Source organism: Corvus cornix, chromosome 2 (assembly GCF_000738735.6).
Source record: "Corvus cornix cornix isolate S_Up_H32 chromosome 2, ASM73873v5, whole genome shotgun sequence".
Classification (NCBI taxonomy): domain Eukaryota; kingdom Metazoa; phylum Chordata; class Aves; order Passeriformes; family Corvidae; genus Corvus; species Corvus cornix.
In genome coordinates this window covers 151,025,458-151,096,655 of record NC_046333.1, presented here as the reverse complement: position 1 = coordinate 151,096,655, position 71,198 = coordinate 151,025,458, and the positions used below count along the sequence as shown (strand labels likewise).

Below are 71,198 nucleotides of genomic sequence, written 5' to 3'. Positions count from 1 at the left end.
CATGGCTGGTCACCTGGACTCTGGAATGTCACAAGGCTCCTCCACATCTCCTGGCTTCTTGGCTCAGGTGGATGCCCCCAATGTGATTACCCAAACCTCCCGGCACCACGGCTCTGGGACACAGCGGAAGGAAGACACACATAAAAATGAAGCCAAGAGCCCTCCACAGGCTCCCATCTGGATGGCCAAGGCCTTTTCCAGCCCCTGACACTCCAGGGCTCTCAGCTTTCTGGCAGGTTTGCAATGAATATTTCTTAGTGTTTCTCCCCTGCTGCTCCAGGCACTGGGAGAATTGCAACCACTCACAGCAAACTGGTGCTGGAAAACCTACTGGTGTCAGAAAAACAGCCCCAGGATGTCATTGTTCCAGATCATGCCATGCACGAGGGTAGGAAGCTGCTGTGGGCATAGGTCTGCTGCTCCCTGTGCTCTGCTCTGCAGAAGGGTCTTTTGCAGCCTGCAGGAGAGCAGATTCCCTGGGGCAGGTGGGCAGACCCTGTTCACAGCAAGGGATGTTGGTGTCACAATAGCTACAGGAGACTGTTCATGAAATAGCTGCCCTGCTTGGAGTAGCTGGACCCAACTTTTCTTGAATGAACTCTGTCAGGGCCAGCCCAAGAAATTACTCCTGGATCCTGGCTTTTAAGAAGCCCAGCAGTCTCCTGATCAGTGGTCCTAGGAGGGTGCACCAGGGAGAGTGCTCTTCCAGCGGTTTTCCAGGAGGAGATCCACAGCATCTTGAGAACACCTTACTTTTACTAAAGCCACACACCTCACCTTGGACATTCAGTGTGTCCCAGTTAATGTATTCCTCAGGGAGTGCAGAGGCTGGGGAGTTAGGAGCTGTCTCCTGGTGGGCATTTCTCAGTAGAAATATACAGAAAGAGGCTTCCCCCACCCGGGATCAGACACAGCATAGGCTGGGTGGACCCCCAAATTCAGCAAAATATCTAAGCATCCTTTCAGCTGGCAGGTCGGGCTGGATGTTCATGGGTGCCTACATCAAACTGGGTAAGGGGAGCTGAAACACCTGAGATATCTTGTGAGTGTTGGCTCAGGTTTTTTTTCCTTTATGTCATTTGTACTCATTGCTATTGTGCCATTATTTGGGGAGCTGACACTGAAAAATGTCCCACCACATGATGAGGTAGATAGATGTGAGAAAAGGCCTTTGATTTTTTGGCCTTTGTCTTAATTACACAGTTTAAATTCTTTGGAGAGATTTTCTCTGCTTTTTTCCAATAGAAATGGAATGGGCAATAATGTCTTATATTTATAGGTAGGTGTATGATATGCTTGCTTATTGGGCTAATAATTGCTGGGAAAAGATTAATGAAGGACAGATATTTGAATAGTTAAGTACTTTTTTTTTCTGTTTGTGTTACATGAGAGAAAGGGTCGAGTGCCTTGACTGCTACACCAGCCACTCATTGGATCCGTAAGGTTTGTGTTCCCTGTGTTCTTGGGCTAAGTTAACAAATATTTACAGGCTGGGGCTGTGGTTCAGCAGAGCACTCTCAGCTGTGTGCTCAAATCTCCTTGGCCTCAGCGGTGCTTAAATGCAACCTTGTGCAACGTGCTAAATGTGAGGACCTTGGATTTTTTGGATAACAAAGACAACATTTGTCATTGCCAAACCAAGGGTCACTGAGTCACGTTGCTGGCTAGCACAAAGCCCTTCATCCCCTTTGTTCTCTCTGAAATGGTGAAATAGTACCTGACTAGATGATTTCCACAAGTTTCTACTTTTTTTCTATGTGTGTTTGTGTGTGAATGTTGTTGGTTTCTGTATGAAAATCTTTTAACCTGGATCCTAAGTTCACACTTACTTGATTTGCTTTTTTGTGCTGCTGTTGTAATATAATCAGGAGATTTTCTCATACCCACCAGGAGAAGAAAGGTTACTGAGAATGTCTGATGTCCTTTTTTTGTGTGAAAATGCAGAAGGACTCACTCAGCAGATGGCCAGTAGGGTCTCTTCTCCAGAGGGCTCATTCATCCCGGAGCCAGGCTCATGGAGCACCTCAGATCAAACCCCCTTACATTCAGTGCGTGCATTTCTCTTTTCCTTGCTCTTGCACTCCCTCTGCTGCTCCTGGGGATCTGTTAGAAGAGAAATGCTGGTGCTAGAGATAAGCAAAGTACAGGGGGAAACAGCTGTATGGCAAAAAAATGAACCAGCTCATCCCAGATGGAGAATACCTGAAGTTCAGAGGGCAGAAGAGAAAAAAACAGTGATAAATGAAAATGTAGCAAATATAGTTCCTCCTATCAGCTGATTTCTTCTTTCTGGTGACCAGTGACAGGACCTGAGGGAATGGCTGGAGCTCTATCAGGGGAGGTTTATGATGGATATTAGAAAAAGGTTCTTCCCCCAGAGGGTGGTTGGGCACTGGAACAGCTCCCCAGGGCAGTGGTCACAGCACCAAGCCTGACAGAGCTCAAGATGCATTTGGACAATGCTCTCAGGAACATGGTGGGATTGATGGGGTGTCCTGTGCAGGGCCAGGAGCTGGGCTCGATGGTCCTTGTGGGTCCCTTCCTACTCAGGATATCCTGTGATTCTGTGATTATACTACCCTTCTCTTGGCACAATGCCTGTGAGATGTGGCAACCATGGTTGTAAGGGCAGGGCAGGAGGCAGCTCTCTACTCTTCACAGAACAAAGCTGTCCACTGCCCCCTTTTCCTCTGCCAACCTTGTGGTGACAGCTCAGGCCATGGTGATTCTACAACCCCAAATACCTGGGGAAGATGAAGTAACAAGGGGACAGATGGGATTTACCCTCCTACTCCCTCTCCAAACCATGACTGAGGACACCTGTCTGCCTCTCACCCACCCTCCTCTGTGGATGCCTCTTGATCCTTTGGGATGAACTTGAGCTCTACTTGCATGTTGAGTGCCTACCCCTCAGAAGAACCAAACTCAAAATTAGAAGACTCCTTGCTCTGAGAAGCTGAGGATGGCCCATCCCTGGAAGAGTTCAAGGCCAGGTTGGACAGGGCTTGGAGCAGCCTGGGATAGTGGAAGGTGTCTCTGCCCATGGCAGGGAACTAGATGGTCTTTAAGGTCCCTTCCAACTGAAACCTGTGATTCTATGATTTTTATGATTTAGCTTTGAGGGCCTAAAGAAGCACAACCCACAGGGGCTCAGTTAACCTTTCCCTAGGCTTCGCCTTTCATAAGCCAAAGAGATAAAAACTAATGGGACTGCTGGGAAGCAGGGAAGAAGCACAGAATTGCTCTATGTGTCCTTTGGAAGGTCCCAAAAGGAAAAGGTCCTTGACAAGGAGTTTATTTTCATTAAAAATTACAGGCCCAGCTCAACCAGTCAAATAAACAAAGCAAGTCTGTAAAACAGCAAGTGCAAAAGGTCCTGGGTTATTTATAAAGGGCTTTTAAATATATTAGGCCTAACACCAAGATAAATCAACCCTGCTAGGATTCCAGAGGCATATCACATGTGGCCCTAGCTGTTGTCAGCTTTGTGCTGGAATATATTTAGTGGCCTGTTACACTACGAACCTTCACAGCTTTTTCCCTAGTGACTCCCCCTTGAAAATTAATATGTTGGGACCAGACACAGGTTTCTGTCTTCAGTCACATATTGACTTGATCAAATTCTTCATGGAATCACAGAATATTTTGGTTTGGGAAACATGTGAAAGATCATCTTGTTGCAACCCTCTGCCATGGGCAGGGATACCTCCCACTACCCCAGGTTGCTCCAAGCCCTGTCCAACCTGGCCTTGAACATTCCAGGGATGGGGCAGCCACAGCTTCTCTGAACAACCAATTCCAGTGCCTCACCACCCTCACATGGAAGAATTTCTCCCTCATACCTAGTCTAAATCTACCCTCTTTCAGCCTAAAGCCACTCCCCTTGTACCTGTATGCCCTTGTCAAAAATCCCTCTTCATAACCATTCAAATCCTTGACCCTGCATTCAGCAGACCTTTTGCCACCCAGGGTGTTATGGAATGGTGAAGGGCCCTGTTCAAGACCAGATTATTGGATCCAAGAGGGTTGGGGTTTTTTTTCCTTAAACAGGATATTCAGTATCCTGGGCACCAACATTTACCACTATGAACTTCAGTTCAAGTAAATCTCAGCCATTACTTCTCAGCTGATCAGAAGGAAGATGAGGATGTTTGGGATCTTACAGGATTTGTTCACACGGTCATTTGAAGACCCTGGGCAAAGTCAATGCTGGGAAACAGCTATGTGCTTGTCTGCTGCTCCAGCTCAACCTCTCTACATTTCAGATCACTCCTTATAGTGGCACAAACACAGAGTTTCTTTTTGGGTGCTTTCTTCACTTGTCCCACCAAAACAACTCTGCACCTTCCCAAGGTCCAGACCAAGTCCAGCACAACATGGGGTGTCCAGGAGTGCACAGAGCAGAAGAGGGTTTGACTGGGAGTTTGTGGTGTGATTGCTGGGACTGTCCTGTGAAGGACAGGAGTTGGACTCAAGGATCATTGTGGGTCTCTTCCAACTCAGGATGTTCTAGGATTGGCTATAGAATTGTCTACATGTGCTCTACTTTATGCTAAGGGTGCAATTTAGTGTCCTAACACAGGTTTCTCAGACCAGATGGGGTCTGAAACATCAACTTCCAGCTGCCACAACAGGATATGGGTGTCCTAAGGGTTTAGTGGCCTTCTATAAAAATCTGTAGGGTATCCTGGGGTATCTTGAACAGCACCAGATGTTTAGGCAACTTCATAATTCTTTGCAAACCCCCAGAAATTTGGAAAAAACTTGTTCCATTTAATGCCTTGCACTGTAAAGTTAGGGATAGCCCCATTTCCAAGTCTCGTTTCTGGTTTTGATTGCTCCTGCTCCTGTTTGGAAAGAATGCCACATCAGGGGAGGGAACTTTTTAGAGGGAAAATGTTCTTAGAGCAATGTTCAGATGGGTGCCCATCATTAGGATTCCAGTCTACTCCCCATATAATCTGGCTGGTTTTGCATCTCTGCTGGAGCAACCTGGACAACTGATCCACCCCTCCAGAGAGGATTCAGGACAGGTTTTTTCCTTCATTTTGTGATGAGTTCAGACACCTCTGTGGTTCCCTGCCTGGAAAGGTGATGATGTTCTTTCATTATCACAAGGCCAAGGCCAACATCACAGGTAAGTTTTCTGAAAGGGAATGCAGAGAAGAAAGTACGTGGTTTGGGAAACCCTTCGGATTTGCTTTTTTTGATGCCAAATTCCTCAGCTGTTTCCAATTTATTGAAATTAACTCCAGATTAGTAACACCCAATAATTGCCTAATTTGTTTGAACTAACTGACTACATACAGTCCAGGAGATGCCAGCTGGTGCTCCCCTGCCTTTCTGAAAGGGCTGCAGGAATTGTCTGCAGGAACAATTGCTCAGCAGGATAGACATGTTGTGCAAAATCAAGTTTCGCTGTGAGAAAAAGCTGTGGTTTTGCTCAAATAATTCCAATTTTTTTGTTTGTTTGTTTTTCTTCCCGGAAAACTCAAATAAAATATCTTCATTTGAATAAGGTTAGTGCCAAACATTTGCTTTTAACTTTGTGCCATGACACACACAGAGTCCCAGAAAACTCCTTACTTCAGCTGAGCCGTGTTGGTGGTGGCTGCAAACACAGTTTTGCTTTCTCCTTATACAGACAAGAAGTAGATAAAAGCACTGAGACAGAGGAAAATAAAAATTTAGCTATTTGGCTACTGAGTTATATTATATAGCAACTTCTGTAGTTATTTGCCACCATGAAAAGAAAATAAAACTGGGGTTTTTTTCTGGTGTCAACTCAGCTCTCCATCTTAAATAAAAAAAGGTCATCGATCTTAAAGATAAGTTAGCCAAGTTTTAGCAACCTAATAGCCTCAGATGCTCTCCATGAAAAACAGGGTCCAGCCTCCACTGCCCATTTCTTTTCTTTCTTTCCTCTATCCCAGCACTCATCAACTTGCTCTTTGATGCCCCAAATATTTCTGTGGGGACAATCAGGCTGAAAATGCTGAGGATGAAGGTCATCTCTCCTTGAGCCACTCAATCGAGCAGTGCTGGGCTGGGACCAGCAACACCCCCATTGTGCTGCTCAGTTTTTCAATCCCAGGAAGGTATTTCCATGCTGGAGCTGCTCGGTTAATTCTGGGAACTTCCACCAGATGGCGATGCCAGCCCATCTCCAGCTTCATCTCTGCAAAGGGAAGCTCCGAGGCATCCCTGGATTGTTTGGTTTGGGGTTTTTTTCTGTGTTAATTGCTGATGCCTGCTGGAATCCCTGAGCCAGGCAGGTGTCCCGCTCCAATGTTCCCTGCTAAGGTGTGCTCCCATAGGAATTCACTGCTGTATCTTGCCATTATCCTGTGAGGAACAGACAGACAGGAGAGAAAACAGCCTTCACTGTGTTCAGGACAAGGAAACATTTACAGGGATGAAAACATGGCTGGATATAAGGGGTCAGAGCAGAGTGGATGGAAGGTGACAAGAGCAAGGTCAGGGCTGAGCAGCATGAGCCATCAAGAAACTGTCCTTTCCACTGGCACAGTGGAATCAGTATCATAGAATATCCTGAGCTGGGAGAGACACACAAGGATCATCAAGTCCAGCTCCTGGCCCTGCACAGGACAGCCCCAAGAATCCCACCATGCTCCTGAGAGTGTTGTCCAAATGCTCCTTGAGTTCTTGTCAGGCCATGACCACCCTGACCTCATACAGATATGCAGGTATTCCCACCTCAGTGGGTTAAAAGCAGGTTGCACAGAACCCTGACAAATGCACATCTCTGATCACTGATCCCCCACATGCTGCAGCACCGGCTTTGCAGTGATGTTAAGCAGGTTTTGTTGTCTCTGAGTTTTTTGGGACTCCCCTCCAGCAGTTCCCAAGGGCCCCACTCTCAGAGGCAGACTGCAGCCATCCCAGTCTGCCTGGCCACGAGCATTTTCACCACCCTGATGTTCCCAGTGCTTCCAGAATCTGTCAGGGAGCTGCTCAGTAAAGAGCAATTGGATTTACAAAGCTCATTCTTGGATGAGAAGTGCTGGCAGGGTGACAGGACAGATCCTGCAGATACCAACTTATCTCTGTCCAGGTGGGATCACAGCCCTGCAACCCAAAGGGTGGGAGGCAGAGCTCATGCCACGAGCTCTGTAACTCATCTGGCAGTACTTTGGCTTGGATTGGGATGCAGCACGAGCAGGGCTGTGGGCTGCACACAGAAACACCTGCATGGACACAAAACAGACCTGTCAAGACATTCTCTGGGAAAACTGAGCTGTTTCTTCATGGGCCTCTGACATGCTGGTCTGAAAAGCAGCAGCCAGCAAGATGGGACTGCCCCCATTATCACACTGGGGATGCACAGACTGAAAGTTGGTTGAAAGATGCAACTTCCCAGCCTGGCTCATCTCTGTCCAGCATTTTTTACATATTACTTCTACCTGAACAAGACTGTGAATGTGATTTACCTGTTCAGATGGGAATCTGGTCTCCCTCCTGTGCAGAGGTGAAGGAAGGCTCTGGGAGGAGGCAGGGAGAAGGTGGCAGGGTTAAGGCAACCAGTCTGGTCTCACTGGGGCATGACATTTGCCATTGTTGCTGCAATAATAACCACCTGCTCTACACTGCCATGATTTAAAAGCCCAGGTCACAGCCAGTAAAAATTTCCATCCCCCACTTGCCTCTGCAAGCACAGCCTGATCCCAGGGGAATTCTGCATCAGAACCAAAATATGTCCTAACATTAACATGTGCAAAGGTTTAGACCAGGTTGTCAAACAAACCCTGGTCACTCATTGCTTAGCAACTATGGATCCAAGCTACATAAATCGGTGACAGAGCTCACTGGGAATTCATCCACCTTTCTCTTCTGTAAGTCCTCAAGGAATTCAGCCACGACCCAGCTGATCTCTTCAGTCAGGCAGATGTGTTTGCAGGTGATGTCAATCCCCTGCATGACACTATAAGCAACCTCTGGCCACAGAAAGAGCTCAGGGAAGGCACAGAGAGTAGGATGCAGGTACTTGGAGGTACTGCACAGGGTCATCTCTCTATTCAACTGAGTGGGTAATATCATGATTTCCTTGTTCTCAGAACCTCTGACTGAGGGAAAAAAAAAAGTAAATCAGCATTTTTTGTCCCAGGAAATCAGAGAGCATAAGACAGATTATTGTTACTTTGGTTTTTTTGATATATATATTTGATTATTGTTAATGGTTACTTCAGCTTGCCCCGCCCACAGACAGGTCACTTATCAGAGTTGACATCTCTGTTCTACCCTCAACCACCCCAGCTACCCAACTTCCAACCATTGCCACAAGTGAAACCATATTTACCCCTGTTATTCCAGAATCCTACAGGCTGGAAGGCTACCAACTATTGCTGCCTGCTCCAACCTTCCTTCCCCCTCCCCAAGACAAGCCAGGACTTGCCTCTGCCATGTGCTCTGAACCCCTTTGTTCCAAGAGCGGGCAAAACCAAATGTAGCTCAAACTCTTTAGCAGCAGTGTCTGACTGGCCGGGTCCGCCCCCAGTCCGCCCCTTTCCCCTTCTCCGAATAAAAGAAGGACCCGAGAGGGGGCCCGCCCTCTTTGGCTTTGCATCCCTTCTGCGAGCATCATCTGCGTGTCTGTCTCTGTTTGAAAGCTTGTAATTGCAGGAATTAGGCAAACTGAAGGCTGTATTTCTCCCTCTTTGCTTCTGCTGGTGGTATCAGCTTTGCAGCTACCATTTGCCACTTTCAGAGCTTTTGAAATGCTGGATTGCCCGTGCTGCCTCTCTAGGCTGCCCCAGGCTTTCTAAGGCATTGAACTACGAGCGCTAGCCGGTAAAAAGCTGTGAGTATTCCACAACCAACCTTTCCCAAAGCTGGATTCAGAGCCTTGCCCAGTCAAGATAACAGAACTCAGTACATGGTTAATCTTCATCACTGCAAAGACTCTCTGCTGTCAGGTCTGCATTGCTCCATTTTCTAAAAGCTGATATTCACAGCAGCAGGGATTTCAACCACTGTGATCCTTGTGCTGTGGGATTTCCACATCCTCCAGGCTCAGATAAAATAGCACACAATCTCCTTGCCTCTCTGGTTTTGGCCCCAAACTCAGACCAGGACCTGAGAAACTTTTCTCACCTGAGGTTTCATTGAAATGGGTATGTTCCCATGGAAAGTTTCGGTTTCAGTTACATCAGCATTTTTTATGGGAAGAAAAAATTAATCGGAAAACATTCCAGTCAGATCTAGAGAAATTTGCTAATATTTACTCAAAACAGACACTCATGGCAGACTTGTGTTTCATTATGAAGATGTTTGGGCTTTCAGGTTATACCCAGAAATCTTTCCGATGTAGAAACAAGGCATGAAAGGCTTTGGATTGATGACTTTAATATTTCTGTCTTTCCTTGATTAGGAGTGTTAGTGTTGGCCTGCCTTTCTTCTGCTGAAAAGCCTTTTCTGGATTCAAAGGCATATTTATTGCAATCTCTAAATTCTTCAACTGAACAGGGAAAGGAGTCTGAATCCTTAATAAAGACTTCCTTCCTCCCAGTGTTATTTATTCATTGGATAAAGATTGGCTAAAATAAACATCAATTACTTGTAGACTTAAAAGCTTCAGTGATTAAAACATCATTCTCCTGTGAACACTCCACATAAATTGCTTGATTTCTAGGACACTATTTCTCAGTTTCTCCCATTCAGCCTAAATTATCTCAGATGGCAGACAAAGCCAATCTTTATCATGAATGAAGGTTACAGATTTTTGGAAATAAAGCACTGTGTGCTTTGTGCCTTCTGAGGTGGAATTCCTTAAATTGGGAAGCAGTTAGGGCAAAATATGGCAAAAAAGAGAAATGTTTTCTGACTGCTGATCATGCTGGAACACAACCAGTATCCAGAGTCAGGCAGGCAAAGAGTTTGATACCAGCAAATGCAAAGGGCTTTCCTTCTACACCATGCTTGTAATTAGTTTGTGGGACTCATTGCCAAAGGAGGTCATGAAGGCCAACATTATACATGAAGATCACAAAGGATTTATTAAAAATTGTGGAGGATTTCACTGGGATAACTTAACACAGGGATCTGGCTATGACTTCTACATCAGGAAATCCATAAAATACCGAAAAACAAAGGCAGGGTCTGCCTTGCTCTGGGCATCCGTGTTTCAGATCTACTGACAGGGCAGCAGATTCAGGTGCACTGGCAGAGTTTAGCAGTTATTTATTGACCAGGGTGGCAAGGAAAGATTGGGGATTAAGGACATAATTCTATATTTAATCAGATGTGGAGAACAGATTTTGAACTGCTGTAAATCAGTTTGTGTTCCCAGTTTTCCATGAGGCTCTGGAGATTCTCCTTTCCCAGGGATCTGGTGCTCTTTGTCTTTTCCTGACTGCCAGGACATCAATTTCCAGCATGCCCTCAGGAGCATTGCAAAGGGTCCTGGCAAAGCTCTCAAGACCTGCTGGAGGTTCCCTGCAATCTCTGGATGTTCACAGGACCCTGACTGAAGTCCTGTGCCCACACAGCCCATGCAGGTGTCACATGGAGTTCAGACACTTCAGCACCATCCAAATGCAGGGGAGCAAGCCAAGGAGCCTTTCTCCTGTGCCAAGCTGTGCGCCTTCCTCTCTTCTCCCTTGGTCTTGAGACTTTTTCTCTCCCTTCAGAACTGCCCTCAGCAGGGAGGGGAGGATTTCTTGGGCAAAGTGCCCCAAGAAGAGCTAGTAGCTGGTATGGGAGGTTTTTGATACAGTATGGACTTCACTTAGCAATGAGCAACATGCACCTCTTGGGATCCACCAGCTACTTGGACTTTGAGTGGCTGAAGAAAGGTACAAATCAAGTCCTCCAAACTAACCATGATAAGAAAAGCCAGTCCTCAGAAATAAGGACAGAAACCCTCTGCTGCCAGCAGAAGGATACTGTGCATACTAAGCATAGAGTGGGCACCGGCTTGGCAGCCCCCACCCCTTCCCACAGGACAGCTTTATCTCTTACTGTAGGATTTGCCCCCATCTCAAAACATCTTGAGGTTTCTTTCCCTGTCATTCCCTAAGTAAACTTTTCTAATGTCTGTAATGTGAACCGACCCCAGGTTCTCCAAAGACAGATGGCTCTATCACAGATCAGTATCAGATACACTGACATAACACTCCAGAATTTTGCCTTCCTCACTTCCCACCCCTTGTGATACCCTATTTCACTAAAACAATTCCCAGCCAGCAGCCCAGCAGCTGAAAATGATATGTAGAGAGGAGATCTGCTCCTGCTCTGAAGGATTTATGCCAGCTGACTCAGTTTCTGGAGGCAACTAGGGAGAAAGGTTGCATCCAAACAAGAACAATTCATCTGGCAAGTTTTGTGGTTCCTGCTGGTTGACGCAGATTCAGCCTGGTATGGTGGCAGCCCATGGAAAACAGGTGATTCCAGACCTTTCTCTGCTGGTTTGAACAGCATAGATCCCCTGCAGAACTGACATCATATGCCAAGCTATTTGGGATGAGAGGCAACATCCACCTCCAAGCCAGTGGCTTTCCCAGTATGAGTCAGTGGGGTTCAGGCCTCACCCAGGCAGCAGAGCCATGGCCCAGGGACAGGCTCAGAGGTGCACTGAGGCCTGGTGCATGCCCAGAACTCATCACACTCACTTCTGCCAGCAGTCTGATGTCTAGGAGGTGTCTTGCCTGCCTGGAGGCAATGCTGGGCATCACTCTGGGTGCATGGGGAAGGCTAAGCCTGAGCTGGCCCATCCATACCACAGGGTGATAGCTGCAGAGGGTGCCCTAAAGCACTATGGCTACATGAGGCAAAGTGGGAAACATCAACCTCAGAGGCATGATCCGTACTGTGCTGCATTTCAGCTTTCCTTCTGCCTCCACACTAGTGAATCCCACCCCGCTGGCCACTTGCACCAGCCTGCAGAGCCCAAATGCTGACAGAAATGCCACAGGCTGCTCCTGTCCCCCATATGCTCCCCACACCCAGCCAAGGCTACTCCATGTGAGTCTAACAGAGAAAAACTTCAGAGTTAAACATCCTGCAGTTCAGAAGGGGCTGCCAAAGGAAAAAAATAAATTAGTGTAATTCCTTTCTTTACATTTTTCTGGCTGGATACACCACAGGGTCTTTGCTGGTGTTCATTAGTCTTCTCTCCCCTGTCCCCACTGGAGGGATGCATCTCTGATCCAGCACAGGCCAGGAGCACAAGTGGAAACACTGAAAATCCCATGTCGGATACCAGGAATCACTATCATCTTCCCCAGTGCCAGCTCTGATGTCCAATGCTGTGTGATTATGGAAGCTCTCACTCCCATTTTGACATCTCAAGACATCATCGCTATGCCCTCTGAGAACACCTCCTTTCCTAGGTATGCTTTGGAGGCCCCTCCCATCTCTGAAACAGAAGAGCAGGGCACTGGGTCAAGCCTAGAGAGAGAGATGAGGTGTCTCACACTCAGTTTTGTTTTCAGCATCAATTTCCAAGGAATTGCACCAAAAGAAACCTCACCAGGAGGCTGTTGTCTAATGCCACCCAGTTTGTTCTTTGATGTATGTGAAAAAACACTTCACCTCCCTTTGGGCTGGTATGTCTTCTGCCTCCTTCTGCTCCCAGCTCTCGATCCCTTCCTTGTCCCCAGACAGAACTGGAGAAAACAGCAGCTTCTCCCGAGCCTTGCACCCAGCAAAGGGCTCAGAGTAACCCCAAAAAGCTGGGCCAGTTTAATAATACACTTGTTTTATCCATTTAACTAACTCACCTTTTCTTCCTGATTTGCTCTTGCTGACCCTGGAGTGCAGTTTGCTGCCCTGCTCTGCAGCCCAGACCATCTTCCCAATCCCAAATCCCTGTAGCAATCCTGCTCATCTTCAGAGGAAAGACCCTTTGTAGCAGATATACAGCAGCAGAGGGTTTTGTTGGCTCTGCCCATGACCCTGGGAGGCTCCAAACCCATTCTTTCACCCTACGGCATCTTATCATCCCTATGGGTCCAGCCACTGTCCCATGGTAGACACTGGCATGGACATGAGCTCCCTTGAGGAAACGGAGACCAAGGTGCCAATGGATATTATAGCCCTGACAGCTGGATTTACACTTTGTTCCTCTGTTTTCACAACTTGTTGCTCTGCTTTCTGTCCAGCCCTGCTTCCAATCCCCGCCCCCCTCCTCTCCCTTTATGTATAGATATTTTATTGCAAACACTCTGGCTTTTACGACCGGATTTTTCACGCTCTGGACCACTTCCCCCATCAATTCTTTTGTCACTTTTACTGTCAGCTGCTCCTGGATAAAAATAACAAGAAGAGCCAGGTTTTTTGAGCTGGTCTGTTCTCTGGAGGGAACCTACAGAGAACAAGGGAAAAATTACACTGAATAACCTGCCAGGAGAAGCAGTTGCTGATAATAATATGGCAAGTGAAGAGCCCAGTGCATTGTAACTCACTATTTAATTGAAATTATGACCCTTTGAGATCTTCATCTGACCAGAGTGTTCATTAGACAGCTTCTCACAGTCCCGGCCTGAGCTGTAACTGCTCAGTGAGACCCTGTTCCAGTCAGAGCTGAACTCTGTCCTGCTCTCACCTCACCATGGGAGCCACCAGCCGCTCTCCCTGGCAGTCCTTAGTGACCAATTTAAAAGGCATCATGCCATGAAGTTAATTCCAGAGGAAAACTCATCAATTCCCAGACCCCGCACCTTGCCTCACAGTTCCATACCAGCAGTGTCTCATTAGGAATGGGAAAAGCTCCAGAGCCAAGAAAGGCAGCTGGTTCTCCTTGCTTGCACCCCGTGAGTTTTGCAGCTAAGAAGTCAGTAGAATCCCCAATTGCACACCTGATGTAACTGATGCTGGTTTTCTACCACCTTTGAGTAATTAGAAAGGGACTCTGTTAGAGAGGGATCTTCATCAAACCCACAAGAGCTCAGCCAAGCAGAGTGGATCCTGCGTCTGTTCTTAACCCAAGCCCAACTGTCACTGTATCTGTGTCAGCAGGGAAGTACTCCTGGGATCACACTGGAATGCCATCTTTTATACTGTTAAACCACTGGCACAGCCAGGGCTCTCCTAAATGATTCCCTAACACAAAAATCAGGAGTTAAAGCCAGGCTTTCCCACCAGGCAACTTCCATACAGCCACCTCATCTTGGATGTAAGGAGAGTTCAGCAGTACAGATGTGCCCTGGTCATTCCCACTGAGCTCAGGGTAGGAGGAAATTCCCTGACTCAGGCATATTTACTATTGTGGGCATCAGTGGCCTGTGCAGATGAGTTGGCATCACATCTGCTGCCCTTCCGGCCTGAGCATGGCTCAAACTATAGAGCTTTGTAGGACTATTCCTTATGGGACCAGGAGTCAGTGTGGCAGCCAAGGACTTGGCTCCATGCTTGCTTACAAAACCAGCAACTGGAACTGACCTTTCACAGCAGTTCCCAGCTGCTGTGACCAGCAGACCTGTTCTCTGCTGGCCTCTGTCTCCAGAAAAGTTCCATCTCTCTGCTTGTCCTCCTCCAAAGTTGTTTTTCTGAATTCCCACCCGCCAACACCCAGCCCTGGTTTTAGAAACTCTGAGACACCTCTCAGCCTGCGCCTTTCTGTACCTCCACCTTCTGCTCCTCATGCTGTTTATACTCCCCAAATTATCTTCCTTTTAATCTTTGCAAAACAGACCTTCCTTGGCTGGTTCCCAGACAGCAAAGAGAGGGCAAGAATCAGGCTTTTTTCTTCTCCACAGCACAAATCTGTGGGCTGCAGTTTTAGCTCTTTCCCTTTCCTTCCAAGGCAGGGTTGACTGCGCTTCTCATGGCAGCTCACAAGGTTTAGTAGGGATTCACTTGAGCAGTGCTTCCCAAAGTTTCATAGGATCCTTAAATGGTTGGGGTTGGATAGGACCTTAAAAGTCAGCCAGTTTTGAACCCCCTGCCATGGGCAGGGACACCTTCCACTATCCCAGGTTGCTCCAAGCCCTGTCCGACCCGGCCTTGGACACTTCCGGGAATGGTGCAGCCACAACTTCTCTGGCCAGCGTGTGCCAGGGCCTCAGCACCTTCACAGTAAAGAATGTTTTGCTAATATCTAATCTAAAGCTGCCCTCCTTCAGTTTACCCCTTGTTCTATCACCCCATGCCCTTCTCTTTCAATAGATTGCCATTTTTTGGTAGAGTAAAAGCCACCTCTAAAAAACAACCACTGCTGCACTAACAAGAGAGAAAGCAAAATTCATTTCACTTTACTGCAGGCCTCCAACAGTTAAGCATTAAAGATGAGCCCATCATTCAAATTTTTCCTATTAGTATCTGAATAGACCATCCCATGTGTATTGTAGCTGAGTCTTTTCAGATGTTAATTATTTCTGATAAAAATACCTTCATATAAAGATGGAAGATTCTCCTTTAAGTGTTTGCATATCTGCCATATAACAAGGGCTACATTAAACGAGGGCTGGCTTTGGCATAGAATTCAATTCCTTGCAAGGAAAGAAAAACTTGATTTAGAGTCTGGTAATTTTCATTTGACAATGATGCTGAAAAAATAATTTCTCAGGGTTTTTCACAAGCACAGAAGGGAATGTGGTACAGCAGCTCATAAACACCTGGAAAATGAAGCAGCTCATCTCCAGAGATATGAATTTCTTTTGTATTACAAACTAAACAAAGAGACTAAAGTTGCACAGGTTTTTTCATTTGCATTCGTGAGACTGAGAGTTTCACAGACAAAATGACACAATTGTGACTGTAATTGGCAGGAGAGTGCAGTTCCCAAGTTGACAGGAAAAAAATTTCCTGTCCAAATTGGATTCAAATCAGTAAATGTCTCATTTTTAGTTTCCTACAAACTGGAAACTTTCCAACCGTGGTGCACACCCACCAGAGTTGGCTCTTTATCAGCTCCACATCAGAAATTGATACCAACTGCGCTGCAGTGCCACGGGCAGCGCCCACGCTCCCCTGCTCCTGGGGTTAATCCCGCTGTGAACTCACCCAAGGCTCCAAAACTGGCAGGTTCCAGAGCTCCTGGCCCATAATCCTGGCCAGTTTCCACTGAAGCCTAACCTTGGACTCAGTAAAATCGCTTTTAACCCAGGGGTTTTTTTCAAACGAAGAATTTAGTGTTTGCTGAATTGGTATTTTCTCATGACTCTTTAGCCAAAAAAAAAAAAAAATTAAAAAAAATATTTCCAGTGGCTACAGTAGGACTTTTATGTGCCTGCCCCTGATTCTACACGGACATCTCTGCAACCTGTCCTACCCAACCAAGGGCCAAGCATGCATAATATACCAAATAGCTAATAAAAGTGGTTATTTCCGACAGCCTGGAAACAAGAGATAAAACAACAGATTAAAAATAACTTAAACCCAGACGAAGTCAAGGTTGAAAACTTATCAGAAATTTTCAGGTAAGCAATTTACAGAGTGGAAGTGCCAAAAAAACCCCAAAACATTGCAAACACTAGGAAATTACTTAAGTTTAAATTTAAAGAAATCCAACCACTTTAATGAAGAATAGCCAAAAATATTTACTCTAACTGTAGCAAGTCCACATTTCATTGTGATATCTGCTCTAATTCTATTTTTAAGTCATCATATGTATTGAGCTGCCCAGGGTCACACTGAATACTCTCACTTTTCTCTTTTGTGATGCAATTCGGACAAAATTAACAAACAGACGTCAAGAGCCCTAAAAAAGTGGTTTTGCAGAAGGACATGTAGGCAGTGGAATTTTCTTGCAATAACAGTCTTCTTGCTGGAGTTGTTTAAATCTGGATGAGGCGCTTGAGAACGAAGCAAAGAGACAATCTCGTCCTGCTCCTGCCAGGGCATGTGGACAGGATGACCTAACAAGTCTTTCCCATCTGCCATCCCTGTGGTTCTCTGAGAAATGAAATCCCAGGAGAGCCAGGGCCTGATCCTGAGAGGTGAACCCAGAGGACCAGACTTCACCCTGCTTAGGCTTTGCTATAAATAAGTTTGTGTCGGGGCCAATTACTGGCATTTGCCTCTTTCTCAATCCTTTCAGTCAGAACCTCTTGGCATTTAATGATGTGATTTTTCCAGCAATATGTGAATTGCTTTCACTTCTATGTTTTTCCCAGCTGTCTGACTCAGAAATGCAGGCTGACTTGGTTAAATCGAGGGTGCCAATGCTAGACAGATGGGCAAAAATGTCAAAAAAAGAAAAAAAATCCCACATCCTCATTTTGCAAATATTTGTGCAAAGGAAGAAGTGAATACGCCTCTCTTATGTCTCCCCTTTGCTGAGTTTATAGTGAGAATGCCAGTGAATGGCTTTTCTGGCAGGAAAACTAGTGTATAAAGCACACATTGAGTGAACATTCAGAAATAATCAGGAGGGTTAATTTTCATGGTGCAGCCTCACCCTAAATGTCATTAATCTCAATAAAGATCAAAAACTTTGCTGTTTAATCTGTGTACCCTGCAAAAAGTTAACCAGACATGAAACTGTCACTAACTGAGAAATGTTTACCACCACAAGATGAAAAATAGTATCCCCTAATATGTACGATCAAGAAAACCTTCATCCCCTAGAGGACAAATTAAAAACAGAAAAGGAGGCTAAATTCCTGGCATGTGTTATGTAACTGAATTATGTTCTCAGCCTTCATTTCATTTTTTTCATATGTGCCTTCCAATCTGGGGAAAGCATTTGACAACATTTTAGAATCGTTCAATTTTTTTTTTTTTTTTTTGTGACAAACTACTTATTTGCATGAAATCCAGCATTTTCTGTCCAACTGGTAATTCACACAAGAAGTTTCCAATTTTTCTACAATAATTTTGGCCTTCAAAAATTCCCTGGGACAGACATCTCAGTCCATTTAATGGTTGTTATCAATTTAGTCACAGAATCACAGAATGGTTGAGTTTGGAAGGAACCACTGGTGGCGTCATGTCGTTCAACCTCCCCACTCGAGAGTGAGTTGCCGAGAATCTGAAAATTATTTTCACTCAGCTTTCAAACACGGAAAAACTAGAGTTTTAAATACGCTAAAAATCATACTAAGTTTACAGAAAATGGCCTTTTTTCCACATGCCCATCTGGGGGCAGAAGGTGACCTTCTAGCACATCCAAAATTCTTCCCCGCATGCTGGCACCACTGACAAGATCAGCAGCAATGTTGATGCCAACCTGCTGTGTCCTGTGTCTGGCAGCTCCAAGAATTTGCCATCACCAGGGTTGCCCCTCAATTCTTGATGGAAGATTTCTCCCCCTTCATGCCCCACTGAGCCAGAGGCCCAGGAATCAACTGTGGAAAAATGCTGAGCAAAAAAAGGTGACATATGACAAAGATGAGATCTTCCAAGTTACATTAAGCAGCACACATGCATATTATCATTTCTGCAGCAGGAGTGACTAGAGTATTTTTCCAGGCCTTTTCTCACCCACAGAGGGTCCTGAATCCTGGACAGGACTTACTACATGTGCTCCTTAACAATCCTTCATGATTCAATAATGAAACCTTCATCCAGCCCAACATCAGACCAGAAAACCGCTCCTTGACATCCCAGAATGAGACATAAAGGGGTCTTTTGGTGTACAAATGGGTGATTTTCTCCTTCTGACTCATTCCCTGGTTTTCATTTGCCATTTCCTGTCCACTCTTCACAGGATCACTGTCCATGGTGAAGGTGAGGGATGGATCCAGTGCATGTCTGCCTCAAAAGGCCACTGAGCAACAAGATCAGAGGTGAAGATGTCCAAATTGAATGAAGAAAATGTCTTGGTAGACATTGGTACCTTGACAGATGGTAAGACCTGGGGATGGGCAGGGGGATCTTTGAGGTCCCTTCCAACCAAACCATTCTGTGATTCTGTGACATTCCTGGCTCTCTGTACCTTTTTCAATACAGGTTGATCTGTGTCAGACAGAACCACATCATACACCTGAAAAAAGGCAACAAGGAGAATGTCTTCCATGCCCTGCTCTGGTTATGTTCTTGTCCTTACCCTTCCACCCAAGGCCTGTGTCTGGAAGGTGCTGAGTCCTTCCTGGTGGAATAACAAGGTATTTTCTTCCTGTATTCACACAGTCTCAGCACTTGACAGCTGGACAGTGTCCTGAGCTTCCACCCAGCCTGATTGGGCTTTGGAAATTGACAACCCTTCAGCAACACACTTAATCTGTAATAATCAGATCAGTTATCAGTGATAATGTGAAATGCATTTATGGGAAGGGCTAGGGCCACACTGGGGAATGACTCCACATAAGGAAAGACAACTGCATGCTCATTCTCTGAGGATTTTCCCTACACTGAGCTGGAAGGCAGGCTGACCAGCAGGTCACCGAGCAGGCAGTGAGCTTGGGGAGGACTGGACCTACTGCCAGTGGTGGACATGACGGTGCTGTACCTCTCCAAAGGACCTGGCTATAGGAAGCTCCCACCAGCACGGATTTCTCAACACAGTCGCAGGAAAGCTCTCTCAGGAAATGCACCGTGCTGCCTGGTCTGCCCAAGCCAAGGCATAAACCTTCTGTGCACAGCAGTCAAGTCTTTAGTCCAGTCTCCACAATGCCTTGCCCTTACCAAAGTGGCTAGTTCCAAGGGGCAGAAACTGAGACCTGTTTATCTGAGCCCTGAGAAGAACAGAGGCAGCAAAGGTAGAAGGAATTAGGGCTGCTCTGTTCCTGGTAGGTCCTTGCTTCTGTACCTCTAACCACAAATCAAAGCTACTCCTCTTCAAAGGAAGATCAAGCTCCTATCTCAGCTGACAGCAAAACACCCAGCCGTTTCAGTGGCAGCAGAAAACAGCCTCGGGGAAAAAAGGGCAAAGAAAGGCAGCAACTGTTGCCATAAATGTACCTGCACTTCAGCTTTCTATCTGCAAAGGCCCTGTGTGAGCCAACCTCCTCCCCTTCACCGTGAGCTGTCAGCCTGTACGTGGGTGGTCAGGGCAGGTTCATGGCAGGGTGGACATACATCAAGGAGCTGCTGAGCATCAGAACCTTGCTCTGCCCAGAGAGAAGGCCACACAGGTTGAAATGGCCCATGTTAGGTAGTGCTCAGGAGACACGTGGATTTTGCCAATCCATCATGCCAGACCAAGGAGACAGATGAGGGAAATCAGGCATGGGGCTGGGAGCCTCCCAGCATCGCCACACAGCATTGTCATCCAGTGGTTGCTCATTCCCTGTTGATTTCAGAGGCTGTGCCTGTCCTCATCACCCCATGCTGCTCCATGCTGCTGACACTGTGCAGATGAAGGTGATAGATGAAGGGTCTTTCAGGTGCTGTTTTGAAATACAGATTTCTTCAGGATTTGTTTTTTCCCAGGAAAAGGAACAGAGTCCAGGCTCTGAGGCAGATTGCCAGGCATGATCCCAGAATCTCCAGCTCTGGGCATTTCACCTGTGGAGCATCCTGAAGGGCCACAGAAAGGCCGGGCTGCCCAGGAACCCCTACATTAAGCAGCAGATAACCATGGAAGGAACCAGGCAGATGTGCACTACCGGTCATTTTGCTTGGAGCTTTATCAACCCAATTGGATTTGCTGGCACGTCAGTGCCATGCAGTGCTCCAAGATATGGGAGGGCCTGGACTATACTCCCACTATAATGGTAATTATTCTTTATTTGTCTAGTTCATCAGTTGGGCAGTTTGTCTGGTGGGACAGAAATAGCTTCTCATTTCATCTATTCACAACACCTCCTTTCTGAAAATCCTGCAGAGAAAATCAGAAAATGATAGACTTGGAGATATAACTATTCTCTTGGAGATATGCCAATTTTTTTTTTTTCTTTTCTCTTCCTTTTTTTTTTAAGGGAGAAAAGTGTTGACAACCTTTATGGAGGAAGGAGGAATAAATATTTTATAAGATGAAAGAGGGAGGCAGGTGTGACATGTTCGCCCATCTTACAGAGCTGTGGCCTTAAGGAGAAGGATTAGGGCATGGGTTTTTCAGGCATTCATCTCCAGCTCTTGTATAAACAAAACTCTTATCCATCAAGTGAAGGCTTTATGTCCCAGGGAACATAACATTTTTTTCCTGAGAACACTTCAAAGGAAAAAGAAAATGTAGTTCCAGAGCTGCACAACTTTCTGTAAGCCATCGTCACAGCTGATGTCACCATAAATAAACACAGGCATGCTGGGGCCAACCATGACAAAAATGTCAAATTCTTCCTTGAACAGTTACCTTGCCTGCTCTGAGAGCAAAGCAAGCTCTTGTTCTGCTGGAAAGAGGGGTCTTTGGAAAATGGAACAGAGCCTGGAAAGGCCACAGAGACCTAATTGATGACCCATATTGTCACAAATACCACCATTTTCGTCAATGGGCAGAAAAGCCCCAAGAAAATTGTACTCCAGGCCAGTCCTTCCTCGTCATCCCTCACTGTGCAAAATGCAGTATACAAAAGAAACCTGTGTGATGTGGCCAAGGGTTTACATGTAGAGGATGGGGATATTATCCTGAGTAACAAACAAATGTTTGTTTTCTTCTCCTGAGCTTGCCTGAGAGGAATGAAAACAGGATGAAATGGTTTGCATGAATGGCACCTAGGAGGCAGTGCAGGTTGAGACTCCCTCCAGATGAGGACACCCATGTTTAGGTGCTCCCATGTAAATTTGGTGCCTGAATTTCCACTACAGGCACTGAAGTTACAGTCAACAGCCCTAGGACTCAATCCAGCCCAACGTCCAGTAGATACCCAGCTTGGGGTGGATTTACTTGCCTGAAAGGAGACACCTAGAAAGGTGTCCAAGGGTATCTAAGTCATCCACATGAGGCTGGTTAGGTAAGACACAGGATCCACTTCAAATGAGGAGTGTTTCAGCAATTGAATCTCATCCACAGGTACCCCACAGGGGTCAATGACATTGACAAATCGGGTACAGATCTGTCCTCGGGAAAGACAAATGCTGTGTTTGCTTTGTGTTTGCCTAAATGATTCCACAAAGTTTAGAAATAGTGTTAGGCAACCGTGCCGTTTTTTCTGTGATGTCTGAGAAAAACTAAGCCTTCAGCTCTCAAGGGTGCCAGAGCAGCATTTCCCTGAAAGCTCTGAGGAGACACCTCAGAAGAATCACTATTCTCCAGCTTGATGTCATGCAGTATAAATGAAACCTCTTGATTTTCAGAAACATTCATTATGTTTTGGGTTTCCTACTATTTATGCACCATTTCCCACCTAGTTTTTGCAGTGGCTTCACCAGTGATGGTGGAATGTCCATGCAAATTATGATCATCCTGTTTGAGTCTTTTCATCCTAAAAGGCTACATTTGAATGTCAGTCATGTCAGCCTATTTCCCCTAGCTCAAAAATAAGAATTCAGAAGAAAACCCTGAGTCACCAGTCTGTGTCTGTACCAAGGTCTGTATCCTCAGGGCTATTTCAATGTCTCCATTCAGTGTAGATGTCTCCACACTGACAGTTCCTTCAGCATGGAGGCTGAGACAACAACAGAACCAAACTGCATCCATTTTCCCACTGAAATAAGGATTTCTTTGACTCTATCCAAGATGTTTTAATGCCCTGGTTCCAGTGCACCAAGCTGTACATACATCACCTCTCCTGGACCCTTCAGACATCCCGTGGGACCAGGAGGAGAACAAGTTGTGTGAGTCAGCATCCTGCCTCCAACAGTGGACGCCCAAGAAAGAACATAGGCTTAGAACAAATATAAAACAATATTTCCTTGAAACACTTCCCAGCATTCAGCAGCTTGTGGGTTGGGAATTTCCCAGGTGAGGAAAGGGATCTTTACATTTCATAGTCTTCAGTGGATTTTTCTTCCAGACTTTTCCAGTCTCTTTCGGAGTGTACACAAACTTTGAGTATCCACAACCTCCTGCAGCAAGGCACTCCACAGATTTTATAACACAATGTGTGAACAACCACCTCTTTTTTCTTGAACGTGGCTCTCATTAATTTCTTTTGGTGTCCTCTAGTTCTTGAATTGGCAGGGGCTGTGGAGAGTCATCCCAAGTCTCCAGTTTTGTGCTGCTGGAGTAGTATTGCCCTATGTCCTTTCAGTCCTCACTTTTCCTGAAGTACCAAAATTTGGCTGCACTTCTTCTCCCTGTTGCAGGTCAGCAGAGGGAGCTGATGGTCTGAGCCCTTCCAGCAGCTGCTGTCGCTTTCCGTGTTCCAGCTTTTAACACTCACCCTAAATATAAAACAATACCCATTGTTTCTCCCAGCTGCACGGCTGAAAGTTTCAGAGGAATGAAATCAAATAGCCAAGAAAGGCAATGCACTCAAAAGGAAGAATACTGGTACGTAAGATAATGTTTTATTCTGAACTAAGACAAATTTCAGGGCTTGTCCTCAGACAGCAGCCAAGAGAAAAAGACAAGTAAGAAAAAGCAATCTCGATTCAGACTCCTCAACAAGGTTGACAACTCAACTTTAGTTTGTTTTTAACCAGTTGCTCTCATGTGTATTATCAGGATATGAAAGATCTTGCCTTGAATGTCATGTACAGTGGGATCTATAGGAGGAAAGGTTGACTTTTGTAGGAAGCCCCCTTTAAGTCTCAGAGATGTCATCTGAGGTGTCTGTGCCTCAGTTTCTCCACTCCTCTATGCTTTATCCATTTTATTATAGTTGCATTGGGACAAGGAGCATGTCCTAGAATTACAGAGTACAGAATTATTTGGGTTGGAAAGCAACCTAAAGTCCAACCAGTTCCAACCCCCTGCCATGGGCAGGGACACCTTCCACTAGACCAGGTTGCTCAGAACTCCATCCAGCTTGGTCTTGGAAACTTGCAGGGATGGGGCAGCCACAGATCCACTGGGAAACCTGTGCCAGGGCCTCACCATCCCCATCACCCTTATCACATGCTCAGCTTGGAGGAACTGATTATCTGCAACGATCTGAAAAGGCCCAGTTTCCAGAGTCTTTCCCCAAATACTTGAGCATGTTTCCCTTGAGCACTTTCTGCACTGCAAAAGGACTTTGCCTCAGCATGGGGAAAATCAGGAGCTGCAGGGATGTTGCCCAAGAGGAGGAGAGGTCTACCATGAGATTCAGGGCTTGGGAAGCTCTGTCTGCAAAACCTGATCTCCCCACATGTCGCTAACCTGAGTCCTGGACCCACCAGCTGAAATGTGCTCTCTGGGAAGCCAGCTGCATCAGGACAACCAGGAGCCTGACTCCTTCCAGCCTTCCAGAAGCTTCAGGGGGAAACAAACCTGGTTTTGGTCCGATTTGGACCCAAACCAGCTCATAAAAAAAAAATTATAACCCAACATTTGATGAGATTTCCTGCCAAGAGGAAAGCCAGCGAGCTCTCACTCCCCTCCATCACCCCTGGTTTTGGCATCCTCCAGGGGCCACATGCTTTGGCCAAGTTTTGTTTGATCCACAGTGCAAAGGAGCCCTGTGTCTCTGCTTCTGGCAGCTGGATTGCACCATCGGGTAATTCTGTGGCTAAACTGTTTAAATAATGTTAATGGCTTTACAAATTCACTTTCAAAACAGCCTGAAGTGTAAAGCCAGCAGCATGCTGGGGCTTAGGCATGTTTAGATAAGAGTGGGTGCAGAGTAAGCTTTCCACATGAGCTGCAGAAACCAGAGATAGCTGCCTCTTAACCACCCCTCCTGCACTGCAAAGGGGTAGATCCTTGCAGGGCAAGGATGGAAAGCCAGCACAGCTAGCGGCTTTGGGATCATCATTTTTGTTCTTCTTGGCAGCCAACTCCCTCTGTGGCAGGTGCTGTTGGAGAAAACCACAGCAGAGCCATGAATAGTCTCAGGTTTTCAAAACAGCAATAAATAAAATAAGAAATAAAAAATAAAAGGGTTAGCTGACAGTGCTGAATGTACGATGAAAAGTCAAGATTTAACACAGGGCAAGTCTGGCTCGTACCCCACCTACTTGAGGCAAAACTACAATTCTCTGTCACGTGTCCTGCTCTTAGCTTTTATTCAGGATGCTTCCTGGCTCCTCAGCTGGTAAAGAGGGAGTTGAGGAGTGCAACACAGCTTGCTGGAGGGCATGACTGAGCTACATGAAGCTGGGGAGAGTGCAAGCCACAGGGATACAAGTCCAAAAGCAGAGGCACAAACATGGCAGTGTGGACAGTGACTCTATTTCCCCATCCAGACCTTTTCTGGGCTCAGCACAAGAAGCTGACAATACCAGAGGTCCCTGTGCTTGTGTGTATCTGCACACTGACCCTCCCCGGTACCTGCACTGGCTTTGTGCCCACCATGGGCCATGCTGTGATTGTGATAGTCATAACAGCATCATGCAGGATTATCTGTGCCTCTCAGCAACCCAGATTTCACACAGGTCACCCACTGCATTCACGTAATCACAGTTGTACTCAATAATCTCTCTTGGCCCAATAAAAATAGGCTGGGGCTATGTTTGCGCTTTGATTTACATCAGGATAAATCAGCTGTTCCGCCCCAGTGATCAGCTGTCTACAGGCAAGGGAAGAGTGAGGTAAGGTCAGCACAGACCTCTGGAGTGTTTTAATGGAGAGATTTAATGTCTGACAGCGTGGCTCAAACTCGTGTTTAGGAAACCAAACAAGTTCAAAAGAAAAATTAAGCACATGCTTAAACAATACGGATAATAAAACACTAAAGTCAGTAACGGGAAGGGGTGGATTTGACAGTTCTTGATCCTTCAGATCAAAATCAAAGACTTTTCCAGTGAAACATAACTTACAGCAAGTGAGATGCTCTCTGAAACACCCTTTGTCACAAACCATGGAAGATTTGGGGGTTTTACCAAGAAGGAAAGATGGGTTTGCAGCCAGTGAGTGCAGAACCATCCTCACATTGATCCTGACACCAGCTAAGAGGAAAACCAGACATGACCAGGTAAAATCCAGAGCCCAAACACAGCCCACAGTCCCAAAGCAGAATTCATCCTGTCCCTCATAGCTGTGTCCCAACATGAATCAGCAGCTGCTACTTCCGTCTGGATCCAACTTTTTGGTTGTGCAGTGCCCCTGCCAAGAGCATCCACACTGTTCCCCAGTGCAAACACAAGAGAAGAGGAGGGTCAGGGGGGAACCTTATCACTCTGTACAATCCCTGAAAAGAGATTGGAGCCAGTCTCTTCTCCCAGGTGACAAGTGACAGAATGTAAGGAAACGGCCTCAAGTTGTGCCAGGGGAGGCTTAGATTGGATATAGGAAAACTTTCTTCACTGAAAGGGTGGTCAGGCACTGGAAGAGGCTGCCCAGAGAAGTGGTAGAATCACCATCCCTGGAAGTGTTAAAAGAACCCCCCCATGGATGTGGCATTTAGAGATGTGGCTTAGTGGTGGACTCGGCAGGGCTGGGTTAATGTAGGACTTAATGATCTTAGAGGTCTTTCCCCACCTTAATGATTCTATGATTTATGAAGCCACTGGCTCCAAACATGCTCTGAACAGAGCTGTTGGTGACATGGACCTTGCTCAGTCTCAGGGCTGTGTCTGGTGGCACAGTCTCATGCTCAGAGCTGGGTTTAGGCACTATGTGGGGCATGGTCCACCCTGCCATGCCGTTCCCATGTCACACACTGCTGGCACTCCTTCCATGCTCTGGATGGGGACTGCCAAGATTTCCTGCTCTCTCATGAGCTTCTGCCCTCTAAGTGGTGAAAGTGAGTCAGCTGCACCCTGGAATAGAAAAAAATGCTAATACACACCACTCCATCAAGCTGCCCCATGTCTCCTCCCTTCCAACAGCAATCCCACAGGTTCTGTAAAAAAGGAGCTATGTCCAGAAAGACAGGAACAAATCATTCAAAATGGGAAGTTTGGGGGAAATTACTTCACTTTGTCAGGCCAGTAGATGCTCCTCAAACATATTTTTCAATCTGTGCTCATCTGGAGTTAATACAGATTAAGTGAATAAGAGCATCCAGAGACTCACATGTGATGGCTGGCCACTGGTCATCTACAGGATCGTTTTTCTTAACACTTCCTCCCAGAATTGTTCTGGGCAAATTACCCAGCAATGATGCAAAATCCTGAGGCTGCTGAAGTCAGGAGAAGATCTGTCAGTGATTCTGAAGATTTGCAGTCTGGTTTTAGTCCTGCTAGGAAGAGAGAGATCAAGCCACGGAATTATGGAATCATTGAATATCCTGAGTTGGAAGGGACCCACAAGGGTCATCAAGTCCAACCCCTGGTCCTGCACAGGACAACCACAAGAATCCCACCAAGTCCCTAGGAGCGTTGTCCAAACATTTCTTGAACTCTCTCAGGCGTGGTGCTGTGACCACTTTCCTGGGGATCCTGTTCCAAATGTCCTTGTAACCTGTTCATCCCTCACCTTGGCTGCGCTGGGTCAGGTCCCCCCAGAGGCTCAGGTGTGTCAGAGTAACCCTGCTCAAAGCACCCACAACGGAGGCAGCACAGGGAGGAGGCACAAGTCCATGTTTGCTGGAGCTCGACACGGCCCAGGAGCCTTCCTTCATCTCTCCCCAGGAGAAGAACAGCCTGTGGTCCTACCCAGGGGGGCTTGCGGGACTTTGCTCTTCCCACACCCTCAGTGCCCATTTTCCCTGTGGCCTCTCCCAGGTTGCAGGAGGCCAAAGGCACCTCATGCTGCTCCAGGTTTGCTGTGGCTCCTCCCAGCTCAACCCTCAACCCAGCACGAGTGCCTGCAGTCCTTCCCCAGCTCGTGCCCTGCCATGATTCATGGCTCTCCTTCTGCTCTTCCTTATATGGGGACTTGGAACTTCACATTTCCTGCACTAGGAAAGCCAATGCCAAAAAGTACCTTTTTCCATGCTCTGCCACCAGCCCCGTTTGTTCCTCTGGTCCCCTGCCCATGCTGGGCACAGACCCAGACTGCCCCACAGAGCTCCCCACACAACAGTTCCTTGGGGTGCCCCTGTCCCATGCCATCCCCTACCCCACAGATGCCATCCACATCCAGAGGCAGGGGTCCCATCCCCATATGGCAACCCCTAGTCATTCCCTTGTCCCCAAATTATGGTGTACATGCAGCAGGGATGACTGACCAGGGAACACATCCCTGCTGACCAAGGCATGGGAATGGCTATGGTGCAGCAACCTCCCTCTGTTTAATCCTGACTAAGGTGTTCATTTTCATCTAATTGCAGCCAAATCAGAATTTTTGCTTTTATGGTTTGAAGTGAGATTTTTTTCTGTATGAAGAAAAAAAAAAAAGCTGAGGATTTATTTAGGGAGCAAAAATGTAATAAAATAAAGCAAGTAATAAAGTAATAAAATAAAGTGCAATAAAATAAAGTGCAATAAAATAAAAGCACGGAAGTGCAGTAATTAACTCTCAGAGCCATTAAACTACATGTTTTTAACTGCCAAAGTCCTTAATGAGAATATTTTGGCCTGTAATGACAATCTGCCTTCTCAGCAGCCCTTTCTTGTCCAGCAATTTCCGGACAAGGTTTTGTCAATCCTGACTATGGCAACCAGCTTGAAAATTCTCTTTTTGCAGCCAGGGAATACAGCAGATATGGCAAAAAGGGATTGGCAGATTCTGGGAGGCAATTCCCAGAAAAGGAATCTGGCTGGTGAGAAGAGGATGGAAAGGAAAACTCTCCTGGGACAGAAAAGCCTGTGGAGCTGAGATGAGATGATGCAGCACTTCAGACATTCCAGCTCTCTCTCCAAACACCTGATTCTCCAGAATATAAAAACAAAACAAGAGAACATGAAGGGACAAAAAAGTGTGGAGTAGGAATGAGTTGGTCAGAAATTCTGGAAAAGGAAAAACTGTTTTTTCCAAACATGTTGGACAGGAGAAGAACATCCAGCAAGTGGGTACTGCAGCCCAGCAGGATGGAGGATCATTGAACAGTTGCTTCTCATCCATTCCCTCCCACCTCCTGACAGGCACAACACCCACAGTGACAACTCCTCCAGGACCATTGCAAAGAGAAGTCTGAGCAAGAGGAAAAAGTGGATCCTGCTGGGTCTGATCCAAAGGGTAGAATGAGTTTTTTGTAATTTCCTCCTCCAATGTTTTCCACTGCTGTGTCTCAGGGTAGCATTGATCTGTGCTCATTCCAGCTGCTTTCCAGTAGGACAAGCCTTCTTCCCTTTCCAGGCAAAGCCAGCTTGTCCAGTTCTCCAAAGGACTGCAGAGCGATGGAAGGCACTGCAGAAGTCCCCAGGGCCCTGGCTGCACAGTCGTGTTCCTGGAAGGAGTGGGGATGTGCAGCCAGGGTGATTCCTGTTTGCTGCTCTCATGTGCTCAGCTGGAGTTTGCAGACACAGAGATTTGGCTCCAAAGCCCTGGGTGTGATTTCAAATCCCACAGTCTGTGCTGCCTCCCTGCATTGCTGCTGCTTTTCCATGTCCCTGGCAGGTGAACAAGGAGAAGGTGACACGTACTCTCATGGGCCTTGGGTGACTATTGCTTTTGCTGCTCACATTTAACAGCCACATGTTCCCACTGACATTTATCTCAGCTGCCTTCTGTCTCTCCATGAAATGATCACAGCTCTCTATATGGAAAATTTAGCTGCTCTGAGGATCAAGCTGTGCTGCTAGTTCCATGTGGGAAGGATCGGAAGTGGATTAAGCGGGGTTCCAAAACACAGATTGAAATGATGGGTTGGAACGAGATCTTGGTTTGGAAGCACCATGAAAACATCATCTCAGATTTCGGCACGCTGACAGTTAGGAGTGAATTGCATGCCAGGATTTTTCAGACTGAGGAAAAAAAAGATGAGCAATAGGAGGGATGGCAGAGATTTATAAAATCACAAAAGGAACAGAAAGCGTAGTGATTTTTTCACTGTCTCTTTTAATGCAAACTCTAGGGAAATCTAATGAAACCAAAACAAGGAATCATCAAGGCAAAATGCAAGTCAGTTCTTCATGTGACACGTGGTCAAACTGTGCAAGTCCTCATCACAAGATTCTGTGGTGCTAGAAGAGGTGAGGCTGACAGGTCAGTCATTCACAGGGTCCTCCTGGTCCTTCTTTTTATTCTTATTAAGAATAGGTTCAACGGTTTCCTTTTTTCAGTCCCTGGGGACTTCACCAACTGCTATGACTTTTAAAATATCTTAGAGAGTGGCTTGGCAACTGCATCAGCCAATTCCCCCAGGACTCTGAGATGCCTCTTGTCAGGTCTCTCAGACTTATATATGTTGAGAACCCTCAGGTGGTCACAAACCTGATCTCCTAAAGTGGAAGGGACTTTGCTCAGCCAGTCACTGCCTTGCAGTCCATCCAATTCCACTCTACAGATCATATTCATGCTCCTGGGATGCTCCTGAGTAATTTACTGCTGCAGGCAGTCTGTGCATCCCCTCAGCTCCAGCCACGGTGGGACACATGAAGACAACACAGCACAAAGGCTGAGCTGCAGACACTTTGAGGTGTTGGACAAGGTGAGTTCAGCTGTGACTTAAATCCCTAGTGTTCTTCATGGCTTACAGCTGTCAGGACATGTGTGGAGAAGAAAACATTGTCCACCTGATCCAAAACTGGTGCTGACGTTCCCAAGCATCAACAATCACTCAGCACTGATAAAACACTCAGTCTCGCCCCCAGCTTGTCTCTCTCCTGCTCTCTGCTCTCAAGTTCAGTCTTCCCTCGGGGGAATTGCTGCACAACTTGGCTTTAACCAAAATAAACTGTTCTGGCACGAGTTCCTGTTTTTCAAGATATAGCTTTAAAATAACAAGGAACAGATTTTCCCCTTCCTTGCTCTCACAGGCTCCATTGTGAAAGCTCCAAAGATTGTCACCTACAACACCATGGTGACCTCCGAGCACCCATCTATTTATTCTCTTATGAGAGGCATTTCTGTAGCTGATGGAGATTTATAGGTTGAAAGCAGACAAGATTTTCCATTACTTGTAAACTTGTGGAAAAATCAGAGGGACAAAGACAGCTTGGGGCTTCCAAGCCGTAAAACAACACTCAGCCCATCTGATTTTAAGTGTTTTAGACTTTATATCAATATTGTTCTTCCATCATGGGGTTAGAAAGAGGACTTCAGAAGGAAGAAGGACTCATCTACCCCAACAGCAGGAGAAATCTTTTGGAAACAACAACAAAACCACAGGCCTGGGTAATCCCTGTTAACAAAACAAAGCTGCAGTTCAGATTGTATGTACAAGCTGGAATCAGGCAGATTTATTCCCGTGGTGCTGTGAGACCAAAGAGATATCAAAGTGGTCACAGAAGTATTTTGGAAACTCACCAAGTGCATCCTTTTGTCATCTTCTCTTTTCTCCTTCAGTTTGAAGGAATCGAGCCCCAAGTACTCTAATCCAGCTTGGATCTCCCACTCTGTTCCTCCTGTTATTTTAACTTTAGGCACAGCAGTCCTTTGAAAAAGTGCCCCGTTCCCACTGCCTGGGAGCTATGGGAAAAAGCTATCTTGGTCCTATCAGGAATGTGCCTCGCCTCTGCCCTGCGGTTGTGTTGCCTTCAGAGAAACTGGTGTCACAAAGCACTGCAGAAGGACAGGCCACAGTGTTCCCTTGGAAAAGCTGGGGAAAGAGGGGGACAAGTGGGTCAGGCTGTGCTGTTCTTTTGCTTCTGAGAAGCTGGAGAAAAGTTGGAGATACCTGGGTTGTTTTTCCCTGCTCCTTGGGGATGTTTTAGAGAGGTGGAAAGTTTAGGACAACAAGCAGCTGGGATTTGAAAAACACAATCCCTGTGAGTAGCTAGAGGCTGAGTTGGATTTGACGATCGTAAAGGTCTTTTCCAACCTTAATGATTCTGTCATTCCAGGATTCTAAGGGAGGTGCTGGAAAGCATCTCACACAGTGCTAGGAACCCACACATTTGCAAGTGAATCAAGAGTTTTCTGGCTGGTCTCTCTCCACAAGGTGTGATGGGAGTTCAGACACCTAGTACACATGGATACATGGACATGGAGACTCCCACACATCTGGGTCTCCATCCAGAGCTGAATCCCACCCTGGAGCCAGTGACATGAATTCCCACCCACCTGGACAAAGGGTTTTATGAGTGTGGGTACCATGAGAATGACACAGCAAGGGTTGAGAGAAGAAGAGCAGGTTTTGTAGCTTGGGTTTGCTGCATGTCCTACCTGACACTGTTCCTGGAAATTCATCTTTCGACCCAAAGGTTCAGCTCCTTTGAAAGTGGAAGAGCTTAAGTGAGAAAGAAGGAGTCCAATGAGCAGGTACAAACCCTCTGTGGGAGCAGCTGTACTTGTCTTCCAGCCAGGAGGGGTGTTAAGCTGGAATATATTCCATGCTGAAGAGCTACATCTGGTATTTCCCAAATAGAACCATTATCCATGTAAAGTTAGAATATCCTGCCCCAAATTCCCTAACAGAGCTACAAGGAATGACCAGGAGAGACATGCTGAGAAATTGGGACACCCAGCCTCAGAAGGATGAGAGCCACTGCCCTCCATCCCACAGCGTGTGCAAGGTCCAGGCTCCAAAAGTGTCTCATGTCAGTGTCAGGGAAGTCTACCTGGGGATGGAAGATTTGTCACCTAAGGAACTACAGGAGATCCATGACCTTCTGAATCAACTGCTCACCCAATATTTCCAGGGGTATCTCAAATACCACTACATGCCCTTGTTTAGCTAACTGTAATCTGACCATTCCTGGCCATCTGACTCAAACAGTTTGAGTTCAAGGAGCGTTTGGACAACACTCCCAGACACAGGGTGTGATCTTTGGGGTGACCTGTGCAGGGCCAGGAGTTGGACTCAATGATCCTGGTGGGTCCATTCCAACTCAGCATATTTTATGATCTTCTCATACACCCAAACCCAGCATTTCCCCCTGATTTGGAGGTTTAGCTTGTGATACTCAGAGTCCAGAAATGGGCAGGTCTTCCTTCCCTTCATGTCCATAGCAAAATTCTCACCGAACTCAGAGAGAAGAATCAGAAGTCACAGCCCTCAGTGGTGGGAAATGCACAGACAAGTGATGAGGAGGGAAATCACAGAAGACAGCTTGGCTAAAGCTCCCCCAGACCACTGTCATTCCCTCCTTCACCTCAGCCTACTCCTCAAGCACAGGGACCCCATCTGTGTCCCCAGCTGCCAGGGATATTGCACTTGGCACCTGCTGTGCCTCCCCCAAATACCCTCAGCTGTGCAGAGCATGGTGGGGTCCAGCCTGGAAACACAAGCCACTCTGAGAAGAGTTCTTCCCCCACTTGCTGCGATGGAACAGAACTGGTTAATCCTTTTGCAAGGGTGCTAGGCCAGCTGCCAAGCTTGCCTGTGGGGAATCCATCCAAACTTGACTCATCCTCAAGTGATTCAGATTGTTCCCTTTAGTACTTTGAAAAAGGTTATCAGTCTTCTTGCTTCAGGCCAGAGCAGGATTGATGGATGGGGGAGAAGGCAACATGCACCACACTTGGCCTCTCTCAGAGTGATTTGGGAGTGGCTATTCACTTGCCCTTCACAGAAATCCACTTTCCACGTGTGAAATGAAGGTGTTTGCACTTCTCTGCAGTATCTGAGTGCCTCAGGAGATGACCTTGGGCTAGCCAAGCATCCTGGCTCTACTGGACTGGGAGCCCATAAAAAGCAAAGCAAGGGCTGAGTCAAGCCCTTGGTATGCTGCCCTTGCAGCAGCACTCTGCAGTAAATGCACTGGCCAGAGCACAAAGCCCAGTCACAGAAACAGCATGTGCAGTGCAAGCACTTCCTAGAACTGGGAACATCACACTCTCCACAGACATCCCCAAGATCACACTGTTTTCCAGGCTCTGGAGATACCTGGGTGAGAATGGCTCACCTTTGCTGACCCACCAAAGCCAGGAGAAGAGATGATCAGCATCAAGCCACAGGTAGTCACTGCTTCTTTCCTCCTCCCTTGGAGGGAGCAAGTTCTCCCTCCTCATGCTCACAGATGGGTAGATCTCCTTCACTGGACATGTCAGAGTGTTTTCTGGTAAATAACTATTATGAACCTGCAGGAGGGGATAGGAAGAGCAGGTAGGAGATGGGAAGATCAGCAGGGATACCTGGAAAGGACTAGAGTGAGCTGGTTCTTCAGCAACACACTCAGCACCACCAGGCTCCACACTTGGTCACCCATCTAGACTGTCTCCTCATCTGCTGAGCCCACATCTGCCCTTGCAGGTACCCCGGGAAACTTTTAATACCAAGGATAATTTAGGAAGAGATTTTGGAGTCCTTTTAACTGAATAATACTGAAACTGAAAGAACAGAACTGAAACTAAGAACAAAGGAGATCAGAATGTCACTTGCAACTAGACTTTTTCCAAATAATGGGGTGTCAGGATAGCCCTAATTAGATCAAAGACATAAAACACAGGTCATAACAAATATATTCTAGATGAGAGGTCATGCTTATGTCATTGTGTCCCATCCAAAGTGGTCAGAAGTGACCTTGGAAGACCTCAAAACCAGAGGCCAATTCTGGTAACAGCACAGAACAGCCACACAACCTCCATATGTTCCTCAGTACTTGATATGGGTTTGCCTCAGAGCTGTGCTGGCAAACAAAGGTAAGTAACATCAGTTTCCCATTAATCTATGGCCACAGGATCATTGGGTGCATGGAATCAAAACAATATTCTGAGGTCTACTTCTTTCCCCCATTTTTATACCCATGATCTTTTGCCAAAAGCTCCCAAAGCCATCAATAAAAACAAATCAATAATAGGACTGCAATCATTTCCAGGAATGAATGGAGTACCTGTTTCTAGTAAACTCCTAAAGGAAAGAGCTTGGATTCCTTGCTCAAGCACACAGAAGGGCTTTATATAATGCAAATGAAAAAATTATAAAAAAATACCAATGGACTAGCTATTCCTTAAATATTTTATTGCTGCCTTTTGTGTCAATGTGTCTTCTTGACAGGCTTGAGGCTGAAGGGCGGTTGATGGATACCACCAGTTGTGTAAGTAGCTGGAGGGAGCTCGACACTTCAGTGCACATCGGCCAAGTTTGCACAGCACATCCCCTCCAACAGGCTGGTACAGAAGCACAGGGAGTGATGTCAGAGGCCAAGTGCTCATCAGAAAAGAAGCATTTTCTGAGCTCAGAAGGGTAATTACCCATGGCACCATGTCCTTACCAACATCCGCCCGAGTGTAGCCCTGCAGCCATCTCCAAACTGCTGCAGCGAAGGCCAGTCTGGCTTCACCCGCCATGACCTTCCGAGCACACATGAGCTCCCACGCTCCTTTTCTGCAGAAAAGCTCGTGGAGGAAATGGTCCAGCATGGGATTAAGCAATGTTTCATTTTTCCAAGACCCTTTCTCTTCCAGTTCTCTTGAGTCAGTTCCTAGGAACCTACTCCAGCATTTGCCCAGTGCAAATGGGGCAGGAGAAACGTGTGTCTGGGTGGGAGGGGAGGGTGCAAAGACTGCAGGGCTCTGACCAAAGCAAAGGAAACAAACAGCAACTCAGGCATGACTGCTGTCAACCCACAGGCACAGAGGCAACTTCAGAATGTGGCCTCCAGCCCTAGAGAACAGTCCCTTGAGAGCAACAACTTTGTCACTACTACCAGACCCTTTTAACCTTCTCTGTTCCTACCTTTATTTGCTCCATGCCAGAGCAGACATGAAAAAAACCTACACTACATTTTAGGGCTCCTTTGCATCATCAGAGGAAATTTTGCATGTTTCAAACTCAGAAGTGGATTTGTCTATGGAACATATCCCTGCATATACCACAGAGCATGTTGATGGTTTGCCATATCCATACAAGAGCTTGACAACTTTAAATTGTAGTTCAGGGACAGCCCAGAGAACTTCATTTCCAAGGCAGGTAGCTGTCACCCCCTGCCTTGGGTGTAGACAAGGCTCCTCAGTAGATACACATAGGAAGAGGAGCACTCAGCCATGGGCAACCTGGAGTTTATAGAGAAGAAGAATTAAAATAATTTCAGCTCCATCTCAGGTTTTGATTGATTTTTTTTTCACAAATTGCTTTGGGAAACTCTTTTATCCAGAATGACTGTTCTGGAGAAGACAAGGAACAGCTAATACATCTCAAGTAAAGACACAGAAAGTCTTGTGACAGCTCTTAAATTTATGTCACAGTGCATGACACATGGCCTACCATAATTCATGTGGCAGATCCTGCCTAGAAGCCAAAGGACAGAAAGGAAAACTCCCACTGATTTCATAGAGTCATAGAATCATGGAATGGTCTGAGTTGGAAGGCACCATAAAGATCATCTTGTTCCATCCCTGCTGCCACAGGCAGGGACACCTCCCACTAGACCAGGTTGCTCAGAGCCCCATCCAGCCTGGCCTTGAACACTTGCAGGGATGGGACATCCACAGCTTCTCTGGGCAACCTGTGCCAGGGCCTCACCACCCTCGCAGAAAATAATTTCTTCCTAATATCCAATATAACTTGCCCTCTTTCAGTTTAAAGCCATTCCCTCTTTTTCTATCACTACATGCCTTGTCAAATATCCCTCTCCAGCTTTTTCAATGGGAGACTTAACTGCAAAAGATTAACCCATTTGATTGCACCAGTAATGTTCAGATTCTTGACGCTGTTATCCATCAACATGGTGAGATTGCCAAGGAGTCCACCTAACACCAGCCAGCTGACTTTGGCCCATTAAAGTCCTGGCAGTTCCTCCACTGGCTGTGCTCATCTACATAAAATAAATGTGTTATTTTCTTTCCAAACATCTCAGCTCATCCCAACCACAGATCTTTGAGTTCACTACACACTTGGAGCAAACTGGCTGAGAGAGAGCAAGGACACACTTCCCGCAGGGTGGGAAGAACTTGAGTCCGTGAAGCTGGAAATTAAAGGGAATAGATTTTTCCCTCCCTTTTTCTGCTCTGGGATAGATAAATCACTCTGATGTCCAATCTCATGTATTATCAGAGATGGTTACTGATTACATACCCACATATGAAACTAAACCGCAGAATCACAGAATCACTGAAATAGGAAAAGACCCCCAAAATCGTCAAGTGCAACCTTTGACCAAACACCACCATGTCAAGTAAACCACAGCAATAAATGCCACCTCACTGTCTTGAACTTCCAGAGACAGTGACTCCACAACTTCCCGGGGCAGCCCATTCCAACACTTAATATTCCTTTCAGTGAAGAATTGCATGTTACCTGTCAAAATCACTCTAAGTAGCTAAGGTGCAAGAGCAAAAACGGGCATCTTTGCATCAAACTGGCATTCTCCTGGTACCCAGCTTATGGTAACTCTTGTCAAGGTTGGGAACCAGCCCAGCTGGTGTTGCTATTGCTGCTATGCTGCAGGGCACCCATGCCATTGCACAGCAGGGATGGGAGCAGGTAGTTCCACCCAACCTCCTCCAGCCAAAGTTAAACTGTGGAAAACTCCCAAGTGCCAGATGATCTGCCATTAACCAATCAGTCATGTGTGCTCCTCTCTGACCAGTTGAACTAAGACCCATATGAGTTGTGCTGTTGATTAATGGAAAGCTAAGCCTTAGGGGCTCTGAAGGTTGGGCCATTGAGCCTCAAAATCACTGTGCTTTGCCAGTTCGTCTGAGACATTTCAGGCTGTACAGAACATTGCTGTTGGGTTTTTATTTTTATTTTTAATTTTAATTTTAGCCAGAATGGCAGAGCAAGAGGATGGAAGAAATGTAGTAAGTGTATTTGAAATGGACATGGAATTTTACACAGGGCAGAGCTCCCAAAAATAGATACAAAACAGACTGCTTTAAAAAATTTGAAATGACAGATTTTATTGGTGTTAGAAGAATGATTTCTCAGGGCTGTATTTACTGTTGCAAGCCTAGAAGGAGGGGAACGTGTTCCTGCACAACAGAAAGGAGGAGATGTGCCATCACACAGCTCATGAGACCAGGCTGCTCCACCATGTACGATTATCACAGTGGTGCTGCAGTACTGTATGTTCAAATGCTTTTGTAGATATTGACTGAAGACTCTTGAAGATGTGCTCACATCACAGGAGAGGAAGAGGAAAAGTAAAGACACAGATTGGTTGCAATGTGCTTCTTCACTTGGTCACTGTGGGAAAAAATATCCACGTGTTCATGTGATTAGGAAACTCCTCGGATACAGTTTCATGTTTCCCTGGGTCTGGTCTCATACCTAAGTTTCTGTGATATGGGAAAGGCATAAAAGCAAAAATTCTTATCAAAATGAGCTCAGCCAAGTTCCCAGTATGCTCAGGCTGAAGCTCCTTTTACAGAGCAGCAAAGCAAGGAAACTGCAAGCTCTGAATACAACCTCCAACTCAGGCAAAAGCTCACTGAGAGAAACAATAACCCCTGGCGGAGCTCCAAATGAATCATTAGGACTTTATGAGCCATTGTTTCCCATTGATGGATCTGCTCTCATTCACAAAAAGCTGCTTTTGCGAGGCAAGAGGAAAAAACACATTTGGAAACCCAGAAGCGAGGCCCTGAGTGGTCAGGGTAGCATGGGAGCACTGTGAGAATCCAGCTGTTATTAACCCCAGACAGCTGTGTGGACAGTGTTGAAATGTCTTCATGGACAAATCCCCTTGCTGTCTGCTTCTGTCCCTTATGCCTGTGAACTTTGCAGTGGAGTTTTCCCTTTGGAATTAAAGTTTGGCTACAGCACCTCAGGCAGTTCCTGTTGTTCTGGTCAGTTCCACCGACACAGACCCCAGTGATCACACAGCTCATGCACTGCTCAAGAGTTTAAATGAAGACAAAAGAGGCTGAAATCTGCTCTGTTTCATCCCTCCACTGATCAGTCAGCCAAGTGACAAGACCACTGCCCACCCAGCTTGGCAGAGGGGGCTGGGGCTCAATTTCATTGTGTACCTGGTGGCACCTTGAGCTATTGGAGTTGTCCCTTGGCACCGGTTATGGCATGTGGAAGCCCATGCAATTAAAGAAGAGCAAACAGAGGTGAAGTTAACACCTCTAAAATGGCATCTACATGTAGGCAACAGACTGGGGACCCTCCTGGCTTGTGCCTGAGTCTCTGTTTTGACTATGCAGCTGTGTGGACTGGATGTCCAGTGACTGGGGCAGGAATCTGGACACCCAGAGGACCGGAAAACACCTACACTAAGGAATCTTCACACCAGACTGAATCCAGCTGTTTGTGCTCTGATGTCTAGTGATGCCTGAGATGTTTTACTGAAACCTACACTCCTCACGGGGCTGAGAGACAAGGCACAAGTCCTGCTGAAGACCTGTGAGCTCAGTGGCTTTTCATCATCTCAAGTGGGACCAGGCACCTTCATACAGACAGTCCAGCCCCAAGCTTGTCTTGTCTGCTTTCTTCTCTAAGCCAAGCCATGCTGGCCCATGCCATCAAATGCACTTACATGCAGAGCTCAGGATGTCAGGCTGGGCTGGCTGCTGACATGCAGCCCTGGGGACCAGCCATGGGGACATGGCCACATGGTCCTGTGTGCCACAGCCAGCTCTGATGTCTCTCACAGTCCAGCCCAGCTCTGCAGAAGGACACAGCAGGATGGCTGGGAAAGGGATGCTTTTTGCCAATGCTACTGAAGCAAAGAGCTCCCACTGTGCTCACAAGGATTCCAAGAGTGGTGTGTCCTCCTGTGCTGGGTGAGAGGCATTTTTTTGGCAGCATGAAGGGCTGAACTCCTGTTGGACCCCACCTCCACTCCTGTTCCCTTTTGGAGAGGCCTCTGCTCTTTCTGGAATGATGCAGATTTGCCTGCCTGCAGAAGTGGTTTGGAAGCAGCTGTTGGAGCAGAGAGATCCCATTCTGCTCTCTCTCCCCAGGACACCTTGGATGTTCATGTCTTCAAAGCACAGAGCCAAGCTCCTGCAGGCTCCAAAGGCCACCTTTGCTCCCAGCATTAGGAACTGGGGGAAATACTTTCTTCCATCTTCAAAAACTCCTCAGATATGTGCCAGGCTAAATCTACACTGTCCCAGCTGCTCTACACAGTGTGGGATTGGAAAACTCATCAGCTCATCTAAGTACCTAAAACACTTGGAAGTTTGAAGCCTTATGAGTCTGACACTGCCTGGGGCCCCTCTCCTGAGGAGAAGGGAAGCTGGGGAAAAGAGGATCATGCTTGGAGCCATGAACAGCTGAATATGCACCAGAACATCCTAAAGGAAAGGAGCAGCCAAGTCCTCCCTGCAGGGCCTGGAGAGCTGCTGTTTAGCTTTGAAGAAGAAAACATCCCACAGGCTGCAGCCACCAGCAGAGGACCTGTGGGACCCCATCCTCCTGGAAGGTTTGGGAGCCTACAGCCTCTCTAGCTCCCACTTCAGGATCATATGTCTAAAACTGCAGTCCTAAACCTCTCCTTCACCAACTACTCTGAAACCTGAATTCTCCAGTGTACCTAGGGGAGGCTTGCCAATATTTTTCACTAAAGGCTGTGAAAAATGTGAAGGGTGTGAAGGGGAGACTGAAGACACCTGCTCAAGCCTACAGATACCTGTGTTTTCAGATCTGGTCTGCTCACCAGGCCCACCTCACCACTGAGCCTTGCTGAGATCAGGGGCAGTTCAGCCCAGGAGGCACCTCAGCACAACCAGCCCTGCAGAAGAGCACCAAGAGACAAAGAACTTGCTTATTCAATTTTTTTTTTTTTTTATGCAATAGCTCAGAAACTCCCTCAAAATAGGGAGAGAACTATTTTTCTCACTGCAAAGTCCCTCCTGTACACAGCGGGATTCAAATCCACATGGCCTGACCCTCAGTTACCAAGATAAAATATCCAGGGATGAGAGACTCATATTCACTGCTGTAGAAATTTCCTGTTTTCCACTAGGACTCCCTGCATAGACAGGGCACGTTATTGTGCAGCTATGTAGCCAGGGTCATGGAAGAGATGACACAGCATTCTCCACTCTAATGAGCATTAAGATATTTCAAAAAGAAACAGACCCTGAATATATTCCTCCAGAGCTAACAGAGCAAGGACTGCAGGTCTCCAGCAAGGCTTTCTTATCTTTGAGGAGTGACAAAGAGCCCCCAGATCTCTGCCATCCTTGAGTGTTACCACCATCTACCCATCAGGGACTATGTAATGAGAAGTATACACTTTTCATTCAAGTTGAGAGCTCTGAATCACGGATTTCAATTCCCTGCAGCCAGGTGCAATCTCTGTAGTGGCAGTAGTTCTCATTTCCTGGACATCTCTGAGAGCCCTACCCAGGATATGGCACTTTGCTTTGAATCCAGCACCTTCATGACCATAAGACCTCCCTGAACAACCCTTCACACTCACTGTGAAAGACTGTAAACATCCCTGTCAGGTAAATGAAGAGTTAATATTCCTGGGAGGTTATCGCTAGAATGGGACTCCTTCCCAGGAATGATGGCTTTATGGGCACAGCTCCACCGTGATGCTTTCTTCAGACCTAGCTGATCTGCCTTCCTCTGTTCAGGAGGTCCATTTGTAGTAAAAATCTACAAATAGTCTGATAGGTTGGTAGAAGAGATGAAAAAGAGCCAGTGCTGGGTCATTTAATGTATAGACAAAGACATGTTCACTTCATCTGTCATGTAAACCTCAACTGCTCAAGTTTATCATTCACTGCCAAAAATGCTATTACAGCAGCTTGAGATTTCAAAGACAGTTTTATTCCTGTTTCTGACTGACCTTTGGATGTATTTTTCAACTCAGAAAAAGAAAAAAAACACTTTATGTGCTCTGAACTGGAGCTTAGAAAGTCTAACACATTTCTAAGTATAGATGTGGTGATTTACAAGGAACCTTTTTTCTGGTTTTTATAAGACTCTGCCTTTCTTCAGCCATGAACAGTGTATTGGTTCTAACAAGGACACCGGGAACCTTTGAGACTAGAATTATTTATGAGAGGGAGTGTGTGATCCAATGGATAAGAAACTGGACTTATTACTTGGCTCTGCCATGGATGAGCTGAACGAGAAGAGCTTTCCCTTTCTGTGTCTCTTCTTCTCTGCAGTGACGGTACATCAGAGTAAAAATCTATTTTCTCACTACTGTTTTCCAAATAAACCAGTACAGCCCAATCATCCTGACAGCACCAGATGATGCCTCCTTGTCAATAATCCCCGCTCCCTGTAGGGTTTTACTGGCACAGCCAAGTGCCCTCCAAAACAAATACATCAATATCATCAGGTAGTTGGTGCTCTTTATGACTCTGGTACCTGGATTCACACAGACTAATCTCAGTGCCTGCTCCTAAGAGTTCATATTAATTTATTTGTATCAAAGTACAGATGGTCTAATAATGGATGACAGACCAGCTGTGTTAAGAGTTGGACAAACGTATCACGGAAAAGTGATCAACGATCCAAAGAGAGCACAGGTTTAATTGTTTAATTACAGTTGGTCATCAGCACTGGGGCAAATTCTATATTTGCCTTACCTGAGGCTCTGAGATCCAAGTGCTCAAGGGTTTGCATCACACTACTCAACAAAAACCTAATAAAAAACTACCAGCATTTAGGACATGTAAGCCCTAGTCTGGAATTCCTGGAAGTTATGTGGTCACACAAAGGCATCTGGCTTTGCTCGTGGCCAAAAGAAACCCTAAACATAGGTATGATTGATCTGCCGTGAATAATTCAGTATTAATGATCGCACTTGCAGGTTTCACTTCCTGATGGTGTTCTCCAAATCCCTCACAAGTATCAACCCTTTCCATACCCCCCAAAAAATGTCTACACACACTTTGGCTGCACAGTGTGTGCACAGGGCTGGGGGAGGGAAATTCTTTATGTCGAAGATAGTGAGGTACTGGACCAGGTTGCCCAGAGAAGCTGTGGAAGCCCCATCCCTGGAAGTGTTCAAGGCCAGGTTAGATAGGAGCAACCTGGTCTTGTGGAAGGTGTCCCTACCCATGGTAGGGGATTAAAACTAGATGGTCTTTAAGGTTCCTTCCAACTCAAGCCACTCTAAGTTTTCTACAAGTTCTGTGTGCGGGTCAGGTCTTCAGTGTACTCATGTTCAGATGACGAGATACACCCAGGATTACCTGGTCTTCATAAGCACCTCTTCTTTCAGCATGAGCCCTAAAACTTCTCACCACTGCCTGCTCACATCACAAAAGTTCATCTCCAGCTCATCCTCATTCCTCTCCCTTCCCGACCCCTCCCCTCTCCCCTGAAGACATCCTTTTTACCAAAACGAGCCGTGGAGGCTCGAAAAGACACTGACGTCAACGTAAAAGTAAACCAAAGAGGTCTGGTTCCTGTATCATCCCCGCGCCGGGCTGAGCGCCGGGGAGCGAGCCCACGGCCACTCGCTCGAGGAATCTGGAGCGGGCTCAGGGCTCAGCAGCTGAGCTTTCTCACTCCGGCTGTGTGAGTACTGGCTGCGGCGTGTGTCGGGCTGGGAGCGAGGGGGGAGAGGGAGGGAGATTCGCCGGCTGCTGCTTGAGAAGGCAGCGTGTGCTGATCCCGGCTGGGTGAGAGTTTGGAGGCATCCGGATGGGGATGGGAGTCCTTGCAAGCCGGGCCGGGAGCGAAGCACGTGGGTTTGGATGAAGTTTGGCTCCACGTGGGTGGGAACAGCACTGGAGAGGAAGGAGAGTGTTGGACACCAGATGCTGGAGGGATAGAGGAGGGTTGGGGAGTCTAGAGCTGTTGCAAAGGAAAAGAGCATCTCATCTAGGGAAATGTTGGGTTTTCTATAAACTGAACTGATCTATTTGGATGGTAAAGAGCCATCGAAGGGATTCTGCATGAAAACTTGAATATTTCTGGTAAGCCTCCACATTCGGATTACCTCTGTCAAATCCAGCTACACGCACACCTGTGCATCCCACAAGGGTCCCTGTACAGAGGTGCAGAGCTAGACAGAGGATTTTTAGACCCAGGCCATGAAAAAGTGATCTGAGAAGGCTCAAAATTAACTTTACAGTTTAAGGTTAGGAAGCAGAAAACTTTCCCCAGGGAAACGATATGGAAATGTCCTTATTCTGATTGCTGTGTGGGTGGGAGAAGTGGCTGGGCCAGAGCTGGGGTGGCTTAAAGGGATGAATGGCCTCACTAGGTCCATTGGCAGGTCTCTGCCAACTGGGACATAGTACAGCATAGAGGGAGCATCTCCCTGTGTTTACACAGCCTGCACTCAGTGGCAGTGTGATGAATTGGCAACGTGGCTCTTCAGACTCATTTCAGCTCTGTTTTGATGACAGGAGGCACCTTTTTTCTAACATTTCTCACATGCCAGGGCCAATTGTTCTTCTTCAGCAAAAAGCCAGCTCTTTTCCTGAAATGACAGCTCCTTCTGCAAAGCTAAAACTCCCCCATTCAGAAATAACACAGTGGGCATACAAGTTTAATCCCTATTACTTGCGCGTGACAGTACCAATTGAAAACCACCAGGGCAAATGCCTCTGTCGCCCATGATTAGATGCAATGCTGCACCTCAGCTTGCCCTGTAAATCCCTCCCTGAGCAGGGGAAAGCTGGGCAACATGAAAAAGGAGGCAGAAATACCCACCACCTTCCTGTTGTAGCATCTGCCAGCACAAGTGAGGGCAGAAGCCTCCCTTTGGCAGAAACCTCTTTACTAAGAAATTTTCCATCTCCTTTGTGCACAGAAATCTCTGCCAACCCACAGTAATAAAGAAAATCCCCATCTTCCCCCATCCTTTCTTACAAGGACACATGGCAACTTAGCAATGCAATTGAGCAGCTACTTTAGTAATCTATTTCAGAGCGTTTTCCCTCACTCTGCTCAAGTCTTCTTCCCCATTTCCCCAGTGCATTGAGATAAAAACACAGAGCCATTTCTTCCCTCCCCACAGAGCCTAAAGGTGCCAAAAGCACCCTAAAAGTCTTTCTTCCCCCGTTTTGAAGCAGGAGGCAAAGGCCAAGGAAGAAACTGCACATGAAACATCTCTCACAGCACGTTCTCCCCAGGGCAGAGCAAGCAGAACGGAGGAGGCTCCTGAACAAAGCAATAAATCCCACCAGGCGCACGTACAATACCACCACAGCTCTGCTCCCCCTTAAGTGCATCATGCCCTTGGGATGACGTGGTTCCCATAGGGATGCAGGCTGTTCTGGCCCTGCATCCCCTTTCAGAGGGTCAAGAACAAAACCCTGGACTCCAGCTTGTCAGGAGAGCAACAGGATTTTGGCTGTCCACATTTTAACAGGCTGGAGACAAGTAAAGAGGGATGTTTAGCAGGCAAGTGCTCAGCACATTCAGAGAAACCTCACCCATTAAGATGTGAGTCTTGATGCCTAAAATCAGAGACATCCAAATCCCTGGACCCTTTTTAAAATGGGAGACAAGTATTCCCCACAGGAGTAATGCTAACAAACACTCAAAGTGCACGTTTTTGTTCTTCAAGTCCAGGTTGGATGGAGCTTTGAACAACCTGGTCTAGTGGAAGATGTCCCTGCCATAGCAGGGAGGTTGGAACTAGATGATCTTTAAGATTCTTGCAACCCAAACCATTCTGTGATTCTATGATTCTGTGATTTTTCTTTCCAGCCTGGGTTATTATAGCAGGTTTCTATAAATGTCCAGTCACCAGGTTTAGGAGATGAGACTACTTATTACCTAAATATACATGTTAGTGAACATCCCATGACATCTGTGGTAAAATCTACAGCCCCTTCTGAGGAATGTCTGCTGCTTTTTAGCCAGCTCATCTGTAAATGCTGAAAGGACCCTTCCTGCTCTCTGTTTTAGCTCTCATCCATTTTTCATTTGTAGCCTGCATTTTAATTTGTAGGTTTTAGCTGTACATTTTTTGCGGATCACAAATAGCTGAGCAAATCCTACTGATGGCTTAGCAGGGAAACACTTCCCATCCTGTAAATCCCAGAGGCACAGCAGAGTCCAGCCGAGCATGACAAAGTCCAGAGACACAAGTAGTTGTGCTGAGGTGAAGCATGAATCAGGGGAATAGAAAAGTGAAGCCCAGAGCCAGAGTAAAGGATCAGTAAAGCTGTGGGGGTCAGATGGGATTAGGCTGAGCTGGCTGTGACAACCAAAGAAATGATGTCACCCATCAGGACGACACTAACCAGGGATGCTGCTGTTCAGTCTCAGCAGGATATTTACTGGGATCGATACACCGTTAGTGTATAGACACAGAAGGACGGAATTCTTTATTACCTCTTACACATAATCCATAAAAGATGTGCATCTCATCTATCACAGCCTGAAAAGCACCACTACAGCCATTATCACACAGCAGAAAGGATGGCTTCTTCCACATTGGTGCAAAAAAGATTTACTGTCAAATATCCCTTCCTCTTCATGGCTCTGGCCATCTTCTCTACAAATACCTGCCAAAAAGATGGGGCTCTGGGAAATGCCCCTAAGGCTAAGAATGTCAGCTATGGCTTCCAGTGTGGTGCACCAGCAGAGAGCTTCCCATCCTTGAATGTGCTGAATTTGTCAGCCTGTCTATGGGACATCTGGACAGATAGATTTGGCCACTTTGGGGATCTGCCCCATAGTGAGGCTATCACAAGTAGTTTTTGTCCTCATGGATGAGGGCAGGGATGCCTGTGGAGGTTTGCCAAAATTTTGTTTCATTCAGACCTACAAACAGCTGCAAACACCTACATCAGAATAGGTTGTTTGCTGCAGGTAGGCATTAGCAAGGTGAAATGGCACTGAGCTCTGAGCACACTGACCCACACAGAGACCAGCACAGGCATTTGTAGCCCACCAGGGTCCTCTCAGTGGTCAACTCAGAAGGAAGCAGTAAAGTGGGTACCTGGGCACAGCAGGACAGGGCACTGAGATGGCCTCAGTAGGACAACCTGCTTCTTGCATGACATGAAGGTTTCTAGCAGTCAAGTGCAGAGGACAGGAGATTGCTGGAGGTCACACACCTCCACCACACAGAGCCACTATTGTGCAACCAGCCTCTCCTCTTACAGGGATGTATGATCACCCTCTTGCTGGCCTGGCCACACTCCAGCAGCTGATCCACGAGCAGTACAGAATGAAGAGGCAGAGCACACCTTTTCCTGCACCCATCACAGTCTAACTGGTCATTACCCATCTCAACAGAGAGGCCAATGCCTTATCAGGCTTATTAAAATCATAGAATTACAGAATAGTCTGGGTTGGAAGGGACATTAAAGATCACTTAGTTCCAACCCCTCTGCCATGGGCAGGAACATCTTCCACTAGACCAAGTTGCTCCAAGCCCTGTCCAACCTGACCTTGAACATTTCCAGGGATGGGGCAGCCACAGCTTCTCTGGGCGACCTGGTCCAGACTCTCCTCACCTTCACAGTAAAGAATTTCTTCCTCATATCTAATCTAAATCTCTCCTAGTTTAAAACCATTCCCCCTTGTCCTATCAGTATCCCCTTGTTCAAAAAGTATAGAATTATAGAACAGCTCAGATTGGAAGGGACCTTAAGCAAGATATTCAGACAGGTGCAACTTCACCTTTATCCTCAAAGTCTTTTTCTGGCAGGATGGAGAGAGAAAGCTGAGTTGTCATGCTGGGTTTCACCTGCTTGGCACTCACAGAGCTGCAGTTCCCCGGCAGCCAGGCTGGCTCCTTTTGCCTGGGTTGAATATGCCAAGCAATACATCTCTGAGAAAAATCCAGGCTGCCAAGCTGTGTTATGCTGTCTCCAGCTACCAATTACGCGGATAAATTGATTGTCATTAGAGTGATAAAGTAGCACAACAAATAAACTTTCAGGAACCATGCAGCCCATTTTTCACACACCAGCTCGGAGGCTTCCCGCTGCTTTGATCAAACACACAGAAAATTGTCTGCAGGCTGCGGTGGTGTTAGAGACACAGACTTGTGGAGGCTGAAGCAAACCAGCAAGAGGTTTAAAATACACCAATGACTCCACATTTGTGCACTATTGTGCAAGGCAGGTTGATCAGATGCTTTTTGAAGGGGTCACCATAAAGCTCACTCCGACCAGCAGCCGCCTCAGAGGATACCCAGGACTAAAATAGCAAGGGGCAGACGTCAGGAATCAGTCACTGGCAGCAGAGGGAAAGGAAGAGGAGTCGTGCTGCCTCTGTCCCCTGCCTAGATTAGATCTGTCTCATACCAGGGCTGTTCATCTCCCACTCACAACAGTATCAAGTTCACCCAGAGAATGAGAGCTGCTAAGATGCTGGCATTAATAATTCCCAACTGTATTATTCTTTGTAAGCAGCTTACCTAAGGAAGTGTGAGATTATTTTAAACGCATTGATTTATTAATACACCCAGGATGGCTCAAGCTGCTGGTTCTTACCCAAGGGAGTTCAGCAGTGGAGTTCAGCATCTTGACTCACAGTATTGGGTCTGATATATGACTAACTATGATCAGATGGCATATCTAAAAATACAGAGCCTGCATTTTATTTTTCTTGGAAAATGGAAAAACACCCAAAGAAGCAGAGCCCAGTTTAGCAACCACAGCAGGCTGGATTTTTGCTTTAAAGAAGCCAGCAGTATTTGCCCAAAAGAAGGTGCCATCTTAGGTTGTGTTACAGCCATGGGATTAACCTGTGGCCCCAACGCTGTGGGAGGAACCTCTGGCTGCTGCTGTGGCTCTAACTCTGAATTACAGAGGACAGGGATGCTGATTGCACATCCCTGCCCTAGGAGACACAAGCAATAGGATTCCTCTTACCCAAAGGAAGCCTCTACACTGAGACCACCACAAACTGGGCTGATCAACTGGTCCAGACTGGTGTTAATGAACTAAACCCTGCGAGACGAACCCGCCTTGCACCATTCCCAGGGAAGCTGCCACAGTCATCTCCAGAGCTGTTATCAGGTTTGCCTTCTGTTGTCTCTTCTGTAGATTAAACAAGCCCAATTCTTCTGGTCTGCCCTGATGGTTCATGATTTGCTTCCCCTCAGGTAATTCCTACTGTTTTGGTTTGGACCTTTTCCAAGGCAGAAACACATCCCCCTTTCATTAGTCAATTTAATACTATTTATTTCATGTAATAGTGCTTTTGTAGAAAATAATCCCTCCATGTGACATGAAAGGCACATCAAAAAGCACCTTGCAGCACTCCCAACATAACAAAGACCGAAGCTATCAGTACCAAGATGAAGTTATGGAAAGGAATGATTCAGCAGTGACAGGTTGAGCTTTTGCTCCTGATATAAAACTTGCTTTGAGGCCAAACACAAACTGGAGTAGGGCTTTGGTCTTCCCTCCATTATGCCATCCGTTGCCCACACCTCAGTGAGTTCAAGAGCTCACCAGCAGTGACAATCTGGTGCTATCTATGATCACATCCCAGACACAGAAAATATCACATTGGATTTCTGAACCATCATATTTCCACCTGACTCAGGTCTCAGCAGATTTTCTCTGCTCCAGGTGGGAGACAAAAGGGTCCATGACCTAATAGCAAAACACAGCACCACCACAAACACTGCCAGCTGGATCCTGCTGCCCAGCACCCTGTCCCATTTGTTTTCAGGAGAAAATTGATTATTTTGGCATTGCAGTTTCCAGTAAATCACACATGGGATGCCTTCCTTCCCTTCCTGAAAATTTCTCAGAGCACTTCTGCACATTATGCTTAGAGGGATGGTTTCAGCCATAAGGAAAATGAGGCACCTCCCCAAAAAATGGGGGTTTTGTCCCCAGTGAGGCCCCTCACACAGAACGTGCTGCAAGGACAGAATCTGTAAACAGCTGAGAACAAAACAGAACACACGCCCTCCAAAATAAAAGGAAAAAAAAACCCAACAGCAAGTGTACCAGCTTATTCCAGAGGCAGCAATTCTAGGAATCACTTGTAAGCAGGCAGCAGGGTGGTTGTTGGGTTTTTTTTCTTCCCAGATGGGGCCCTTTCTTTTCTTCCTGTTCCTATAGGGCTTTTCATCACTGTGGCATTTCCTACGATAATCCATCAGATTTATGCTGCCCTGTTCCAGATCAGAGCATTGCTGAGGTCTGTGCACGTCTAACAAAAGACAGCCCTGCCCTGAGCCCTTCCGAATCTCTCCAAACCAGGCAGACAAAGGGAATGGGAGAGGAGGATTAACATGTTTGCAGAGAGAGAGCAGGGAGAGGATGTCTTTCCCTAAAGCCTTTTTTTGGTTTGTGGGTCCAAATACCAGATTTTCCAAGTTGCAGGTGTCCTTCCTCCCGGGCTAGGTTACTCATATGGCAAAAAACCCCAAAAGTTGAACAGATGACCCTGGGAGCATCCCACTGCCCCTTTCCAAGTTTGTGGTCACTGCTAAATCAGAGCAGGTGGAGATAACAGACTGGTTCCCTAAAGTCCCCACCACTTCCTTGCCATGGGTTTTCAAATGTTCCTTCGTCCTTTTCATCCTCGCAGGGCACAGCACATCTCGAGCTCAAGGTTTTCTGGCTCAGTCCTGCCTCACTGTGCTTCCCACTGCCACAAACACAGGAGCAGAGTGCTGAGAGCTCCCTGGGGGCTCTTCAACCACCCAGCACCAGCCATCCTGCCAATTCCTGCTTTGCAACCTTCAAACCAGAGTGGGGCAAGAGCCACTCCACCCAGCCCTGACCTCCCAGGGCATGGTGCCCAAGCAATGCCAAAGCCCAAAGCTTGTGTAGCTTTCCCCTTCAAGCACCAGTGTCCCTGTGTGCTCAGTGACAAACAAAACCAACAGGAAATACTTTGCTGAGAATAGGGAGAGTTCTGCAGTGAGGTTGTGACACTGGACATTGAGTTCTTGGCAATTAGCTTCTGAATCTTTGAAAAAAATAGCAAAAAAGAAAAGTACAAAAAGTGGCTGCTGGCTAGACCTGGGTTGGGGGACCAGAAAGATTGGAGCGGGACCCTGCAAAGGATCCCAGTGAGGTTTGGATCAGTAGGGGCAGCTGAGACATGACATGCTTTGTTGGGTGGCCAGAGTCCTGGTGGCTCACTTTGCTGGTGCCTTGACTGAGGAACCTTGTCAGAATCCTCACAGTTGTGAGACCTGTGGTAAATTGAGCAGAGCGGAATGGAGAGAGAGATCTGGGTTCAGCCCCACAGGGTACATTTATAACAGGTTAGGGACTTCATACCCCTTGTAAGATACCCCCATGTTCATACCCCATGCAAGAACTGGAGATAGGCAAGACCAATGTTCTCCAAACCAGTCACTCAGGAAAGACCTCAGGGTTGCCCAGAAGAGCAGCTCGCTCTTTGGTCCTGCAGATATCTTCATTTTTCTTTCAGCTCAACAGGTCCATCAGCAAAAATGCCACAGCCTGGGGAGAAAAATGGAGGGGGAGGCAATGGTCAGCAAAGTCAATTCCCAAATATGCAGCTGGCAGGCAGGAAACTGGCTCCTACACACTTCCTCCCCCATCCCTGACTCAGGCAACAGGAACCATGGCCATCATTCTAGGGCATCACTTGTCTTTCCCTGTCCCTCATCAAGCAGATGAATCACAGCTGGATCCTATCAGCAGAGGCCCCGTATGGTGACTCTCTGATCTCCCTTCTTGCACAAACTCACAGATGGGGAGCCTGTTCAGAGGCAGGGATACAAAATTATGGTGGCCTCCAGCCCTTGCAGTCCTCTGAGGAGAGTGAGTGATAGTACAGCAAGTGCTGGGAAGTGCCTGTGATCCTGAGCAGTTGGCTCAGATTTTGCCCTGCAGAGCTGATGATGTCAGGTAGGTACAGCTGCCTCTAGACCCCGCTGAGATGCCATCACAGAGCCAGGTGGACCATCTTTTGTGGCTCTTCACAGCCTCTGTTATCCATGCTGACAGTTGGGTAAAAAGCCATAGGGGTGTCGAACATCACGGGGGGAACGGTCCAAACCCTCCTTGTCCAGGGACAAGTAGTTTACATTTCTTTGTCTGTTTGGTGTTTCTATGCCATCATTGCAGGAAAGGTACAAAGGTTATCTCTTACCTGTCGTTTCAGTCAAATTTTCAGTCATATATCACCCTCCCAGAGGGAGTGAGAAAGACAGAAAAAAAAAAGTAAAGCTTTAGTAAGTGGAAAATTTTCAAGCTTGTTCATTGAATATACAAGAGTGTTAAATACTGGGGTGAGATTGTAGGTGGAAGAAGGTATTGTCTGAGTCAAAATCAGCACACAGGAGGCAGAGACAGATTCTGTCTAAGAATCAGTACAGAGAGCTCTGATCTTTTCCTCCAGTCATTCCAGCTATCACCTTAGGCATAACCAGCATGAATGTCTCAGGGTTCAGATCCCAAAGCGGTCCCAGGATCTCCCAGATGTCCCAGCATGGCACACCTGGATCACCAAGAGAGCAGCAAAGAATGGCCTCTCAATAGCCCAGCAGGTGAAGCCACATGTTGCTCTCTTTGGCTCCACATGAGTAAGTGCCACAAGCCAGGCTGGATACAGATGTCAGCCCTGATCTTCAACTGGACCTCCCATGGATTCTACCTGGATCTGCTTTAAGGATCCATCCATTTGCCATGCTATCCCTTCCACAAAGCACCAGCTCAGGAGCCACCAAAGAGGAGTGTGTTCCCACACTGCTCTCCAAGGGAACATGCACATCACTTCTTTATGGTAAGGAAGTGTGGTGGGGTTGAAGAACACCTCACCTAGATGGAAAATTCCTACACGTTTGAGTAGAGCCTCAGTGCCCACATATTTTCCAGCAAATCAAAGGTGACTCCTGGAGGACGGTCCAGTGCAGCAATTTCTCCACCCTTGATCCACCGGTGAGAACCTACACAGTTCTTTGGGTCAGTTCTGATTTACAGCATCCCACAATAGCCTTGGAGACTGAGGACAATCATGATTTTAGGGCTCACGGGCAGTGCGTATCATAGAGACATTCATGAATGTTTTCCAGCACTTTTTAAGGCCTGAGGATCTTCTAGAGTAGGTTTACCAGAAGGAAGAGGAGTTGAGGAGGGTAAAATGGATGTTGTAGACTCTCCTCAATGCCATTATCTTCCTTGACAGAGGGCTACTCACCTGGCAGAGACCATATTGTTGCCTCTCCATCAAGCCTGCAGCTAAAAAGAGGTTTTCCAGACACTGCAGTGAAGATCCCACCCTTCAGAGTCCTCCATCCAGTGAGGATCCCACTCTTTGGTGACCTCAACACAGTCATGACCATGGGTAAAGGCTCCTCAGTTTTCTGAACTCTGTTACGTCTATGTCCAAGACCTTCTTGGGTAGGAATTCTCCTTTGCTTCTGGAGAAAATAATTCATTTGTGAGCATCTGTTCAGTATAACAGAGCCTAAATTAAGCTTCCTAAACAAACACAGGCATGTTCAGACACTGGATTTGGGTCCTTGCAGAGATGGTCAACAGACACACCTTGAAAGCTGATCTGCCCATGTGCCTTGAGCCCGTCTCAGCTCTGTTAAAGTTCATTATGTAGTGCCCAATCTCAATCTCTTCTCCTGCAGCAAGGGATCAAAGGATGCTCAATTCCCCTTTTTGAATAGGACTGGAAGAGTACACCCTTCTCCTGACAAAAACAGGACACATCTCCCCAGAGGGATGTGTGTTATCAGCTTACTCTGCACCTCCCTCAAGAGTTGTCTGGCCTCCTGCTTTGCTGCACTGTGCCACAGAAGACTTTTAACCAGGGCCCTATTTCACATGGCAAGGTTAAGGGATTGCTAGGAATTACCACGGGCTAGTAGCATCCTTCCCTGATGTAACTATTAGTCCTTCTGTGTGCTGATTTTGACTGAGACAATACCTTCTTCTGCCTACAATCTCACTCCAGTGAGAACGAAACAGAACACACCCCCTCCAAAATAAAAGGAAAAAAAAAAACAACAGCAAAGTTGAATATACACTATTGTATATTCAATGAACAAGCTTGAAAATTTTCCACTTACTAAAGCTTTACTTTTTTTTTCTGCCTTTCTCACTGCCTCTGGGAGGGTAATAAATGACTGAAAATCAAGAGATGATAGAAGCTCTTCATTTATCAGCTACAGTTGCAACTCCTCCTGAAGTCGAGTGTGGGAACCGGGTCTGGGACAAAGTGTGGCCCTGAGCCCGGATGTGCCTTCTCCACCTTAGCATCTGCTTCCCAATATGGCATGTTCTGCACTATCTCAGGCACAACTTGAAACTTTGCAGCTGTTGCCACTCAGAGCCTAGCTCTAAATCCAGCAAGGAGGGAGAGGCTGGGATAGTGGGGGAGTGCAGGGTACTGATTATCCCATGCACAGGGATGGGAATGCAGCTCTCGTGTCATCTGGAAGCATAAAACCAAACCAGTCCTCACACAGGAAGGACCAGGCAGTCCCAGAGAAGGTGGACAGAGTGCAGCTACCAACAGCTCATCCTGGAGAAAAGTCTTCTCTTTCTTACAGTCTCACATTTGTAACTCCAGAGAGACATTCCCTAAATATAAAAATTTTGTTGACAGTCTGGGGGAATCTTAAGCATTTGCCACAATAAGCATTGAGAATGATAGAATCATAGAATTCTAGAATGGTCTGGGTTGGAAGAGACATTAAAGACCATCTAGTTCCAAGCCCCTGCCATGGCAGAGACACTTTCCACTAGACCAGGTTGCTCCAAGTCCCATCCAGCCTGGCCTTGAACACTTCCAGGGATGGGGCAGCCACAGCTTCTCTGGGCCTATCCTGGCACCTTGATAGGGTCCAAGTTCACCCACCCTGCCCAGCATTAGACCATGAGCTGGTTTCTTCTCTTTGTTCTTACCCCTGTTGAATTTCTAGGATGGAGGGAACTGAAGGCAGAATGATCACTCAGACAGGGCTCATGGAGAATTTCCAATCACACTCTCTTCCCAAACATAAGGAAGTGAGAAACAAATGAAAGTTCAGGCATATGCTTGAGCTAGAGGTCAGCTGTGGAAGGCTGGATACCCAGATCAGAGGGCTCATAAAGCCAAGGAGGATGTTCCTGAAACTGGCGGAACAATCTGCCCCTCAATGTGAGGAAACTCAAAATAGAAAATCAATAAAATAACCAGACAAAAAGAATCAGCTCAGTCTTCCTGGGAAAGATCCAAGGGTGAAAAAGTAATTCCAGAAAATGAGGTCAACCTTCTCTAATAACCATAGCTACTGTTTGTGCGCCAGTGAGACGCGCATGTGTGGAGTTTACCTCTCCTCTATTTATGGATTTGGCCTCTTGACCTGGAATTCAGTGCCTCTCAGTTGATCCTGTCGTGTTGTGACAGGCCATATCCTGCGTGTTTATTGCATTGGCACCAGTGTTGTCTTCATCTAAAGTGCGATGCAGGCCAGGACTGATACTAAAATGCAGCATCCATCCTCTCTGTATTTCTAAAGAACTGAATTTGATGTAAGTTCTCACTTTTTTTCTGCATTTTCTCCCAGAAGGACTTTCTAAAGCTACTGAAAAGCTCCTGGGGAGAACATCTGTGCAAACCCCAAAAAAGATGGGGTTTTAGTACCCAGTTTAGAGCAAGAAGTGGGACTTGAGATGGGACTTGAAGGATTTTGAGTCCTTAGAACATCAATCAGCAGAGGTGTCTTGAAAGCTGCTCTGGCCGTGTGATTTGAACCCGTCTCAATAATGGGATAATTCATTATGCTTTGTCCAATGTCAGTCTCTTCTCAAGTAGCCAAGGGTGTAGAGATACTTAAATCCCCACTCTGAGAAAGACCTGACACCCACAATGGCTCTACCATCAGCAAGGAAGAGCTGTGTGAGGATGGAGGAACATGTTGGGGGGCTCCTTGGTGGAGCCTCAGACTCTCTATTGCCACCCACGCTCAACCATTTCAGCCCTGGATAGATCTCATTATCTCCTCTCCCAAATGACTGCAGGCAGCACCACCAAAGTGTGCAGGGTCACCCTGTGGTTCCCTGTGCCAGGGGTTTTCTCAGGGTCTGAACATCTAGATTGGTTCAAAGGACATCACAGGTTGTGTGGCATTTGGTTCAGCACCTTCCTGCAGCTGCCAGGGATGCTTTTCTCTAATCCCAGTTCACATCAGGAAGAAAAAAAGAGGGGTATTTTCCTCATCTCACACATGGTGGTGCCATTGCAGGGGCCTTGAGCAGGCAAGTTTCCAGCAAGGAGATTTTGTTCCCACAGAGACACAGGAAAATTGACTTGGGGGCAGCAACATAAGTTTTAGTTTACTAGAGATGTTCAGGCATTAGCACCGTGAGTAAGGCTGGAGCCCTCTTTAGCATTTACAGCACTTCATAAATTTCAGAGAGATTTAGGGCAAGGAGCCAGATGTTTGGGGAGAAATTCTGAACACTACAGACAAGTGGAAATATTTTTTTTTTTGGTAGTGTGTATTTTTTCCCATTAGTTGCAAGGCTATATTTAGAAGAGGGGGGGGAGAGAGGGAGAGAACGCAAGAGAGAGATTAGGCATTTCTTCATATTCTGTAGTCACTCCAGTTGTTCTGCTTGTAGGAACAGATGTCTCTTTCCTGGGGTGATAGCAGACAGGTCCATGAGGAAATTTTCTTACCGGCAACTCCTCTAACATAGAAGGGAGATCAAGCCAGAGGTAAGTCAGTCCGTCGTGCAGGAACACACTGCAGGGATCATTGCAGGGAATGCTTTGGGATATTGGTCAGAGAGAAAGAGGGGGGCATGGGATTGGAGACAACGTGGGGCCAGGAAGGATTTGCTGGATATTGGACTCCAAGTCCTGGCTATTGCAGCAGGGAGCCCTGGCAGGGGTGGCAGCAGAAGGGGTCCACTGAACATGTGGATGAGTAGCTTGGGAAGTCTCTGGCTCTGCCCATCCAGCAGGTGTGGAAATCCATTGGGAAGTGCCTGACCTGAAAAGCCACGCTGTGCCAGCAGCTGGAAGGGTCTGCAAGGAGCTTCTCCCTTGTGACCTTCTTTGCTTTTGAGATTTGGGGCAGTGTAATGATATTTAGTTGTTCTTCAAAGAGATGGAGAGTGATGGGAAGTGTGCAAAGTTGCTGGCTTTCCCTTCTTGAAAAGTACTGTGCCAGCTCTTGTGAAGAGGGGGGGTGATGTCGTTTGTACATTTGTACTCCCAGGCGTAATTAAATTTTCATGAAATGCATTCAGGAAGGTTTTGGAAGCCAGAAGAAGAGACGACGTACTGCCCGGAATGGGGTCAGCTGTGAGTGGGGATGTTTTACCTGTTTGGCGATGCAGCAGGGTGCAAGCTCAGCTCTAGGAAAGGTGCTGTCTTCCCTCTCTGAACCCACTTGCTGGGTCAGTAGAAGGAAAAAGAAGATCCTTTCTAAGGTCCTTAGCAGACCACTTCGGAAATGCTCCCTGATTTCATAGCAACATACTCACCAACAACAATGAGTTTTTCCAGGTTAACCTGGTGAATCCAAAATTTGCAAAACCCTGAAGGCACTGTGGGGTCTGCACAGCAGTGTCATATGTGCCTCTCTAAGGAAACCCCAGAATCCAGTCTCCCAAAGGGTTAAGACCTGGTTGACCATCTTGGGATGCCTCAAAAACTGTCTGCTCCCTAACTGGGTCTCCCACCTCAATGCATTCCCTGGGCCAAGCCCACACATGGCTTCATGCCTCAGTTTCTCCCTGCAGCCAAGAGAGCAGCACAGCTTGAAGTGAGTGCTGGGAGGCAGAGCTGGTACACCTGACTCCTCTGCATCGCCCCTTCATCCCTACCTCACTGCTGTCCCTGTGCTCCCTGGGGTGTAAGCATTGTTTCACCAGTCCTGCACTCCCTGGCTGTGCAGGAGCCCAGGTATTCCCCAACAGCAGAACTCTGCTGTTGCTCTTTTACTGCCTTTCTCAGCTTCTTGCCAAAGGACAGAGCAAGCAGGCAGCTGAAGGCAGAAAGAGGACAAAGTGCTCAAAGATTGCTAAATTTGTAATTAAAAATTTCTCAAAAGCAACCAGCAATACACTGGCCAGATTGTTTTTGCACTTGCCTGGGAAGTTCCTGCATGTGCCTATATGGTAATTCTCACTGCAAGGTGCTCCTTGCACACAGCCACAATAGCTGTTATTCCAAACTGACATTTCTAGCACTTTGTCTCCAGCGCCCTGGAAACACTCAATGGATTACTGTGATCCCTATAAAATCAAATGCATTTCTCTTGTTCTTTTACAACCTCCCAAGAAGATAGGCTCAAATCCATCTTTCCTGGCTGAGCCCTTAAGAATCCAAATCCATGTGTTTTGTTTAAGATGTAACTTTTTTTTTAAAAATGTTAATCATCTTGGAAAAAAATTCCCCCAAAAATACGTGTTTTCCCCTCACGTATAATGGTCCACAAGGGACAGGGAGGAAAACACTCAGGAAGTCATGCTGTGATTTCTCTGAAAGTAAGAGAGCTGGAGACACACAGCACCTACTGCAGAGATGTCACTCCGTGCTCCCTTGTGACAGATGGCACTTGGTACGAGCCCCGACAGGCTATGAGATATTGGCCTTTTAAATGCTAGCAGCCTGATAGAGCATTCACCAAGACACTTAGCATTTCTGTCACTCCAAAGCCAAGATCTGATAACACAGAAAAGAGGGACATGAAAAATACAGTGGTATTGATAAGGTATCATAGACTTCCAAATGTTTCAGGAGGGACTTTTCTACATAGTGTGGTAAAAACAAGCAAAAATACACAACCTCCTTTTATTGATGACCAGTACTAGCAAGCCTCATCAGAGATGTGCTGGGGGATCTCTAGGTGTCCACCACTGCTGGGTGGATATCTGTAGGTCTGGAGAGCCAAAGTATGTACAATCCCAGTTCTCTTTTTCCTTGCACATGCACATCTGGGCTCTTTCTTTCAAAGACTGAGGCATTGCTGCTACAAATGGCCATAGAGGAGGTATAAATTCATAAGAAATCTGCCAGTATGTGAATTTTCTCCCCTGTGTATCTTTGGGAGCTTCATTTCAGTTTTTTCATGCATGCTCAGGACAGGGCTAAGGGAGAGCCATGCAGACCTTTCCAAGTTTTAAATAGATTGTCCCTGGAGTGTCCAGGACTATGATCTGTCACCTGGTTTTAAGAAGCAGGTTCAAGCCTGGATGCAGAGAGTTGGCATTTGGTCTAAGCCAAGTGGTATCAGTCCCATCTGGGTCACTTTGCTCCGTGGAGAAGAGGAATGCACTTTGGAGAGTTGTGCTCTCTCCCTCTTCTAACTGGCAGTGATCCCTCATGGCCTAGGGTGACCTGCTGGACTAAATCATTGCTTGGGCACCCACAGACTATTTCTTGTCCCAAAATGAGCCAGGGATGTGGGTTCCTCACTCTCAAAGGATGTGATTTTGGCCTTGGGCCCATAGAGAGCACAGGATCCATCCATGTGTACACACAGCATTGAACACGACGTGGTGGGTGGAGCTCAGATCACAACACAGAGTAATATCCATTGCCCATCCACAGCAGGGCCTTGGAGATGAAGAAGCACATAGAGGCAAACTGGGCATCTCAGGCAGGAGGCAAACAGCTCAAACGGCACATCAGCAACGCCAGCCCAACAATCAGCATCATGCCTGAGACTGGACATTGAAGTTTTCCCTCCAGCCAGATGGGAAATCTGAGTCTCATGGCCAATATTAGAGATTCAAAAGTCAGTGGGGGGTGTTAATCTCTCTTGGCCTTGAGAGGAAGCTGTATGAGGAGCAGGTGAGGTCACTTGGTCTGTTTAGCCTGGAGGGGACCAAGGGGAGACCTCATCACAGTTACAACTTCTTTGTGAGAGGAGGGGCAGGCACTGATCTCTTCTCTCTGGTGACCAGTGACAGGACCTGAGGGAATGGCCTGAAGTTGTCTCCAGGGAGGTTTAGGTTGGATATTAGGAAAAGGTTCTGCACCCAGAGGGTGGTTGTGCACTGGAACAGGCTCCCCAGGGCAGTGGTCACAGCACCAAGCCTGGCAGAGTTCAAGAAGTATTTGGACAACTGTCTTGGGCACATGGCGTGACCCTTGGGGATGGTCCTGTGCAGGGCCAGGAGCTGGACTCAATGATCATTCTGGGTCCCTTCCAGTTCAGGATATTCTGTGATTCTGTGATTCCAGACAAAAGCTGTAACTCAGCACATGACCATTCAAACTACCAGACATTGGCCATCACACTCTTCGTGACACATGGGCAAGAAGACCATGGCTGGATAGTGCCAACACCCAGAAATTTGCTATGAGCTGACCCAGTCAGGCTGGTTCTCCCATGGTTTGGCATAAATCTGAAATTATTTCTCTTCAGGAAAACAACAAGAAGCAAGCAATACTCTTTTCTTCACAGAAACCATCCAGCCCTGTTTGCTGTGTTTCAATGCCAAAGCAATTGTAAATTTGCAGGGAATGAAAGGATGTGTGGTGGAGAGTGTTAAAAAATGCCTTGCAGGTTCACATTGGAGGAAACAAGGACCACTCTCAATGCCGGTTTGTGTGGTTGTCAGCTCCAATTTCCTCTGTCCCCCTAATGTTTTTCAATCTGCTGGCTAATTTCAACCAGAATTTGGCAGAAGGCAAAGATCACCTCAATTTTCAGGAAATTAGGCAGCAAAGAAAGGAGAAAGTCAAACAAGTGTTGGAGCCAAGGGAAGAGCTGGAATGTAAGTGCTCATTAAGGCAGCCAAGTGTCCACATGGGAAAAAGTTATAATAAGCATCTCAAGCAGGGCAAAGCATTCCCTCAGCCCTGCGAGCCACTGCGAGACATGAGACTGCAAGAAAGCAGGTGTCATTTAATCTGACACTCATAAAACTATGTGTTTTGTGTCTCCAAAGTCCCTTCTATGTCCATGGCATTGGAGGGGAACTCTAGACTGGATTTGGCTATTTACAACTGCAGTTCCCCACAAGGTGGGTGTTTCACACACTTGGTCCAGCCACCCTCAGACCTGGAGGTTTACAGGAGACTTCAATGCCTAGGAATCAAGTGAGAGTAGAGATCTGATGCCCACACAAATGGGATCTTACCTGCCCTGAGAATAGCCTCGTTTCTGCTTCGGGATAGAACCTGTCTCCCTCAGAATTAGCTCTCTTCTCACAGCCCAAGGGGCAGACGGGCACCAGCTTTTTAGTTTCAGCAGCTGAACTAATTCCCTTTCTCTCCCTTTCTCTCTCTGTTTCTCCTGTCAGCAAACCCATCCTCCCCAGGCTAAACACAAGACACACAGAACAAGCTCTACCATGTATAGGGCAAGGTCGACATGCACAAAAACACCATATTTGGCCAGTTTGAGCCAGAGTTGAGTGAGAGCTTGCCAGAAGGAGAATCACACAATTTAAATTGAAAGAGAGTGAGTTTAACCCTTCATTTATAAATATGATGATAAATCACCAGGGGAACTTTAAACATGGGAAGGCTGCAAAGCTAAACACACACTGCTGCCACCCCAGGCAGCAGAATAACACCAGCAGGCAGGACAGGGTAAGGGGGACTGGGGGGGTTGATAGAGGAGCCAGGTTGCCGGATCAGATGTTCCAGTTCAGGACAGGGAGATGAGAAAAGCTGAAGCTGTTTATACTAAATTACACTCGTGCTTGTTAACGTCCTTTTCAACTTTCCGATCCCAGTGTGTGGCTCTGGTGTTTTCTCTGGGTCTGCACACAGAGATCCTTTCTGCACACCAATAAATAACCCTTTTGGCATGCAGTTAGGACAAAGCTCAGTTGTCTGACCTGCCTTTTCATTTGTATCCCATTACTTGAGTTGCTGAGCCGGATCCAAAAGTCCCCTGGGCTAAGGAAGTGAACCCTACTAACTTCAGCAAGTGCAGGGTGAGGCTTAAGGCTGACACCAAGCACAAGGTTGGGTGAAGTGGAATACGCGATGGTCAAGGATCTCTTCCTGGGGCAGAAATAGCACTGAGATGCCCATGCTAAGTTAACAAGGGTGATGCCAAGCAGTGAGTGAGTGAGGGAAAAGGCTGCAGGACCTATGTTCAGCACAGCGACCATCTGTTTCCTATTTGGCCCAAGAATGATGGAATTGGTTGTGTCACACAACGATGAGAAAGTATTTCAGAGCAAGTCCCCCTCTCCCAGTGCTGAGCAGGGACCTTTATCAGAATGAGGGAAAGCAGGTCAACCTCCAGTCTCTGTCCCTCCCTTTATCCCATTTCTACCCAGATTCGTGCTGTACTTTTAAGGAAATGCTACCAAGAGTCTCCCAGCCAGACAGACAAAATCCCGCCTCAGAGGTATAATATAACAGCATAGGCCAACTGGCACGGTCAGACAACACTTAGAAGGATGTGTGTTTACCCATCTTGGGCTTTGCAGACAGCCAGCTCCCAGAAACAGGGATTGCATGGAAATCTGGGGGGCTGAGAGCTCAGTTAGGTATGAAGTAGACTGAGCTCCAAGCTCTTTGTAGATTTTAGCAAGGGGGTTAACCCAAAGTCTATTTGCTCTGTAAGTAAAGGTGGTTCTTGCAGCTCTTCATGAGCTCATGCCATAGCCATGAGTAATAAATAGTGCAAAACACAGCAAAATAAAGGTTTGCAGAGGCTGAAAAGCTTCTCATTAATTTAGCCATGCCCCTCACTGCCTTCCATATGCCACTACTTCATGGTGATGGGTAGCTGAACTGACTCACTTAAACACCTGCACGAGTATTTCTGATTGCAGAGAAAGAGACCTGGTTGAGATAATATTTGGACTCAGAAAGGGGAAGAATTTAAAATCTTTGGAAATTTTTAGCTTTGCTCAGACACAAGGTCAGGCTGCCTTTCTGTGCTGCAAAATGGGCAATGTACCTTTCTCATGGGTTTGGAGTCCCACAATGGAAAAATCCTTAGCAGCTGTAAACCAGGGGTTTGGTCCAGCTCCATCTCATTAAAAGTACTCAGAGGAATTTTGTTGCTTTGCTAGTCCAGTTCTCCATCCTTTCTGCTTGTGAGCCATGAGATGAGGACAGTCCCACAAAGAAAGGAAGAGGCCATTCACCCAAACATCCATCAGTAACAATTTGATTAGAAGAAGATTTTTCCCACAACAGTCCAAGAGGCAGCTTTTTCACAGACTGTCAGGGAGGAAATCTTCAGGATTAATTAAATTTGCCAGGACTTCTTTCATGTAGTTGTTTGGATTTTGAGTTCAGATCGGGCAGCAATGGACTGGGAAAAGACACAAACTCTAATGCAGCACTTCTTTGCATATTCAATTTGGCAAACACAATGTTACCTGTTGTTTTTTAGCAGTTTTTAACATCTCGAGTTTTTTTCCTTGCACGTGGGGCTCAGTGGAAAAGGTGACTATGTAAGCCAGGACATAGTATATGCTGATTATTTTAATTTTCTATTTGTCTGTAACATGTCCTACATCCCTCAAAAGCATTGTGAGGATGAGGAATATTTGAATGTATTTGGAGGCGCTGATTTCACTCAGGCAAGAAACGCAAAGTAAGATAAATATCAGGTGTTTGTGATAAGGGATCTCAAACTGAAGAAAAATCTCCCAGAGGAGGCAAGTTACTAACAAAATGTAATATCAGAGCAAACAGCCAGTGCCATGGAATTACAATGAGAAAACAAATGCATGTGTAATTCAATACAGCCTAGTGCATGCTCAGGGATGGGAGGGGTGATTTTGTCTTCTCCCTTGCTCAAGAATGTGTCTGAACACAGATATACAGACTCTCACTGCACTCCAGGGGCATCAAAGTCTTTCTTTATTCCTTGGTTTCCACAGTGCTCCTCTTGATAGCATCTGCAAAGAGAAAGCTGGGAGCAGATCCAGGCATCTGCTCATTTCAGTTTGTTTTTGTAATTAAAGAGTGAAACAAACAGAGAAGATGGTGAGAATTTTAGGAAATCAGTAGCAAACAGACCAGGGTTCTGCATCCTACCCATGCATCTTTCTCAGGTGTCAGACTTTGCAACTCCACTACCTTCAGCCTATCTTGAGGCCAGTTTTTCCTGTTTTTCTCTGACAGTGTGCTTGGCACAAAATGTAAAGAGACAAGACTCTCCCTCAGGAGTCTGCAGGCTCAGTCAGACCCAGAAAAAATGCCGTGAACATGTGTGCTACTTTGGCTGCCACCAGAGCTCAGTACAGGGTGAGGTAATCTGGTCATTCCCAAACCAGATGATGTTACAACGTCTGGTTTCTGCTGGAGATGACCTAGAGGTAAAAAGGGACAGAAACTAGCATTGTTCCTCTTTGCCCAGTAGTTCTTTGGGACATTAAAGGTGGCCTGACCCCAGGCTTCAGGATTTCAGTCCTGCAGTGTGCCCTGGCACTGCATTGGATCTCAGGAGGGCTTTATGTCTGAGCACCAGCCATTCCAATGGACAATTAAACTCCTTGGGCTTGAGTGGCTACCTAAATAAAACAAATTGCCATTTGATTGGAAATATCCTTCTGAGCTCAAGGATATTAAAAACCAGTTTTTTCCTTTACACCATTTCCACAGACTGAGAGTCAAGAAGGAACTATAGTAATCCCCAGACTCCAGGCCAACAAACCCAAGTTCCATCATGATGGCAAAGTCACTTCTCCAAGAATTTTCACACCTGGTCTTCTAAATTCTCAGTCCTAATCTCTGCTTTTTCTCAACAAATGTTCTGCTTCATGCTCACCTGGCTTGAATGAACCATGCAGAGTAATCACAACTAGGCTGTAGCATCCCGTGAGGACTCTTGATCTTGAATGTTGGCTATTGACCAAACACTGGTGAAACACACCAGGAGTGCTGTATGCAGGAAATGCAGAGACACTTGGTGGCCAGGCAGGAGAAGGCTTTGGCACTCATCAGGCAGGCTCAGAGCTGCTGTGACGTTCTCTGGACCCATTAGTACTGTACCTGCAAAACATTTTCTTTTGGAGTTCAGCAGGAACTCTTCTGAGGATCCACTTTCATCCTAAGTAGCTTCCTCCTCCACTTTGTACACAGCCACCAACAGCTTGAAGCATCTCACAGGCGACAGAGCACCTTTGGTCCATCATCCTGATCCCCATAAGCAGCAAAAAGGATTAGTGCAGGAAAAAAGCCAGCTGCCAGAGGATGGAGCGTGCTTGGCAAAGCTGGACATCCAGATTCCCTCAGCAATTCCAGCCTTCCACAGTGAAACACCCAGCCCAGGCACACTGCAGTTCTGGGAGCGCTGGGAGATGTGTTTGCAGATCCTTGTCTCCCAGTCCTTCCGCATTTGGCTCACTGGTAGCACGGATTTCAAACCCCCATAAATCAAGTCTTTCAGCATCATTCTCTGCTGATCCAAGCTGGTTTTTTTAATGTCAAAGCCCTGCCCAGCCACTTTGAGATATTCCAGACATTTTTCAACCATTTATTTTTATTGAAACCAGCCAAGTCTCTGTATATATTGGGCCCTTTTTTTATCTTTTTAATATACAAATGAGTTTAAAATAGTGTATAAGTCAGGAATGATTTGCAAATTAAACTGTCAAACCCTGGCAGGACTAGTGGCTGACACCCTTAGCTTGAAATCTCCCAGCTGCTGTTGCTGTTAGTGCAGATCTCTAGAAGATGCCACACAACCTGCTTCTGCTTTCTTAGAAAATTCAGCCATTCCTTGATTTCAGGGAAATCTTACAGCTCCTGAAAACACTACCACATATAACTCTCTAATGGGATCACCTGCCCAAGGCAAGAGATGTGATATTTTAGGAGTCCAGTGCTGGGGTTATGGTTATGCAAAGGTCTTCTGGTCTTAAAACCATTTATGTACAAGGAAGAGGAAGAGGAACTTGAAGTGCGGAGTGTGTGTCTTCCCTAAAACATGCATCTGAAACCACTGGAAGACACTAATTATAAACACAGGTATTTTCCTTGCGATTATTGGTAATCCCATATTGGCAGATGGGGATCTACTACTAAGGATGTGTAAATACGTAGGTTAAAATGTTCTTAGGTGACAAGATTTTGAGCCCTGAGGAATGCTGACACACTTATCATTATACCTCTGTTTCTTTTCTTCCAGACTGCTGGAAGTCAGTGACCATGCCGACCTCCTCCACCCAACTGCCAGCCCTTGACTCTACCAACTCCACCGAACAACCAAAGTCCAACATCAACTTGTTCTCCAAATTCATCCACTCAGACGAACAACTGGCCACAGATTTTTATAGCCTGTGGATTGGCCTGATGGTAGTCAATGCCATCATTTTCCTGGTGGGTGTTGTGCTGAACAGCTTGGCATTGTATGTCTTCTGCTTCCGTACCAAGACAAAAACCACCTCTGTTATTTACACCATCAACTTGATTGTAACTGATCTCTTGGTGGGCTTTTCCTTGCCTGTCCGGATCATCATGTTCTACAGTGCAGGAGATTGCAAGAATTGTCCCTTGGTTCACATCTTCGGCTACTTTGTCAACATGTACTGCAGCATTCTCTTCTTGACATGCATCTGCGTTGACCGCTACCTGGCAATCGTCCAGGTGGAAGCCTCACGTAAATGGAGGAACCCCACCTGTGCCAAGGGGATCTGCATCTTCATTTGGATCTTTGCCTCTGTGGTGACTTTCTCCATCCTGATCATGGCAATAAAGTTTGCCGAGTGCTGCCTCTCCAAGATTCTGGTCCTGATGGTCTGTGAGTACTTCTTCCCCCTCATCATAATCATCTTTTTCACCACCAGGATTATGTGTGCCCTGTCCAAGCCCAGCCTCATGCACCAGAGTCGGGAGAGGAGAATGAGGGCTGTGCAGCTCCTTATCACTGTCCTCATCATCTTCATGATCTGCTTCACTCCTTTCCACGTGCTACAGGTCGCAATCTCCATCAACCCAGACATTCCTCACAACATCAGCCTCCTCGTCTACCACGTGACAGTGACTCTAAGTAGCCTCAATAGTTGCATGGACCCCATTGTCTATTGCTTTGTCACCAATAACTTCCAGTCAACCATGAAAAACATCTTCAGGAAAACCGAGCCACAGCAAACTAATGCAGACATCCTGGGTATGAACAAGAACTCCAAGGGCTCCAATGCAATCATCGCCTTCTCGAACACAATAGGAAGCCCTCTGAGCTTGCCACCGCCAAGCAGTGCCCAGATACAACCCACATCTGATGGGACACACTGCAGTAAGCCAGTGCCATGATGCTGGAATATTGCTAGGATGCACAATACTATTGTTTTTGAACTCTTTGTGTTTTAGGCTGAGGTTCAGACTAACAGTGGTGGAATTTATTCCTCAAGAACATTGTGGTCTGTTTGGAAATGGAACCTACAATGCTGTTAGTACCATACAAAAGAGAGTCTATTAATTACTGTTCCCAGCAGGGAAGTTTTCTTTGTATTTTAATACAGACATTTTGCTAGCAACAAACTCTTTACTGTGGTTTTCTTTTCATGTTTGTCGTCATAATGCAACACTTTTAGGATGACTTAGAAAGCAGGATAGCTCTGGTTTGTAATGAAAGATTTTTGTGCCTTGGGCATGTGCTTAAGAATAAAGGACAAGAGGGATGCTTCCAGAGCTATCCACTACAAAGATTTTAGATGCCAATGGAATGGGAAAGAAAGTATTCTAACCCACATATCACTAGTGACTACTCATTTGTTCCTGAAAAAGTCTGAACCTTCTCAGGGAAGAGATGAAGTCAAGCATCTCTTGGCTATGAGACAGCTATAAGAAAACATACATATATTTTCATAAACATTGTCTGTGTTGGGGAGAGGTTAAGGATATGCTCCACCTGTATTTGGATCACTAAATCCCCTGAATTGCAGATGAGTGTACAAAAATCTGTGAAAATGAACATGCAGCCCAGCAAACTCTGCTGTTCTGCTCTGTTTCCCCGAGGAACAGCCAAGATGAAAACCAGAACCAGACTATGATGCTATACTATTCTGGTTTGGTTTTTCTTCCTGTCATGTTGTAACATCAGGGCTTGCTGTTCTAATTCCCCCATCAGCCCATCCACTCAGTCACTCAAACGTTGATACTTCCAAGCACAGAAAAAGAATCTGTTGCAGGCATCTAGGTTGAAATTCACCCCAGTACAAACTCACTAGGATGTTTCAAAGAGCCATGTTTAAAGGCTCTTAAAGGTTTAAATAGGCTAAGGATGCTGCAAAATTCTAGCCATAATGGTGGGGGAATGTTTTAGACAACATTATATCAATGAAACAATGCAAATGCAAAAAAATAAAATTATCCTAGGAAAAGTGCAAAACCTGTGGGTGAACAGCAGTAACTGTTGTTGTTGCTCCACACCTCACTCACATGTCCATGGCCACTCCAACTGGAAGACTACCACGAATTCATCAAGTCTAGTGATCAGCTTTTCCTGGCACTCACTGGTGTAACCAGTCAGAAGAGCAAGCATTGGTCCAAGCTAGAGCATCCTGGAGTACTCTGCTTCCTTGGGACCTGTGGTACGGCCATCTCCATGCCACAGGAACACAACATAAACAATGCCTCACACTGCCTCTTGCAATGGGGTTTGCAAGAGTTTGCCTCTTGCAACGCATGTATGTTTCACCTGACCTTTTTCCCTGCCCAATCCAATGGGACTAAAATTTGAACCGTCAGTATCACTGCAATACAGGGAATGGGGTGCTCCAGTACCTATTCCAGACAGTGGAGTCTGTAATTGCCAGTAATTGCCATGGCCAAGCATGCGACCTCTTTCCTGAGCAATACAGCTGACTCAGTGCCCTTCTGCTGGGACCCCTATTCCTTTGTAGAGGATTTTCCTTCCAGGAGGTGGTGATGAGGGCCACCAATACTGTGGCACTATCCCATGGGAGGTAAGACTGTTGTCCTCATCATCATTTCCCTTCCCAGGGCCCAACTGTACTGTGGTTTCCTTCTGCCTCATCTATTTCCTTATTCATCTGCAAATCACTGATACAGGCACCTCACAGCCAACATCAGTCAAATGATGCACACATGGATCAAGCTCTGACTTCTCAGCCAGGCTGGCCACTTCAAATTTCTGCCACCATTTTCCACCAACCCCTCCTTTGGAGAAAGTCATTTTGTGCCTCAGAGGTCTGCACTTCCCTGCAAACTCCCGAAAACTCAAGCCCACCAACCCACCACAAACGCTCAGATATTTTCATGCCTCCCAAGCTATTTGTAATGAAAATGTGTGTCACATATACAGAGTTGTTAACAGCACTCTTTTGCCAAGGCTACTCAGAGAAAGAGGAGGAAATGTGCAGGCCCTGTGCACAGCTTATTTTAGCTTCTTTGTTCCAACAACCCAGAGATTCACACCTCCCATTCTCTTGCTATCAACAGTATTTTTGCCATATACAGAAATGTCTTAACATCTTTCTCAGTGCAGTTGTTCATTTGAGGTCAGTATAAAATCTCTAAGATTATTTGCTTAGATTTTTTTAAGTTCCTAAACAGCATCTCAGTCAAAGCTCTGTCTGTCTGCTGTAAACTTCTCTTGTGGTAGTCTGAATTCCCCTTACCGTCAGTGTATTATTCACTCCCTATAAAAGCCTCCTGAGACTGGATAATTCTCTTCATTTTTAATGCCTATTGCCTTATCCAGAGCTTTCAGTGGTCCTTCTTCATTTCATACCAGCTCCAGAACAGGGTCTGGTCCCTTATCAAGGACACAGCCTCCAAAAATAGGAAAGAGGTCAAATTTTTCACAAACTAACCTCCTTTTTTGTGACTTTTTGAGCTCACTATTTAATCCATACTGTTTACACATCTTGCTTTTCCTCAGGGTGCAGTACTTGCTAAACTTCTATCCTATTTTAAATCACCCATTTGTGCTCAGGGCACAAAGTCAAAAACCAGAACGAAAAACTAAGCTATCATCAGAAGTATTTCCCCAAACAGTACAGTTTTGGGGGGCACCTTCCACCAGCCAGTTCCCATTGCTGCTGAAGCATACCTCAGTTCTCTGTGTTTCTGGAGACTGGGGCAAGGTCTCTCACCCCTCGATCTGCACCATCCCTCTGCTCAGTGTATCTCCTTGGGTTGCCTCTTAGTGATCACCAAGAGGAATTGGAATTGTCCCGTTCCTACCCCAACCTGCCCTTTCTCTAATGACAACAGCTACACATGTCAAAATATAGCAGCTTCCAAGGGCAATGTGAGTGATTCCATGCATCATTAAAAACATGCCGAGACTGCAAAGGTAAAGCACACACAAGTCAGCTTTTGCAGGGCAGTCTTTCATGCAGAGTATTTAAAGATTTAGATGCGAAATTCCCGATGATTTCAAATTAAATCCAGTACTTAGCAGTCTTTGAGGATCTGGATCATTCCCCAGAGGCTGAAATAGTAATCGAGATGGATGGGCATTGCATGCCATACTACCACCACAGAGTCTGTGGTAGACAGAATGCATTCCCTAAAGAGCTTAACAGCCATAAAGAGCTCCGTAAAAAGCCCCGACCTTTCAGGGAATTACAGCATTCATTCCTCTTTGATGTGTTGTGCTTCTCTTGCGCATCTAAAATCCTATAAAGTGAATTAGAAATATCCTCTTCTACCAGCTGCCCAGAGGCCAGCAGAGAAAGACTGTGTAAAATCTCTCATGTATTTCTTGGGATCTCGGTCATGCCTGGGATACAAAATCTCTGCTAACCCTGAGCCTGAGTCACAACACACAGATATTTGCAGTCTGTTGACATGCCAGGGGATGAGTATCCAGAAACAGTTGAATTTCTTTCTCTTCCTGCTGTGTCTCTCACCTGCATTACATACAGGACAGCCCATGATTCAAAGCGCTTCTGTCTTTGCAAGGTTTTCGTGTTACAGCCCAGAAAACAGTAGCAAGGCAAAGCTGCAGACTTTCCAGCCCTCAGTCACACTGCAAATATATCAGGACCCAGCAAAGCTGAAGATCTCCAATTCTGCACCAGAAAATGAGTCCCTGACTGCAATGTGGGGGAGCCTATTAGGCCTATTAGGCTTAGGGAGCTATGGCAGCCTAGCTTCCTCCTGGGCTCCAAGCAAGCTCTGCCCTCCCTCCACAAGCACCTGCCAAGAGGAAAGAGCACAGCCATGTGCAAGGGCAATTTCTTCCTTCCTTGTCCCTCTGGGCTTTGGTCTCTCTAAGATGTGTGCACAAGAATCACATTAGTCAGGCTAATCAGCATTAATAAGCACTGCTAGCAGGTGTGGGCTCTGTGAGCAGAAAGGCTGAGGGAAGTGGAATTGCCACGTTAGGGATATGAGCACAGGTCACTCTGCCTCTTCTGCACCTGTCTTCCAGGTGTAAGGGCAGGAGTGGCTCTGGGCAAGAATTTGGGAGAGGACAGGTCTGATCTCCCCAGCTACTCTGGGTCAGAGGAAGATGAGGAAGGCATTGCAGAGGAACCTAAGCCACAAAGTAATAAAGGAGGACAGGAAGGACAGGGACTCAACAGGTTAAACAACCAACTTAGTTCCATGAAGGGCAGGGCTACTAAGAACAAGGATAAGGAAGGTAGGACAGGGGAAAACAGACAGGCAATGCAGGGACATGATACCCAGCAAATGATGACAGGAAAACAAGGGAAGGCTGGCTTGCTTTTCCTCTTCTGGACACAATTAGTCCCAAAACAGGAGCTCTGGGGAGGATGCCAGTGCTTGGATCAGAGCTGAAAGACTCCCATTTTAGGAAGAAAAAGCTTTAAAGCAGAGCACCTTAGCACCTTCCCATGGTGAGGCCCAGGAAAGGGATGAGGGTGATCT

The 71,198-nt window shown here is 46.5% G+C and overlaps 1 protein-coding gene across 2 annotated transcripts; it reads left to right on the top strand.

Moving 5' to 3' along the window:
* Window positions 1-43,018: 43,018 nt before the first annotated feature.
* GPR20 (G protein-coupled receptor 20) lies at window positions 43,019-66,872 on the top strand. 2 transcript variants are annotated; one of them, XM_010404698.3, is made up of 3 exons: window positions 43,028-43,112; window positions 56,072-56,168; window positions 65,521-66,872. In XM_010404698.3, the coding sequence occupies exon 3, from the start codon at window positions 65,541-65,543 to the stop codon at window positions 66,642-66,644; it is 1,104 nt and encodes a 367-aa protein (XP_010403000.1). In that variant the 5' UTR covers window positions 43,028-43,112; window positions 56,072-56,168; window positions 65,521-65,540; the 3' UTR covers window positions 66,645-66,872. The 2 variants fall into 2 exon arrangements, with proteins under 2 accessions (XP_010403001.1, XP_010403000.1); XM_010404699.3 differs by lacking the exon at window positions 56,072-56,168 and having other exon boundaries at window positions 43,019-43,112.
* The last annotated feature ends 4,326 nt before the right edge of the window (window positions 66,873-71,198 follow it).

Bases quoted from the DNA above. Each gene is read 5' to 3' on its own strand.
- GPR20 (XM_010404699.3), top strand. From the start codon at position 65,541: ATGCCGACCTCCTCCACCCAACTGCCAGCCCTTGACTCTACCAACTCC.